General features: G+C 34.8%; 1 protein-coding gene across 1 annotated transcript; it reads right to left on the bottom strand.

Annotated features, from left to right (window-relative positions):
- Positions 1 to 13,863: 13,863 nt before the first annotated feature.
- Positions 13,864 to 61,727, bottom strand: LOC145242454 (malate dehydrogenase, cytoplasmic-like). The gene is made up of 8 exons (XM_080105510.1): positions 61,429 to 61,727; positions 41,957 to 42,058; positions 27,322 to 27,418; positions 24,397 to 24,572; positions 21,679 to 21,801; positions 21,271 to 21,447; positions 15,699 to 15,812; positions 13,864 to 14,429 (listed from the first exon to the last, which is right to left on the bottom strand). Exons 1-8 carry the CDS (start codon positions 61,429 to 61,431, stop codon positions 14,220 to 14,222), a joined length of 1,002 nt encoding a protein of 333 aa, XP_079961636.1. The 5' UTR covers positions 61,432 to 61,727; the 3' UTR covers positions 13,864 to 14,219.
- Between the last annotated feature and the right edge of the window lie 10,362 nt (positions 61,728 to 72,089).

Here is a 72,089-nt window from a genome sequence, read left to right as displayed (position 1 = left end):
TGAATTATTCCATGGATTTCGGCCTTTGGATTATTTTGGACCATCTTCCAATTGCGGGATTTCCTTGGATTTTACTTGTGCAAATGGAAATTCAATTAACTTTCTTGAAGTTATATTTTTGGATTTTACCGTTATTGGATTATTTACTTTTCACCAGACAATCCATTCACGTGTAATCACCTTTTTCTTCACCATATTCCCTCTGCTTCACTTTTTTGTTATCAAGTAAGATCTTTGACTTACTTGTTGTTTCATCAAATACTTTTATATGCAAAATCCGATCTCGCAATTTTGCTAATTCCTACCCTCTGATTAGAAGGAAAGTATTTCTTCGAAACTCCGCGGATTAAGGACTATCCACTTATCAAGTGTTTCCTTTTCAGATTAAATATGTTTTTAACTCTTTTTCAAAGTGTTTTTTAACATGTTTTATTAACTGATTGCACGTATATATATATATATATATATATATATATATATATATATATATATATATATATATATATATATATATATATATATAAGAAAATATGTTTAAAATTATCTGAATTTCCTTAAACACCATCCAATAATCTTGCAGATGTTGTTTTTCATTACACCATGAAACACATTCTGTGCAAAACAAAGTAGCATTTCTTAAACAGCCCCCCACCCCATACACACAAAATATAAGTTGTTCATATTTATAGAAATCTTGACAAACATTTTCATATTGTTTATTCGCAATTTTGTAAAAACAAACTTTTTTTCCAAGATGGCCGCTGGGAGACGTGACTCAGCAAATGGAAACATTAATTTATGAAATGGACAGTCAAACATTTTGATCTTTAAAACCAGCAAAAATAGGTGTTTGTAATATCCTTTCATTTCCAAATGGTTCCCACAAGAGAAGTACTTTTAAAACATCAGGGGATCGGTCAAGCGCCAACAACAAACATTTTCCACCCGAAAAATAAATTTACATCAAAGGAATTAAAATGGCGGTGTTTGGTGAAAATATCAATAGATTTTTGGATCTCAGATGATAAACCGCAAAAGACTTTGTCACTTTCTTGTTGGCTCATAAATTATAGAATTATTTCTGTTGCATAATAGGCAAGTTATCTCCTCTGAGTTATATTAAGCAACGAGAGAATCGTTTTTACGACTCTGATGCCTTTTTCTTGTAATATGCTTTTCACGATTGCTATTGATATTATTTTTGTTGACTGAATTTTTTCTCGTTTATAAATTTGATATTTTCTTAACCAATTTATTTTGAATGGGATTACTCTAACTTTTAGTTTACTTCTTCTCTCTCTCTCTCTCTCTCTCTCTCTCTCTCTCTCTCTCTCTCTCTCTCTCTCTCTCTCTTAATTTGCAAGTTCCGTTTTCCTATATGTACCCCACTTAAAATTAAAACAAACTTTTTGTTTTGCTTGTCGTTTCTGTGCGTAGTCTTGCTTTTTTATATAACAAGTATAAAATCCACGATTGATAAAACACAAAGGGAATTAAATGCAGCTACAGAATGAATTCTAGACAATTAGAATAAAATAATTAATAAATATCAGAATTTTTCACCTGCGAAAAAACTTAGCAAACAAATGGAGATTTTGACTTCTCGAATTTCAGTAATTTTTGGGGTTTAATTGAATAATAACTAAATATGACCCAGTCCACAGCAACCTCTTAATTTGTATCCATTTGGTAAAATCAATTGCTATTATTTAAGATAAAATTAGTCTGATTGCGAAAATTACAGTTCAAATTTTTTTCTTGAATAAGTATTATTCAATCATATTAGACGACAGATCTGGTGAGATCTTAGAAGAACTCATATAAAATATGAATAAAAATAAAGGAAATACTGACAGGATAAAAATGACTCCCAACTTATTTATACACCATGCGAGAAGAGGCAAACAATGATGTAAACCTTCTTATCTCTGGAAATGGCATTCTAGCCATGACAGAGACCTATCAGCGTCAGTCATTAGGCCTTGATGAAAGAGGTCTTGGCCCTCTATTTCCATCATTGTGGCAACAATAAATTAAAAATTTAAGAGGTTTAAATGTCAGTTATGTTCTGTTGCTCAAAAGAAGGTGCTGCTGATTTGCTATTACTACTCAAAGTTTAAAAAGTGGATCAAGACAGTAAATCAAATCCTGGATGAGAAAATAAAAGAAACCTGAAGAGAATAAATACACTGGTTGCCCACCTATGATCACTTGTTTCCCAGATGGGCCACCCTCATAAGAACACCCTCATAAAAAATCCAGCATCTAAGTGGGGACAGAAATGGACTATGTTCCTATCATGGAAAAAGAAACAAAACAGAAACAATATGTGATGTCATCATTAATTTTTTTAACGTTGTTGTTACATTTAGATGCATGCAAAGGAACAAAAAAGGAAAGAAATTCGACTCATTCTTTCAGTTGAAATGAAATGCATTCATTCATGGTACAAAATAACGCATTACATCTTGTTTTGAAAGTCATCTCGTCTACCATGTAGTTAACAAAATTCTGTTGTATCGACACAGGATTAAAAGTCTCTTGCCGCCATTTTTTTCTCCACTTTTTCTTTTACTTCTCTTCCTCCACTGTGACGTCACATCGTGTACCGGCTTTGTCATTTCCATACAGGCCGTGCGGCTGCTACTGCTACCATGTGTCAGCGGCTCTGTTACAAACCATTTTGATGAGCGAAGGAAGAAAAATGGCCTAATACGGGCTATGAAATATGCTCAAATCTAACATACCAAACAAAAACAGAGGACAGAGGCCTGAAGGGAATATTTTTTCATTTCTGTCCAGATAAGGGAAAAGTTCTCCCCCCCCTCCAAATGTCCATTATTGATCAATATACCACCTCAGAAGTACAGCCAGAACTACACTGTTCACTTGTGGATTCATCCATACTATCTGTGCCAATGACACTTTAATATGGATCTACTTTACCAACAGGGTTTCCTTTGTTAAATGACTACCTCTCACCACAAGTGGCTAGCAATGTCAAAACTCAAAACAGTCTCTCACTCAACCTAACAGCACTCTATTATAGTAGTTTTATCATCATTATCAGTGAGCAGACTACTGCCAAAACCTGAACTACTACCACTACCTCAGGCATTGCAGGAACTGTAAATGAATAGTTGGCCCTGGAGAATGGGGCTGGAGGAAAGACCTCAGAGCTACCAAACGTCCAAACTACAAGAGTTATCAGGTCAGCAATAAAGAGAGTTAATATCCAAAGACTTGTCCCATACAATACATCCTTCACAGAACTGAACCGGATTTCATATGCTGCAGAATCTACATTGTCAGAAAAACAGTTCTTTAATTCTAAAAGCAATGGGAGTTTGGGGCACAAAACAAGACACCAAACGGTTTTAAAAAAATTCACAACTGTTCTATCAAAATTTGATAAGGAACACAATCTATATATATAAAAGCGAAAATGTGTGTATGTATGTTCGCTTTTTGCGTATGTCCAAGAAAGGCTTTTTTCAGAGAAGCAGTCGGTCGGCTCACAACTTCTTAAAACTTTTTATATCACATATAAATTGTAATATCTCCGAGTTAACAATGGAGCTCGCCTGTCTATTTAATTTGCTCGACTTCGGGAAGATAAATATTCAACAGTTTTCGCTCGCCGTGTGTGGATTAGGCTTTTTCCTATAATAAAAGCGAAACTAATTCTGACAGTATTTTTCCGGTGGCGATCGCCGAAATGTCCGAAAGCAATCAGCTTTGATCAATGTGGAAATATTTTCCTTATATCAAATAATTGCTATTCAAATTGGACAAGGGGAGCTGGTCCCCCACCCCAAACACAAATCTTGGGAAAATAAGAATAAAAACCCCGCAGTCAAAGTTGACCTCATTAAAACATGCACCTAAAAAAAGCGTTCTCGCAGTAAATGAAAACCCCCGCAGTCAGAGTTGACCTCATTAAGTCGTTAAAACGTGCACCTGCCAAATTAAATAAATTCAAACGTGTTTCCGTTTGTATGTCGCGGTGGCCCAATAGTTAACGTCGCATGGTTTTTTTTTTCACACTTTGCCTCAAGGGTTCGGGTTCGATCCTCATACTCACCTACCAAAACTTTTTTTATATTTTAACCCCCCCCCCCCCGGAGTTTTGATTTACCTCCAAACACCCGGGCAACGCCGGGTACCCCCTGCTAGTCACATATAAAAGTCACCAGAAAATGCAAGTGCTGGATGGTTATTGGAGGCCTTTGTTTGAAAAAAAAAAAAAATATATATATATATATATATATATAAAATATATATATATATATATTTATATATATATATATATATATCTTTATTCGATTGGAAAAATTTTAAAATAATTGTAAAGAAATGAACCATAGCAGAAATTCAGTCGACTAAAATAAGATGGAAAACGGGGTGAGGAAAAAGGAAAAAGAGAAAAAAAAAATGGGGGAAGTTACATGTAACAAATGTACAACTCAGTAAAATAAATAAGTCGATTAAAAACGAGATCGCTAAAATACACCCGAAGCGCTTTTCGTTCAGACTAACTTTTCAAGGGTATATGTCTGAAAAATGATTTTTTTAGAATATTAGGTAGTGGAATGGAGTAAGAGTGGAGAGGAGGTTAAACAAAAAAAAATAAATAAATAAAGTGTGACTACCTAAATAATTCTAATTGAAGCCGGAGGTTTCTCTGCTTGCACAAAGTAGGGGGGGACTGGAAATGATGGCAAGTACCTCGAGGATAGGCAGGTGGAACTTTGTACGTCCTCGGTGCAAAAAAGAAAAACACTCTGGAGAGAATGCAAGACCACAATCCTTTTTATCAAGGATGTACAAAGTTCCACCTGTCTATCCTCGAGGCACTTATCATCATTTCCAGCCCCCCCCCCTACTTTGTGCAAGCAGAGAAACCTCCGGCTTCAATTAGAATTATTTAGGTAGTGACAGTTTTTTTTGTTTAACCTCCTCTCCGCTCTTACTCCATTCCACTACCTAATATTCTAAAAAAATCATTTTTCAGACATATACCCTTGAAAAGTTAGTCTGAATGAAAAGCGCTTCGGGTGTATTTTAGCGATCTCGTTTTTAATCGACGTATTTATTTTACTGACTTGTACATTTGTTACACGTAACTTCCCCCACTTTTTTTTTTTTCTCTTTTTCCTTTTTCCTTGCCCTGTTTTCCATCTTATTTTAGTCAACTGAATTTCCGCTATGGTTCATTTCTTTACAAATATATATATATATATATATATATATATATATATATATATATATATATATATAATCAAGAAGGCAGGTGGCTTAGACGTTGCTAAAAGCAACGAAAACAAGCCAGAGCCAGAGATTACAGTGGAATGATAAAAACAAAAGCTGAATGGATTCCAGAATTACAAAAAATCTGCCATAGACAACCTACCCAATTTTTGGTTTAGCAACTAAAAGCACTCTATGATAGTAGTTGTTTCATCAGAATATTGGGAAGTGAATCTATATACTAGTCTGGATATTGACTTCAGCCGAACTTTTGCAGGTCATACATATCTTCTCCAAAGATATTGGAATTAAATTTGGCCTGGATAAATGTGTCAAGTGCTCAATCAGAGCTGGGAAGGAGATCCCAACAGAAAACATCTTGATAAAGATACTGACATCAAAGGCCAAGAAAAGCGAAAACCATACAATGACGTCATCCTTTCTGATCTTCTCTGAGCACCCCTGGGGAAAACTTTATGCAAATATTCTGTATCTTTAGTCTCCTATCCTTGGAATAGAAGAGAATGATTCTATTCAACATGCCAAGGTGAGATAAAAATTTGACAGAGAATATGTATGCCATGTAAAGGAAATTTGTAAAACACAGCTTACAAGATAACTGCCATTTGATAGCATACAGTTTTTGCATTATTGACTAGCCACAAAATGACATTGACAGACGAGACACTAAAATGAGAAAAATGTTGACACTGTACAGAGTAACATGCAGAAATCAGTGCCTGCTTAAGCTATATCTTCCCAGAAGGTATGGTTCTCTCGGAAATTGACTCTCAACAACTATTTTGAGCATCAGGCAATATCTAATGAGCTCCCAGAATTTAAACCTCATGATGGTACCTTACCATCAAGAAACAAAGAGTGAGTAAAACAACCTCAATCATGAAACTGGCCAAACATTTTGGACAATTATTGTCTTACACATGAGAGATAAACAGAAAACAAGTGTGTTATGGAGACAGTTCAAAAGAGTTGCCAAAAATACACCATTGCAAAAGCAAACAAACCAAAGTGTGCAAAGTATTTTCTGGATGGCCCAGAAATATTTAGATAGGGAAGGCTCTGTGAACTAGCTAAAAAGAAAATAGCTCCACTGTGACCAATAGAGGATTATAATGGTTGCACAAAATCAATGCTTTATAACCAATGAAGACGAGTGGTACTAGCAAAGTTCAGGTTCTGCCACACAGAAGTAGAGTGTGAGCCATCTGACATCCAGCTGTAAGGTTCTACCGGGGGACGGTTAAGTTACAATGTGACATAATGGACCATTTGTAAATATCTCCACTGGACCATTTGTAAAAATCTGAATATCAAATGTATCAGTAACAAGTCCTGGGAACATGTTTATCAGAAAGAAGAGTTAGAAATAAGTCATACACCATCTACTATGACTAAGCAATACCTACAGCTACATAATTAGAAAATGGAGCAATTAAATATGACATGAGGATATGGGACAAAAAAGAGCAAACTTATTAGAAATTAGTAGATGCTGGGTTAAACAGAGATGAGAGGGAAAAGATAACGAAATACCAAAATCTTATGTACGACATGAAAAGAAACTGAAATCTTAGGAAGATCTTTATCATTGTAGTAATTATAAGAGCAACTGGACTCATGAAGAATTTCAAAAACTACTTGGCAAATATACCATGTGAAACAAGTGCAAAAGAGATACAAACAATTGCACTTGAAGGAACGGTTAGAATCTTAAAAAGGTCTCTTGGTTGGAATGTATGAGATAGAGGTTGAATGTCTGGAATCGGGTGGGTGTCCCATCCCCAGCTAAAACAAAAAAAGAAAATAAAGAATCAATGAGAGACTATCACATCGTTCATTAAATTTCCAGCATAATTTATAAAACAGCAACTTTTAGGCAAAAACTTTGACTTTATTTATCAAAATATGAGGTGTTTTTAATAAACGTTTCCAGACATTTTTTATACAGGCATTTAAAATTCTCATCGAAAACTCTTGAAAATTCAGTATTTTATTGCTATATTCCTTATGAGATGATTGCTTTTTATGATTTCAGGTTTAAATGAACAGCAGGAATTGCTACTAAAGCCTGATTGTCACAGTTAGTGAATTTCGAAAATGCAATCTGGACGTGAGGGCACTTTAGAAGAATGATATACAATAAAATTCTGTTTTAAACTTGGTAAAAATGCCATAGAAACGTATGGAATGCTTCAAACTGCTTTTGGACCATCTTGCATGAATCGAGCATCAGTTTTTGACTGGCACAAGAGATTCAAGGAAGACACGGTGTCTGTGAGAGATGATGAGAGGTGTGGGAAGAGTAAAGAAATCAGAACACGAGAGTTGATTGGCCAAATAAAGAATTTCATGGATAAGGACCGTTGTATGTCTATAGAGACAATAAGTGCACAGTTTGATGTCAGTGTGGGAACTGTACACAAGTATTTACGAGGAACTGAAGATGTGAAAGACTACACAAAGTTTGTTCCAAAGATGCTCAGAGAAGATCAGAAAGAAAGGCGTTATCATGATATTAGGGAGATGGTTGAGCTGATCAATTCAGACCCCTGTGACTTTTAGTTATTCCCTAAGCTCAAGGAAAACCTTAGAGGCTGTCGTTATGAGACAATTGCTCCACCCTTAGTTGATGATACTATTAGAGCTGGTGTGATTGCAGGAGTTAAGAGTGGGTGGGGCAAGTTCAAGTAACTTCTGCCATTATTAACTAGCAGAGCACTATCACTAGCGAAGAGTTTACCAGCCATATTTATGTAGTGTGATGATATTATGGAAGTGAAACCTTTTCAGTGCAGATTGAGGATGGTTGTTGCATGGAGAGAAATGATATGAGAATGATATGATGGACATATCTTAAAGACATACTTAGATCTGATGAGTTCAAAGCAAGATCAACCGCAGACAGACGAGGGAAATATGTGTAGAAAAGTATATTTTGATTGTATGGTCCATGTTACAAGAATGATTGAGAGTTCTTGATGAATGCAGAACAGTTGAGGTAGCAGGTGAAGGAAACATGGAAGGAAAAAATGAACTTCAGGGAAAAGGGATAATTAAAGATCTGGTCAAAGATAGATTATTGTGGAAGTCAATTTCTAAAACTGTTAAATACATGCCAGCATGTAAAATGGATGTGACACTAAATATTATGATGATGCTGGTCGCATATGAAATTATGGAAGAAAATGATATTGATCAAAGGTTTGCATTATGCATACATATTTGTGAAAAAAAAAGTTTGAATATAAATCCTTATTTTCCTTTTTCACTAGCATTTGTCTTTCAGTAATTAACTTCTTTTTTTTCTCATTTATTCCAATGAATGGAATTTATGGGTTAATTCAAAATTCAGACTTTTTAAGCAAATTCTGGTGATTTCACAAAATTAGATAATGTTGAATTAGAAAGAAATTAACCCATGAATTTACTTCAATTTTTGGATTGGATATCAGAAATAAAATTTTATTTAATAAAAACTATTTGGTTGACACCTAAATTTGAATAAATTTGAAATAAAGTCATTGCTGAAAGTAAATATCTGCAATCTATAATGAATGAGGGCAGAATGATGGTGACTAAGTGGTTCGATGACGTGGACTGATAACCTGGGCGTGCTACCTTTGCATTCAGTTTGTTCCACAGAAAAAAAATTCACTTAGGATGTTCACAACCTTCACATGGTCCATCATGTAAGTAACGAATGTTTTTTAGAAAGGATTCTAACTAGAAAAATATCAGGGAAACCAATGCCAACGATAGAATCATCTGATTCATATGAAAATGAGGAAACGTTTGCAATGATGTCTATTCAAAATGAACATCGTCTTTGACTGCGATAAAATAGTGAATGAATTTTCTTTCATTAGGAAAAAAAAATGTCTGCATAAGCATCTACTTTTCACCCATGAATGTATAAATAATCTAATATACTCAATAAATTTGAGATTTGTGCACTTTTTGCTTTTTATTTTTTTTTTTATTTATGAACGTTTTCAATCTAACAACATTCAAGCCACAAGTTTAGTTATAGTAAGATATCTAACAACATTCAAGCCACAAGTTTAGTTATAGTAAAATGAATGTTGTATGAACGAATCACTTTATTTTGCAACAATGTTAGTATCACTGAATAGACGATTATAATTTAGTTGGTCTATATTATTGAAGAGACTAACAGGTATTTTAACATATTGGTTCCCCAATTTATAGGAGAGGGACCTATGTTTTCAGTGGCGTCTGTGTGTCCATGTGTCCGTTTGTCCGGACAATTGCCCGATAATGGTCTATTAGTTTTTCCTGAAATGTTGCCACAGATTGTATTCCATTAAATGTGCAGAGTAAAAATTCCCTTTGCGTCCCCAAAATCACATGTTTTGCCCCATAACTTTTGATCCATCCATTAGATTTTTCTGAAACTTGGCCAAAATGTGGAGCCTATTGTTCTTAATATAAATTCAGTATGAGTGATCCTGGCCAAATTCTGGTTTGCATCCCCAGGGACTTTTAGTGCTAAAAACACCCCTTTTTGTGACTCTTTTTTCATATTTCTTAACAAAAATTGGTTTGTCATAATGAATTGGTTGCACAACTCTTCCACATTAAAACATACGATAAAACTCGGTAATACAATAAATTCTTTAAACGTTAAAAGTTAAACAATTCTTATCCATAACTGTTAATAATGCCTATGTTTGTGCACTAATATATATATATATATATATATATATATATATATATATATAATTTGCTTGCTTATTTTTATTTTATATTTTTTTATTTGAATTTATTTTTTCTTATTGTATTTTTTACTTAAATTCGAAACAACTTAACTCTACTTATCCTGTTCTTCTAATTTTCTTGTTCTTAAATCTTTTTTGTCAATTATGCCTGGTACTACCCAAAACCAGTCCTTAAATAAGATTCTCCAATCTGAAAATCATAAGCCGACTTCACAATTCCCATTAATGGAACCTAATTATAAGGTGATGCCGGAAGTTTCTACCTCGAGGTATCTAAAGCAAAGAAAAAAAAAAAAGAAAAAAAAAAACTTCCACGGATTAATATTGGAGGCGAAACTAAGTAATATCCTAAATTGGGAATGGGGCAAAGGACTTATACTATGTAGACATAAATAAGTCCCTCTTACCTTTTTTTTTTTTTTTTTTTTAATGGAGAGTAGATAATACAGTGGATGTGTTATTGGCAGCTCCAGTAACTCTCGCTTCTCCTTTTTTGTCCCCCAGTCTTCATTTCCAATGAGTGATGTTTCTGACAAAGGGTGAAGAAAAAGCTGCTTCCCAAGTCGGTAGTACTTCATGAACAGTAGTCTAAGATGCCGGAAATTTTCTGTTTCTATGTCTATCCTTGTGGCCATGTCACTAGTAAGGGTGCTGGAGGTAAACGTTTTCATCTGGGCTGACGTTAACCTTGGGTTAACCACTAAGGAGGCTGTCCTATCAGCAGGTGCAAAGTACTGGGGCTGCTGTATTGCCATTTGATGAATCGATTCTGGACCATGCAGTAGTCTCTGGTGGGGCCTCTTGATGCCATACTAGTGGGTAATTGTTACGGCTTTGCCTTTTCATGTGCTACAAAAAAAAAAAAAATCTTCCCGTCTTTTCTCTCTTACTTTCCCTCTCTGTACTGCTCTAACCAAGTATGCTGACCTGTTCCACAAATCCCAAAATCCTCAACATGAAATATCTCAAAAAAATAAGAAAACACGAATAAACCTAAAACCCCATCCTCCAACGTAGACCCTACTACCATGTCTCCTTCTCCAACATCATGGGTCTATGTTCCAACCTTCCCGAGGTTGAAACCCAATTACATGAGACAAAACCAGACATATTTTTTCGAAGTGAAACTGGAATAGGGCCTACCACCTACCTAGATGAGTTCTTAATTAAAGGATACTCTAACTTAATATCTAAACCTGACCCCCGAGATAGCCATGGGCATGTAATATGTGCCTACATTAAAGATGGCTTCCCGTGTGGCAGGGATATATCCAGAGAAGACCCTAATTTACCTTATATGTGCTTCCGGGTTGCACTAGCTTACACCACTGCATTTATATTTGCCCTTTATCACCCCCACAACAGCGGAGTTACTATCTTTAAGAGTATATCGGAGAAAATTGACCTCATCCTGTCTGCTCATCCTTCGGCTAACATTCACATTGACTTCAATGTCCACAATGTTGAATGGCTGACCCACTCAAATAAGACTGACAATGAGGGGAGGTTCTGTCATGATTTTGCCATTGCCTATGACCTCACTCAGATTGTTCGCGAGCCCACCCGTGTACCTGATACTACCGGTCAGTATGCAAGCCTTCTAGACCTTTTTCTCTCCACCTCCCCGGAGCTATGTTCATGTTCCGTTCTATCTCCTCTGACATGTGCGTTGTATCAGTTAAGATAAAATGAAATATAATAAAGCTACAGATGTACTTCTCCACCGTACTGTATATCGATACTCTATGGCTGACTGGGATAGCTTCCGAACATTCATATTTGATCTACCTCTGCATTCCATGTTTAAAAAGGAGGCATCCTCTATAGTATCAGACCTGACCAAATGGTTACTTGTTGGCATAGACCAATTCATACCATTCAAAAAATTCCAACAAAAACCTAACAGCCAGCCATGGTTCTCCCCTGAATGTGCTGCTGCTATCGCACATAGAAATCACTTTTTCCATAGCTACCAATGTAATAGATGCACAGAGACTAAAGCTGCTTTCAGGACTGCCAGCAATCACTGTAAAAGAGTAATAAAAAATGCAAGAGAACTATATGCTCAATCCGTTAAATCCAAAGTAGCTGAGCAGCGGTTTGGTTCCCAACAGTTCTGGCAAATAGGATCCTGAACAGAAGCGTGCGTTCTATCCCAACCATTATCAATGGTCCAGAGGTCATCTCGTCCGCATCCAACAAGGCCAAACTATTTGCCAAGAACTTTGCAGCAAATTCTACCCTATGCGACGAAGGCCATCAACTCCCTGGATTTCCTCCTACAACACGCTAGGTAACATACAAATATCTGTGTGTGAGGTCGCCAAGCTAATCAAGAACCTTGATTCCAGTAAAGCAACTGGCCCTGACGGTATTCCAATCATAGTATTAAAAAAGCTACAAACAGAAATTGCCCCCATACTTACCAAACTGTTTAAATGTTGCCTTAAGGAGAAGTGCTTTCCAACACCCTGGAAAACATCATTAGTATGCCCTGTATTTAAGAATTCAGATAAGTCATCTCCCTCTCAATACAGACCAATAAGTCTCCTGAGCAAGTTGCTGGAATCCATATTATATAGAGAAGTAGTCAACCTCCTCAGCAGAAATAACCTTCTTAGTGACACTCAATATGGTTTCCGTTCTGCTAGATCCACAGCTGACGTGCTAACAGTTATATCACATAGAATTAGCGAATCTCTCGATAAAGGCTTCATTTCTAGGGCAATTGCTCTTGACATATCAAAGGCGTTCGATAAGATATGGCATAAAGGCTTACCTCACAAGATTTCCAGCTACGGTATAACTGGAAATGTTTTCTCTATCATTAAATCATTTCTCTCTGATAGGCTCATAAGAGTAGTGGTTGACGGGCAGAAATCAGAGGCCCACAGTATGGAGTCCCACTCTCTTCTTGATCTACATCAATGATCTCCCAAAACACATACTAAAATCATTCGTTGACATCTATGCTGATGACACGACTATCTATGGCAACAATCTGATTCTCTCTCCTCAGATCGTGAGCGCGTGCTTCAGTGGGGGAAGAGGTGGCTGGTTACCTTTAATACATCTAAGACCAAGCTCCTATCATTACATCATAAACGCTCTGATCCCCATCTGGCATCGATTGAAATGAATGGCTCTCGTCTAGGGGAGGCCCCACGTTTTGATAAGCTTCTGGGTTTGACCTTTACTCCTGATCTGTTATCGTTATTTCCATGGCAAGTGCTCGTCTGAACTCCATTCTCTGCCCCCCCCCACCAATCTTTCACGAAAAACACCCGACTAGCTGAAACCATTGTCAATAATTTTCCCCCCTCTTTATCCGTGCCTAAATTAAAACGTAGATTCCATGAACAAAGCTTCTTTCTTCGAACTGCACGGCTGTGGAAATCTCTGCCGCTTGCCTGTTTCCCACTCGAATTCAACTTGAATGTCTTCAAATCCAACACAAACAAATTCCTGATGAACCGCCCCCTTAAGTAATGACACCTATCAAATCCCCAATACTAACTATTACTGCGATACTATTCCACTGATTAGTGTACACTCAATAACCCTTATCCCCGAGTGGCTCCTGGGCCCTGATAAGTGGTGACCCCCCTCCCCATGTAAAAAAAAAAAAAATTCTATTTTTTATTGCAATTATTTTTCAACTGGACCAATTTTCCAAATTTGTGAATATTTTCACTTAAAATGCATTGGTTTAAAACATTGCTAATCTACAAAACACCAATTATTTTTCTCAACTAATCTAACTAGAAATAAAATTGCACAAGTAAAATAAGGGAGATAATTCCATATATAAATTATGGATTATATCCCTTGGAAGAAATAACAAAACTACTTGTTTTCTAAAACAAATTTTAATTTCTTGCATTTTATAAATTTGATGTAAAGATTTTTTTCAATTATTGCCAATATTTTCTGCTGCCTATTCCGGGAGGGAAATAGATTTTTCTTTTTTCTTTTTTTCAAAGGCAGAGAAAGTTTTTAAACACAAAATAAAAATTACAAAACAAAAAAATTATTTAAATTTTATCGTTCATTTTACAACAAAAATTAGACAGGTTTGATGACCAGGTCTAGAAAATAATTTTTAATGTCAGTTTTATTGCCATTTTTTATTTTTTTTTATTTTTTATTTAATAACTTTTGTTGTTGTTGTGTTCTTATCAATCAAAGTTTGGCTGGAGAAGTAGGAAGTCATGCACACACACCAAGAGCCATATCTCTCTCTTCTTGTAATTCTTGCATTGTTGCATCCATTTTACCCCGGGCAAAATCATCAATGGACAAACCCTGTACAATCTGGTATGAATGGTCTGCTTTTGTCCTAACTGGAAAACTGTAGATGAGACCCTTCTCTATGCCGTATGAACCATCAGAACAAACGGCCATTGACACAAATGAACCCTGTTCAAAGATGAAGAGAGAAATAGAATTATGCTTTTGTCCAAGACAACATAAATCCTGGATAGGATAGACATTGTCAATACCTCTGGTAGACTATTCCACAAAGTAGAAACACAGGCAGATAATGGTATGGTACAAAAATATTTGTTATATCTTTAAATGAAAAAAAATAATTTACACTAAATACGATATCAAGAGAATGTCCAAAATTACCCCATATTAAAAAAAAAAAAATAAAATAAAAATCTGTGTCATACATACTCCCGGTGAAAATATTGTATTAAAAATGATGTAAATTGATCAAGTAGTTTTATAAATAAAATAATTTTTAAGCGAATAATGAGAATTCAAAGGCATTACAACAAAATCTCACAAGTTTGAATTATCCTCTTTGTTGTTTTTAAGACTTTTCAAAATGGCACCATGAGACAGTCGCTTCATGGTTAGCATAAAATTTGATTTTTTTTTTTTTTTATTTAAAAATAAAACTACTAGATCAATTTACATGATTTTTGGAATACAATTTTCTTTCATCACAAGTATGTACATCATCCATTTTTTTTTTTTTTTTTTAAATATAAGAGGACTTCTGGGTAAGCACCCAATATAAAAATTAAGCAAGTTTTCTTTTTTAAAAGCACAGTCTTTAGATAACCGTGTATGCTTCATAATCTTAACAAAAATAAGATTTTACTGTTTTTAGCTTCTACTCTGTATAATTTGGGGTGGGGTGGGAATAGAACTTCCAGATCAAGCCCTTTTTAATGCATTGACCTCTTGCCATTCCACATTTAATTCACTCTTTATAAAATTCTACTTTAATATGATCAGAAAACAAAGTGCTGGTATCTAATTTTTGGCAGCAAGATGACATGGGGGCTGCCAGAGATTTTGAAATCACATTTCGTAAACAGAATTTTGTTTAGAGATTGATATGATGCTCTCAAGAGATCCAGAGATGAAAACTTTGATTTATGGAACATGATTCTCTCACGGATATTTGTTGTCATTAACACAAAAGTCACTTATACCTGAAATAGTTCTTTATTAGCTTAAATACATTCAAGCAGAAACCGAGAAATGGTTATTAATTTTTGAGCTCACATTTTAAGACATTCCTTCCACTTTGCTTCTAAATGAATTTCCTTGCTTTCAACATACTATTTGATTCATATGTCAATTTTGAATCCTTGAAAACAACATAATTTCTCTGACAGTCATTTTGAGAAACGGAGAGGGGGAGGGGGGGAAGGAGAAAGAAAAACTTACATCAGGCACACCATTCCACCAATCGCGGACATGATCACAAATGGCCTTAGCAGCAGACATAGCGCTTGACATCTTCCTGGCTTTGATGACAGCAGCACCGCGTTGTTGAACGGTCTGAAAAGATTGTAGAGAAAATATAATTTGGACTAAATTGTTTCAAGAATATCTTAATCAGAACATATTACACTAATTGGCACAAGTAATGTTTAAAGGATTTAAAAGAATTTTTTTTTACACAAATTGTGAAAATTAAACAATCTTGGAAATTATTGTTCACTAAAATTGAGTATAAAAAGAACTAAATTAGAAAGATTGTATGGCTCCAAATGTTCAAATTAAACAAACCCTGGTAGTTTCCTGGAAACAGGAATGAGAAATTACATTTTTTGTAGACAATTTTGATACTTATATTTCTTTAAGTTAAGTGTCCATCGGTCAGAGTTCACGATAAGTAACATCCCAGTTGCTTGGTTAGAGCATCGACGTCTGTGGCTATAAAGGCAAATATAGGGGTTACAGTCCCTATTGCTGAAGTGTAATCTGTCCCTGGTCTGTTGGAGTGGTTACCCAGGTGCAGGCCCATCACATCACACTTCACATTATGGTACTGTGGGTGTGACCAGCTCTTCATATAGATCTTTGGGGATGCAATCATATGACAAACAGTGGACATGCCTCAACCAATGTAGCCTGTGCTGTCTGAATATGCTAGAGACAGGACCTCAAGTATCATTTTTTTTTTTGGTGTATGTGGCAACACCAAACTCAGGTTTACTTTACCAATGATACTGTCACAGGAATAGTGGTTATCTACCCCATATGTAGAAATAGCAGTGCACTATCGCATACCTTGTATGTGTTAGATGTTTACAATAAAGAATGTTGATCAGTATTTATTTCAATGGGCTCGAAAACTAATCTACATACACATATAGAATATGAATTGTGGTATTGATTTTCTAAACTCTTTTTCGAGGAGTAAATTTCAGTCAAAATAGTTTTTTTTATTTTCACTTCACAGTATCAAACATTTACATGAAATTTTTAAAATACATTTAATTTATTCTTCTGAAGAACAAGCCCCACTTCAACACAAACACCACAGAAAAAAAATATTTTGCAAAGTAAACTTATATCAAAAATACATCATTTAATTCTCACATTTTAAAAAAATATGCTTATAATGCATAAAAGTTCAAGAATTGAAGTTATTCTTTATAAAATCGGAAAGTACTGGTCTTTTACCCATAACTGGATTATTAAATTTACATTATGGAGAGCTCAATTTTCAGAGGAGATAACAGAACCAATTTCATCAAATCAAAAGCATTCAGGGCCACAAAAACAAAATTTCAGAAGTTAAAGTAAATAAAGCCATCCGTTTGGATGAAACCACTTAGCATATTTGCACTTGTTCTCCGGTACTACTTCATGATATACTTTCAAGATTTTCGTTCAAAATGATTAGAGTTTTGAGTTAGAAGTCTTCAGTTAGATGTGATAGTATATTTTAGGTTTTTACATAAGTGACAATAACTGATCAGATCAAAGGAAATTTTCTCAATAAAAGGAGTTAATTTAGTACTTTGCTAATTTTTTTTTAATATAGTATAATACCTATGATAAATCTATATTTTTTGTTAGTGTTTGTGTACTATATATATAAGCCGTAGAAATGTTTTTTAGTTTTTGTAATATCATTTGTGAAATAAAGCATTTATTGAGTATAATTTCTCTGAACACTGATCTAACACATTTAGCAAGCGTCGCATAAATCAGACAGTAAATTTTTTTTGGTATTATAAATTTTCATAGAATGCTAAAATCAAAATAATCAGTGCTTGTTCACTATCGGAACAAAATTTTGGAAATCATAGTACTGAATTTCACACGAAAACAATGGTATCTACATATTTTAAGAGGATTACTGACTTTCGTAATTTTTGGATATAAAGTAGAAAATTATTTATTAAAGAAAATAGAATTTGAAGAAAACGATCATATTTGCTTATGTAAGACACAGGAGAGTTCAAAAGGGAAGTAATTTTCCATTTCGATTTATACAAGATGGTGGAAATTTTCACCTGTTGTTTTTTTTTAATAATTCATTAATATCAAAATAATTTTGACTGCATAATTTGGAAGCTAACATTGTAATTTATTAGAATTGACAAAAAGTCAGTAGAAATCATTGTTTTTTATCTGAAAACTATTTATCAACTCCAAAATTTCGTTCTGATAGCGTAGAAGCTCCAAATCTCTTAAGAGTTCATATTTACATCTAAAAGTTTCCTTTAATTGGTTCACTAATGTGTTAAAAAAAAAAAGAATGCAATTGGAGAAGCAGATGGGTTATATTATCAAAAAACGTTTTCAGCATTGAAGGATTTCTTAATTGATCTGATAAAAATGGGTAATTGTAGTCTCAGAACAGAAACAACACTCGGGTTAATTATTATAAAATTCAAAATGAAAACAATTTTGAGGTGAAAACAAAAGTTGCCTCAGTTGAGATAGATTTTTTAGTAAATGTTGAGAAAAATGATTAAGCAAATATCAAAACAGTTACAACACTTAAAGTTTAATTGTATCTTTAAAAAGAGACAATTTGTCAAGTAAAAATGAAAATTGTTGCAGTGTGTAAAGATTTCTCCATAAGTAACCAATGAGATAAAAAATTTAGAATAGTGTTAGAACCAGTATAACATTTTAATATTAATTTTTTGTAGAATATTAAATTATTGCGACAAAAGTAAAAATTTCCTTAATGTAGAAGGATTTCTCCATAACTAAATGATGTGATAAAAGTACAGTGTTAGAACCGAAACTACAATTTGTTTTTAAACAGCGAGTGGGAGGAGAAACAGAATTCATAAGACAAAAAAAAAAAATCCCTGTTGAGAGAAAAGATATTAGAATAGATACAACCCTTTAACGTTGTTTCTGTTAAATTTTAAGTAAAAAAAAAAAAAAAAAAGGACATAGAATTAAACATTTTATAATGACGCAAAAAAAAGAGACAAACAGATTTGCAGTGTGAACGAATTACTTGTAAAAATGTCTCCAAAGTTAAGCAGCAGTTTTATAACAATTTTTTTAATGTACTGTTTATGGAAAATGTCACCCAATTAAAATGAGTTTTGGAAAATACATTGTTCGATGAAGATCCATACTTTTATCGAGTTGATATGCAGTAATATTTTAGGGTAATCTCCAAAAATACCGTTAGGGCTTACAACATGGCCGCCAGAAGAGTCAACAAAAAACTGCGAATAAAATATATAAAACTCGTAATTTCTGTTTTTAAAGTGGGTTGTCAATTTTCTTTATGAAATATACTTCCAAAATAAACTATTACAGTCGTTTAAAACATAATAGAAGTATTATTTTTTATTTTTTAAAAACAATGTTTACAAAATGTCTACGCACGTTCGTAGACATTTTGTAAACATTGTTTTTAAAAAATAAAAAATAATACTTCTATTATGTTTTAAACGACTGTAATAGTTTATTTTGGAAGTATATTTCATAAAGAAAATTGACAACCCACTTTAAAAACAGAAATTACGAGTTTTATATATTTTATTCGCAGTTTTTTGTTGACTCTTCTGGCGGCCATGTTGTAAGCCCTAACGGTATTTTTGGAGATTACCTATTTTAGTATATTATATATTTTTATAGATGAATAGTTTTGTAGTACTTTAAAGAAATGTAATAATTATTAATCGCTTATTTGGTGCAATAAATGTATTTATATAATAGTGTTGTAATAGTTATATGCAAATATTATGCCTGGTTATCATAATGGACATCCATACTTCTGAGAAGCAGTGCTACAGAAATAATAGTTGTTAAACTTCTGCCAGAGGAGTGAGAGGACTTAATGAATAGAGAATGAATGTGTTTGCTACTGCCATTGTGGGAATACATATTTAAGAGATGCAGTTTGTTCTGAATGTTAATTTGTATACAGGGATAAAGTGTACAATTAGTTTGGAGAAATATGGTTTAGGAACTGTATGTATCGATTATAAAAGATTTATTTAAAAATGTTCATTTATTTTCCTACTGGAACTGTAAATGCAGAGGGGGAAAAAAGCAATTTTATATAGATATTTAAAAATATTTTTCAGAATTAAAATTTTTTTTTTAAATCAAAATAATATACTAATCTAATTTTTTTTTTTGTAACTCTTGAATAAAAAATAAATAAATAAATAACCTCATGATTCTTAAAATATTACATTTGTGTCATTTTTGTCCTTTAATTGATTTTCAGTCAAAATTCTCTGTAGTATAATCAAATTCATTTTTTTTTTTTTTTTAAATACTTTAAGTCGTCAAAGTAGGATAAAAAATATGGTGGACAGACAAAATAACCTTAATTTTATACATGTCCTTTAGCTTCCAAAATAGGACGGGTTAGTAAAAAAAGAAATTAAACTGATAAAGAATGAAATATTTTTACTAATTTAATCATAAAAATATTTAATGCTATTCTGTTAATGCATTAATATTTAAACAGATTATCAGAAGAGATAGCTGAAAGGACAATTGTTTAGAGTCACATTAAAAACATTTTTTGAAGATTTTATATATAATAAAAAAAAAGATTTTTATTTTTAAAAATCAATGGGTATGTCCAAGATTATCCAGATATAATCATACACTTGAAATGGACAGATTAGGAGATTGTAAGAACCTAAAAAAGATCCTTTGTAACTCTATAAGATCTCTACAATAGTAAACACTCAATAAGGAGGAACTTGTTCAGATAACACTGGAACAATAGAAACAACTTCCAACAACAATCAGAAATACACAAATCCTTCTAGTCTTTTTTCTTGCTCACATTTTTCCATCTGTCTCAGTATCATTATATCTCTTCTTTTTAAATGAGATAAGTCCATATGTGATACTATGGACTGCACCCTCTCCCCAGTCAAGACCATATAGAATGCTAAGTTAGGAAATAATTCACAATAAGAAAAATTATGAGGAATTAAGTTGATAGCGAGGGAGGGCCAGAAAATTTATTAAACTCCCCAGATGGGACGATAGTGGAGTGTTAGTTTATGAGTGACTGGATGGAAATAAGTTATAAAAAATAAACAAAAGTACTTGGAGCCAGTTCCGATGACAAGCTGAAAGCAACAGGAAGACAGGACATCTAAGATTTCGGTCAAAGTAGATATATTGAAACAGAACAGACAGAGGGTCAGTCAGAGTTTAGCTTGAGAAAGATCACCAAGAGAGTCTGAAAGTCAATGACTCATCAGTGGACAAAGAAAAATGGTCACTGAGGCCAACACAGCCATATAATGATTAACATTTAGGGGGGCATAGCCATGATAACAGTATCACACACTCATAGCACAACTGAGTTACATCAACTACTTGTTTTGTGTTGTATTCAACATAACATGGTCACAGAGATGCATTGAGTCATCAACACTTACTAAATAAAAATAAAAAAATTGCTTCCCCCCCTCCCTTTTGCAAATGGCCATTCAACAATCCAAACATTGCAGTTGTTTTGAACTAAGTTCACATCTCAATCATAAAAATTTACCTTGAGGAAATCTTCTTTCAAATAAACATCATCTGCAATGGCTTCTTTAACTGGTTTGCATCCTGTGGGCAAATTGACAGTCGCATGGGTTACATCGGGGAACTGAGTAGAAGAGTGGTTGCCCCAAATAATGACATTTTTCACATCCTGGGCACCAACACCACACCGGGCAGCAATCTGAAACAAAAGATTTTTCTAGATTTAAATATTGCAAAGAAAAAAATAGAAAGTATTAATAATCAGAGTCAGGACTTACATTGATAAGAGGAATTATCAATACTTGAGTTTGAAGAAAAGAAAAAAATGATTATGTGTAATTTCTAATAAATTCATTCAAGACTGAAGGTATGAAAGATGTTATAACCCCTCCTACGTTCTCAATCGTAAAATCTTGCTAATTGTTGTTACCTGATACTGGGCTCGGTTCTGGTCAAGTCTGGTAAGGGCAGAGAAGTTCTCTGGTGGAATACTTGGAGCATTCTTCATGCAAATCAAAGCATTTGTGTTGGCTGGGTTACCAACGACAACCACCTGAAATGAAAAACATTAAAAATTAAAACTAAAAATCAGACTTTTATAATTCAAATGACAAGTAGGGTTTTTTTTTTTGTTTTTTAAAATCAATCTTATGCTATGCCAGAATTTGTAAGATTGTAGTAATTTAATCATCAGCTTGAATGATAGGAATGAGTACTTGAATGATGCTATCCAAAAATCAAAATATCTTGCACGTGAAACAGATATCCTAAGGAAGAACTTGGTACTCTGAACAGATCAAGACTAAAGGTTGGAAGGACAGCCAACAATCTCCACAGGTGAAGATCAGTAACACCAATTAACTGACCTTGTGAAAATCCCAACAATGGGTCACATCTTCAATGATGGACCAACTTGTAATGATCAAGATTTTATGCTTGATGACGAATTAGCGGTTAGATTAGGGAGATCCTAAATGAAAAGTTCTACAGCAAATTGTTGCTGTGCATTTAAATTTTTGTCTTTGTACAGTTAGGGAAACAGGGAGTAGTGGTGGAATTCCAAAGCTCAGAAGTTAAACAAACCATTAAATTTGAAAGCCTCCAGCATCTGAGAATCTATATAGTGGACGGATGGGATATAGCTGATTGTCAGGTTAGTCAAGTGTATTTAGCATAGCAACCCTTTTTGGGTTATTTAATATAATTTTGGAAAGAAGTTTTATGCTCCAAGTTCTTTATATATTCAATATTTATTAATTATGTTTGGTTGTTTTTGATTTTACAGAACATAAATGAGTTTTGGAAAGAAAAAAAAAAAACTAATATCAATGTTTGGTGCATTTTAGGTTAGGAAATCAATATCTTCAGACAGTCTGATCTGGTAGCAACTGTGAGGAGTTAGACTCTTGGGTAGAATGCTATGGAATTGGCTCTATAAAAGATATTGAATTTCTATTTTATAATACTCATTGGCACAGCATATTATCTGCTAAATTCAGGCCAATAGAATATTCTAAGACCAAAGAAAAAGAATGGTACAAAAATCAGGCATACATGGTTAACCAACATCATGACTAAATTACTATTATTTCTTATGTAGAGCAAACCATCTTTGTAGAATGATGAAAAGCAGAGGTTCTGCGATAAACCAAATGCAAAGCCACAAAACTAGTAAAACATTGTAATTTGCTTACACAATCAACAACTAATTTCATTTAGCCAAAGTAATTTAAAGTAGACTGAATACCTTGAAAAGCAAAAAAATCTGCACATTTTTTTTAATACAATCTGAAACATTTCTAAATATGACAGATTTCCAAAACAGAAGAAAAGTTTTGTATTTGAAAAGAAAGTAACTTCGTCCTTTCGACTGGAAAATAAAATTCAATAGGTATTTCACTCAATGACTACAATTACATATTCATTACAAATTCTTTTTTATTTGTAATTATATAATAAGTAATGATATAAGTTGATCTCTGCGAAAGTGTTTTCATCTAATTATTCATATTTACGTCTTAATGATTTTGCTTATTTTGTCCAATTCTTAGTAAACTTTGACACCTAACTTTTAAGTTTTAGGTGCAAAAGACAAATTCAGATTAAAACCTGTGAACATAAGCTTTTGATAAACACTAATTAGGAAATCCTCGTGATATCTTAAAAACATTTAAAAATAGGAAACAATTCTCTTTTTCATCTTCCATATTGAGAAATACATTAAGCAGTGATTTTTGACAACATTCCCAGGTAAATACATTAAAATTTTAATTTTAAGAAATGCATACTTGTTATCGTCATTAAAAACCAAATTTTACAAAAAGTCCATTATTATTTTTTTTTTTAAACTATTCAAGATATTCAATTTATTGAATATCTGTTACATATATTCTGCTAAATAGGAATTCAGCATCTGCACTAAAAGCTTTTTGACATTACTCCATGTTAAAATTTTAAAATGGCAGCACAATATAATGTACATTTTAAGCCCATTATACCACATGTACACAAACTCCTTTAAGCTTGAATTCCTGCCCACTAGCTAGTAAATTTAGGTATGTATACATGCTTATATATTTGCACAAAGGGTTCACTCCAGAACTAATTAACCAATCATTATGAATTTAAAGAGTTGCTAGGAGTAAGTGATTGTAATGTGCTCAATATTTAGCTTTATGTAACAGATGATAAAAAGAGGGTAAAAGCCTTTCATAGAAAATTCAGACACATTCAATTTAGTAAATTTTAACAATAGATATTAAATATTCCCTAAATTTCAGTTTTAGGAGTATGATATGAGCACAACCTCCTATTTGAAAACTCAAATATTTCTGATTTGCATTAAACAACAATTAAGTTAAATTCCCTGAATTTCAATTTCTTCTGAAGCCATAAATTTTAGACATTTTCTAAAATCAAAATCATGTAATGAACGTTATCAAAATTGGAATAAGGATTCATGACATAGATTTGACATAGATTTAACATCATTATATCTTCATTTTCAGTATCTACTTAATAATTTGTAAAAAAACAAATTTAAAAAAAAAAACAAAAAAAAAAACTTTAAACAGAAAAATGGGAGAGCGTGGGGAGGGGGTTTAGTCTATCCCAACCCTGGCTTTATCTCTCCCACTCACCAACTTACCTTGGCAGTTTTTTTTGCATGCTCATTTAGGGCCTTACCCTGAGCTTGGAAAATCTTTACGTTTGCTGCTAACAAGTCTTTCCGTTCCATGCCTTCACGACGGGGCATGGCACCCACCAACATGGCTACATCAATATCTTTGAAAGCCACCTCAACATCTGAAGTAGCAATGATTTCTTTAAAAAAGAAAAAAGAACATTTATTTAGAGATGATTTTATGGCGTTGTACTTATGTTTTTAGATAAATAGGGACGTTTTTTTTTTCTGTTGATGCTTGCTAGCGCGTTCATTAATGGATCCAGAGACTGGGTTTTAATCAGTGACTAAGAAGTGATTTAACTGCATGCAACAATCACATGAAGAGTAAGCAGAAGACTATGTCTGGTGTTGCTTACCTTAGTGTGACATTATCTACAGATTAATACAGGTAATGTTCAATCATCTATGCATTATAGTTTCATTATATTTCTACATATTTTAAATGAGAATTGATTACTTGCATTAGTCGGACTACTGTTCTCATAAGTGATATTTTCACAATATTTCGGACGATGTAACCTTGACCTTTTCGGGTGTATCTTGTCAAACTCAGGAAGTATTTCTGGTCTACGTATCCATGACAGAAAGAAAATATACATAAAAAATCATGCAACTTGATCAAATAGTTTTATTTTAAAAGAACATCAAATTTTATGAGTAAATAATCATCTCTCCATGCCATTTTTATGACAAGGGAGATAACTCAGAATAATTAAAACAAGATTTTAGAAAGACATTCTTAAGCATGAGGAATCTACAAATTCTCATTAATCATTAAAAAAAATGCTCTTTATAAAAGTAAAACTACTCAATCTATTTACATGATTCTTAGAGTTTCTTTCCATCATGGATGCATACAACATTAAGATTTTTCTTTATTTTTGCTTTTTCAAGGGTAGGGTATAAACTAGTAGTAAAGTTTTAACAGAGAAGAGACATCACTCATGAAATGGGAACTAAATACATTTAGCTTAGAGTTCGACCATCCAGAATGTGATTTCTTCACTTGGAAACATTATTGCTTATCTAAACTGAGGTTTATACTGAAAAATGAAGTTACTAAAGTATTTGAGAAAGTGATATTCATCTAGAAACAGCACACACAGTGGTAGTTTTTCTTATGTCCATAGATAAAACCAGACCATTATTTTGAAGTGGATGGCCGAGTGATTTACAACATAAAATTCAGTGTATATTTAGAGTTACACTTATAAAAATACAGAAAAATCTTTATGGTGTACATACTGGTCATGAAACGAAAATGTCATGTTCCAAACATTATATGGGTTTGATTAGTAATTTTTCTATTTGGTTAGTAAATGAAATCATTTACCTGTCAAAAGTCACTATAGATAAAACTCTAGCAGTGAAAAAAAATAGTAATTATTTTAGAATTTAGAATAAAGGATTAGTTTCACATAAATTTAATGCCAAATAATTTACCATTTCCAGGCTATTCTAGTATTTTAGGACAGTTAATTCTTTTCTATGAGAGATAAATCAAATTCTTGGAGAGGCATGTTTTTTTGTTCTTTTTATGATTGTGTGGTTTGAAGAGAAATTTTGCAGGGTGAGACTTTCCACTCAGACTTAAGATTAGTGGTAGGGTTAAGGAAGGGTTTTTAGGAAGAGAGAGCTTTGTCACTCGTACCTAGTTAGGAGTTTTTTGGTGGGGTGGGGTGCTTGTTGCTTAGAAGTAGTTAGTGGTACAAGAAAAAAATCTTACATAAAATGGCAGTTTCATAGTGTTAACATTTTTATAATCTCGAGTAGATTATTACTTATTGACGCATATGAAAGAACATTCATTCCCAATAAAATGGTGGTATTTTGAGGATGTAAAGGACACTTTTTTTTTTAAATATGACTATTTTAGCGGGACTAGCTTGAAATCTGATTATCTAAAGCGTTTTATGATCAATGGGTATTGTTATTTTTAATATGTGAAATAAAACAATAAATTACTAAAAATAAGCAATCAAAAAACAAAAGCATGATTATGTTGTTAAAATACTGTCACAATGATTCTGTAAAACAAATGTCTAACAAATAGAAACATTGCTTTTCTATAGACCCAAATTCTATTATGCACAAGTAATAATTCTCAGAATTTTTATTTACATTTCTTATACATTAAATATCAAATTATTGTTAATGTCAATACATGGATAAAACAAAATAAATAGTTGACTATTAAAATTTCCCACACTATTGATAATGTTTACCCATCCATTTTTTTTTTTTTTTTTTAAATCGCTTATTTTAAATCTATGACATCTATGATGTCACATTAAGGCTATAATTATTGAAAGCTCTATTTATAAAAATAGTCTAAATAGGTCAGTTGGTATAATGTCAAAGATCAAGATTTCAGTTTTGATGCCTGGTCATGGCATCCATTTTATTTGTTGGAAATTTTTGTAAAGTAGTCAAAATTTCAAAAATATGCTTACAGAAAAACAGACAGATGGACAGATTCAATTTATGTAAGATCATAATCAAGCTATGAAGATCAACACCTAATATCCATAAATCACTATTATTTAAAAAAAAAAGTTATTACTATTACAGAATAAAACTGGAAAAACGTTTTCCATCTCTTCAGCACATTGACTATCACTTTCAATTTAGACAATTTTCAGTAAATATGTTCTATATACAAATAAATGGATTCTGCATAGTTATACTGTTTAAAGTAAAAAATGTGTTTGGAAAAAGTTGATTCAAAAATCAACATTTTTGCTTTAAATGTTGTCAATGTGACTGTAGAAACGATCAAAACAAAAAAATAAATGTAATTGAGTATTTCGTTTGTAAACATTTATAAACACAAGACAGAAAATTAAATACACCTAAATTAATTTCAGCAGAACTGTAAATTATTACCTTTGACAATTGGTAGAGCACAGTCATAGAGTTCCATAACAACACCGTTAAGAACACCCATCATTGGCTCAATGTCAAGCAACACCAGAATGATTGGCTGAAAGGACAAAATAAAAAATAATTTTTAGATTAAACTAGATGACCTATGTAAAAGTTAGTTTATTGATAATTGTCAAAGCTGCTCAGGCATTTTTTGAAGTAAACCATTCAGTTTCATTGCATTATTGTTTTAAATAACTAAGGGAAAAAACTTTTTTGACAAGTCTCATTTTCACAAAGTGATGAAATAGGCTGCTTAGGGCAGGAGTGGGGTTAGTGGATGACTACTTGATTTTCGCAGGCAGCAGAATCAAAATAGCAACAGACAAGAAAAGTTAGAAACCTTTCACAAAAGGTCTAATCTCAGCATAAGACAAGACAAAAAATAAAAACAATATGCTATTCAACATGGTTGTTTATTGTTTATTGTTACTAATTTTCAACACATTTTTTGGATCAAGAAAAGAATAAGGACCCCAACCGATGTGAGCCAAACAGAGAAACAAAAAGATTTGTTAACACCAGTTTGACCTTGACCTTTGCACAGTAAATAAATAAAAACCAACTTGCTTGTATTTTATTGATTGTTTCACCAATTTTCACGTCTAAGATTTATTTTTTATAGAGTAGGCTTTTTATATATTTACAAAACTTTTTAATAAAACCATTTCAGCCAAACATTTTAATCGCAGGCATTTTACTTTTGTAAAAAAAAAAAAAAAAACATGTTCCAATCCATAGTAGTGCAATATATATATATAAAACCTTTAATAAAACTATTTAAACCATTAGGGAAAACCTGCTGTTCAGATTCACAGTGTTCTATTTGAAGTTTCCCAAAATAAAGATTTCTGCATCACTGACCAAGGAGAGGAAAGAAAGTATAGTACCACACACTTTAATAAAAAAAAAAATAAATAAATAAAAAATAAAATAAAAGTTACATATAAAAAAAAAAACAAATGTGTTATTTACAGAACATTTTGTGGGGAACAGGATTTTTCCCTACATTAAAAACTGATGTAAGAATGGAAAATTTAGGATACTGATTTTCCCTGGCCGCTAATAGTGAATGAGAAGTCCTAAATGAAGGTAATTTTCATGCATAATAAAATCACATCTGCAAGCAACAAGTATAAACAAGTCAAATTTGAAAAATATAATTTTATAACTTATTTTTATATAAAAAAATTTGCTATTTGCTTTGCCTCCTCACAAGGTAAGTTTTTAATGAAAAGAAAAAAAAAAGCATTTAAAAATACATTTTTTTTATCCCCTGACAAAGGAGAGTGGATGGACCTGTAAATTCACCATTGTCTGTTCATCTGTCCACACTTTTCTCAATAACTACACCTTGGAATTTGTTGAAATTCTGCACAGAGTAACAGAACGGATTTTCCAGGAAAATTCCAGTTGCCCCTCTAGGGGTGCCTTTCAGGTTAAAATGGCTAAAATTGACACTTTTGTGCTTTAAAAAAAAAAAAAAAAAAAAAAAAAATTGATGCCTTGGATTTTTATAAAACTTTCTGAAAAGTTGTAACTAACCGATTTCTATATAATTTTGTTTGCCTATACTTTGCGATAACTCTTGGGTGTGCCCCAGGGGCTCTTTTAGGGGTAATAAAAACACTCCATTTTTAGGACTATTTTACCATATTTATCCAAAATTTTATGTGTCTATTCAGCAGTTTTGCATGGTGCTGAACTCAAATTTACATATGTTAAGGCCTAAAACTGCACTGTTTGCTCATTTTCATCAGAATTTAACGTCTCCTGGGGACTTTTGGGGCTAAATGGGAATGGGAGCTGAATTGTCATTTTTTTTTTATGCCTCATTCACTGTACACTCATGAGGGACCATGCATGCTAACCTTGTTTTTTGTATTCCATTTTCACCCCAAACAAGTCACAGTGTCATTTTGATGTAGGGGGCTACAGGGATACTATGTAGGGAGTCGAGCAGCAAGATTTCTGTTCACATTACACTTGAACTTCTGCAGGTCAGTACAGTTGGTTAAAGCAGGATCCCAAAAGAGAGTTCCACAGTCTAGCAGTCCTAGGGAAGAAACTATTGAAAAGGCTTTATTACATCTAGGGATCTGTATAGGAGTGGGATTTTGCTGCTGGGCGGGTTTATCGGGGGTATTTATCGAGGGGGTACAAGTGCTTGTAGTTTGTCAGAGCATTCACCATTAAAATACTTGTAGAACAGGCAGAGCGATGCAACATTTCGTTGATGGGACAGAGGTTGAAGTTTAGATGACAGTTCAGGACCTATTAGATTGGCAATTCTCTTTTGAACCCTATCCAGAAAATGTATGACCGTCGAGGATAACCTGGAGTCTTCTCTTACTTAAGGATTTAATTATGTTAAGTGTGCATACAGTGATACAGTATGTTGTGATTTTCCTGAGAAGACCATCATACCATACTCTATCAAAAGCCTTAGCAATATATCTAGGGCTACCCTTCCCCTGCTTTGTCCAGTGTATGGTATATAAGTTCAGAGATTACAGATAGGATATCTGCTGTAGAACAGGCTTGCCTAAATCCATATCGTTGGTCGGTCAGAAGTTTAGTAGCTGTAAGGTGATAGGCTAGAGCTTGGTTAATTAAGGACTCAAATATTTGTGCGAAAAGCGGGAGGAAGCTAATGAGGCAATAATTTAATGGGTCAGTTTTTTCACCAGAATTCTTGAAAACTGGTACCACAGAAGCAGTTTTCCAGCAGTCAGAAAAGCAAGATTCGTTGAGGCATTTGTTGTAAAATTTGGACAGAACTGGAGCAACCTTAGCAAAGCATTTTCTTAATAGCACAGCCGGGATGAGATCGGGTTTACATGCTTTTCAGGTGTCAAGGTTTTTTATGATATCATGTACCTGAGAAGAGGTGATTTTCAGATCCTCTAGTAGGACGTCTGTCCACAATGGAAAGTCAGGTAGAGAGTGTTTCGCTGGGTCCAATGTGGAGTGTGAGGCAAACCGACTGGCAAGCATATTAGTCTTCTTGGTTACGATTGCCCATTATTAACTACATTGTTGTAGATTTTCCCAAAATCACAGGTTCCTAATTTCTGTATATCCTCTCTTAGCTGTCACTATTTCTCTCTTACAATTAATTCTAGCTTCTATAAACTTCTGTCTGGTAGAACTGGATTTACGTCGGTTAAATCTGTGGTATGCATGCTGCCTTTGAGCAATGGCAGCTGCACAAGTAGAAGTAAACCATTGGGGAGAGTGAGGCTTGCTATAGAATTTCCATGTGGAAACCTGCTTTAACATTTCATTCAAATAAATGTTGTGCAAAGATGGTATTATACGATTTGAGAAAGTTATTTTGTGAATACCTTTCATGCCCCAGGAATTCTTTCAGATAGGAATCTAAATGAGATCTACAACAGAGCATTGATTTCATAAACTGTTTATGGTGATTTCAATAATTTTCTATTGTCTGTGTATGAACTTGGTTATTTGATTTACAAAATAAATGATTAATGTTTTAAAGAATAAAATAAATCTTGAATTGTATTAAAAACGCATACAGAAAATGTTCTTCAAAACTCATTTTGCCCATTTGGCTAAGAGTGATCTGATACTACACCTTTATAAATAAAAGTTATAAAAGGATTTGTAAATAAAATTATGTATTTTAAAAATGTTGCTTGTGGTTTACAGATGGGATTTTATTATGCATAAACATTGCCTCGGTCTAAAAGGATTTCTTCGGTACGGAGCACAAATAAGGAGTAGCATCCTAAATTCCCAGTTATTACATCTTTTTAATGTAAGAAAAAACCTAAAAATGTTTTGTAAATAATATGGGGAGCTTGTTCCTTCCAAAATGGAAAACCGTGAACTGGAACAACAGTTTTTTTTTTCTTATTTAAAAAATAAAATGCCTGTCATGAGAAAGTTTGGTTGAAATAGTTTGATAAAAAAAACTTTATAAAATATACAAAAAAAAAAAAAAAAATTCTACATAAAAAATGTTGGTTGTGAAAAATCAGCAAAATCTGAACATCTGAACAAGTTGGTTATTTTATATTTGTTTACAGAAAACCATATACATATCAAGGTCAAACTGGTGTGAACCGAAATCTGTCCTTTTGTTTCTGTTCGGCTCACGTCGGTGGGGTGGGGGTCCTTGTTTCCTTCTTGATCCATTCTTTCAAACATTTAAGATAGCTTTCTTCAGGTATATCTTTTTTAAAAACTCAGGGCATAATGGATAAGGTACTAAATAAACTTCAGTTCTAAGTGACACTCTTCTGTGCAAGCAATACTAGGAACACAATTGCAAATTACCCAAGACTTCTACCAAGTCATGGCTGACAGAATGAGAGCATGCTAACCTCGTAGATCAAATAAAAGATTCTGTTCAAAATTCCATACAAATTCCAGATAGACCTAAAAAAAAAAACAGAGGCTACATTGATAGAGACGTTGATTGAATAATACTCAAGATGAGAACAGTAGTCCAAATAATCATTATTTCAAAAATTCAGAAGCATAATACAAAATTTCATCTCCTCGAGTCTTGTAGGTTTTAATACTGGTTATTATTTTCCCCCCACTAGGTGTTCGTACATAAGTCAGGATTGCTCACTGAAATGAAAAAAAAAAAAGTTGTTCTCTGGAGTTTGAGTGGCAAGCCTCCCGAAATTTCCAGTACCCTGCTTATTTTGGTCACTATCACAATCCACTTTACGGTTTTGCAACAGCCCTTTATCATTAAGTCATTAACATCTTTCCCTATGATTTATATGATAAATCTCAAGATTTCAGTACTCTCCATGCCCTTCCGGTTATGGTTTGGATGGTGCTCTCCCTCATTTTCCCCCCCATCTCCCCTGGCCTTTCTTGGTTATTTTCTGTGCTGCCAACCAATGATGGTTCCTTTTGGATTCATCTTAGAAATTCTCATCAATATTTCCAGCTGTGTTTACCTGGATATGTGGATTGGTTTCTGCACTCAGATTTTTCTTAATACGTTAGCCGTTTTCATCAATGCAATGATTTTTATGGTCTCAATTCTCCCTTGGATTCCAATTTTTTCAGTCTTTTCCAGAACTGAAGCCTAACTGCAGTGCAATTACAGCTCCATAATCCATAACAAAATGCATCTACAATACGAAATCTAACCAAACGACAGATACATTAGGTGAGAGAGTTTTTTAAAGGCGCTACATCTTCAAGTTTATTGTAAAGATGAATCCGTTGTACTCTTATGTTTATGTGGAACATTTATCCTCCTGGATAAACTGTTGTAAAAGCATGAATGTCTTGAATTGCAAGAAGAGGGAGCAGCCAAGGAAAACTTAGAAGCAAGTGATTAGACAGGACCATACAGTAGGATTTGAAGACAGTTGACCCTGAGAACTGAGAAATGAACTTGTGAAATAGAAAACATTTGAACCCTGCACAAGGGAAAAAATTGACATTAAATGAAGTTTCTGGTGCTTCTATGATTATTGGTATCATGATGGTTTTCATATTCAGTATTAGTTCTCCGATAAGTTCTATAGCTTTTCTATTTGCTTTCATTCTTAAATGGTTGGGATAGCAAAATCTATTTGGTAAGGTTTTTTTTCTTTTTGTTAACTATTATCATGTCCAGTTATCTTGCTGGAATGAGTTTGTCCATTTGTATTTACATGTCCTATGTCCTTCGCCTTTTAAGACTGGCTCAGGTTTGTGTCCGTATCATTTTATTTGTATATTCAAAGTGCAGTTAGCACAATTCTCAGTTGACTACCTTTCCAACTCAGTCATGTTTATTTTCCTTTTGGGTTAGTTTGTGGTCTTTACTTATGTGGTTTACTGTTTCGTCTTTGTCCAGAGTCTACATTCGTTGTTTTCCTGGGTTTATCTTGATTTTTATATAGTTTACACTAATTGCTTTGTTTTATGCGGCTGTTAGAGACTCCATTTTTTTTTTTACATGTGCTTCCTGAAGCCATATAAATGTTTATTATTAGTTTTATGAACTGTTCTTGTCTTATTTTACTTTTGTTATTTTTTTAATGTCCTCTCTCTTCCTATCTTACTGTCCTCGGTATTGTTCACCATATCACTACTTTTGGTGGCGTTCTGTAGACATGCCCAACCTTCACTAGCATGTAAAAATAACTTTCCCCTACCATGACACACATGACATGATAATTATTAAAAAGTTCAAACACATAACGGGCCTTTGTTTAAAAACTGACTAATTTTATTAAATAAATTTCAAAGTTTTGATGTCAAACCTTTAATTTTTTATATGCTAAAAGTTGGATCACACCACAAGAGTTTCCAATATTAGAAAGAAATCAAGTATACAAGTTTTAGACTTTCATCTTTTTAGTAACTTTATACAAAATATTTGGTAAAGTGTACATTTGACACATTTTTCTGCCCAACTTTCAAATTGGGTTTTGTATTTAATATTAGCAGGCCACCCAGCATTGTCCGTTCATAAAATACGTTCACATGATACTTTAATTTATGCAGCTTTCATATTTATTATTATAAATCAAATTTGTTTCACAGGTTCAAATCTTCTATATATTAAGTTTCAAGTCTGTAAACCAAAAATTGACAGGAGTTTGGTAGAGACTATTCCTCGCAAAGACAAGCTCTGATTATATATGTTTTTTTGCCGCGATCCTCTTCATGCTTCGATGGCACCGCTCTGCTATGCCGTTGCCACTCGGTACATATGCACATCTGTGTCTGAGCTGGATCCCCCACTTGTCTACAAAACGTCTGAACTCCTCACTGCAGAAGGCCGTGTCATTGTCTGTTAGGATCTCTCCAGGTGGCCTCCTTTCATAAAATATGGACTGCAATTCACGGATGACACTGGAGGAATCCTATTTTATTAATGGGTGCCAGATCACGAACCTTGTCTATCCACAATCGATCAGGGTGAGGAAGTGCTGGCTGCTGTAGTGGGTTATGTCCATACCCAGTCAGCTCCAAGTCGCGTCTACTCCCAGCTGACTATTCCGCCATATGGTCGGGGCGGGATCGATTGACTGGCATGTTTGGCAATTCTTGACTACCGCTTTCACTGCACTTTTGGACACCGACGGATTGGACAACTGCACAAAATAACATGTCCGTCTCACTCCAAGGTGTCCACTCAGGTGGTGTATCTTCCTGATTTCATCTGCCACCTCAATAGAGGCAGTACATAACAATGGTACTGGCTCGACTTTCTTCTTCATAGTGTCATACCATCTCTGTGGCACCCGAGTGAGCCTATCAGCAAGGTTGCAATTTGAAGTGACCAGTACCGCATCTACAGACAGGTTGTACTCTGTTACCAGCTTTTTTACGGTCTCCAACCTCCGTCTGATCAGCATCTCGTTGGCTGCCTTATGTCAGATATCCAGTGGTACATGCATAGCGAATCCGTGTGTATGCGTAATTCTCTGACTTTCCACTGGAGTGCCAGGTTAATACCTTTTATCACCGCATAGAGCTCTGCCAGGTTGATATGAGCAGCATCATTCGCCGGTCGCAACCAGCAGGCATCCTCAATTGCAGCCCCATCCTTCTGCAACAGCACATCAATTGCCAGAGAGCTCTTATCCACCCACACGTTCAGTTTGTCTCCCTGCACGCACCCGTCTCCTTTGGCGGGGTCATCCTGCTTTACCCTTGCAATGGTCTCCTTCACCATGCAAATGAACAGATCATCTGCTGTTTCATCATCCCAGCCTTTGGTGACTGCGCTTGCCCTCCTTTTTATGATGTCTGTTGCCACACAAGTCCATCCACACAAGGAGATTACTGTTCGCCTCATGAAGACATCAGGCACTTCAGAAACAGCAGTTCCACGCCTCCATTTCAAAGTCCCTCGCTCCTGTCGAACATTCAGGCCCAAGACAGACGCCATTCTCCAAACTAATGAAGACCAGCGTTAATGATGGTCTTCATTATTTAAGGTGCCATGTTCAGCCCAAAGTCTAGTCTGGTAAGACAGTACCTCCTGCCAACAAACACCCCTGTCTGAAATGGCCACATTGTTTCACGGATTCGGACCTGCAGGTACATTTTTCTTAGATCCAGCAGGGACACATCAGAACCCTGCTGGTGCCACTCGTAGCTTGCTGGCACAAATGTCAGCATCTGCCGTGAACGCATCAACTTGCACATTCAGTTCACGGTAGTCCATCACTGGCCTCACCTTTGCTTTGTTGTGCTGAGTGACTACCATCAGCAGAATCAGGTCTCTGGGAGGTCCAAGTTTCTCATAGGGGTAGAAAATTAACCAGCCATCCTTGATCCAATCACGAAGTTCCTCTTCATATGCAGGCCTTATTTCGTCGGGCACATGGTACTCTGTTACCTTATTTCGCAGTTTGGCTGGTTCCTGGTTTTCCGACCACTTCTACGCGGCTGTTCAAGCCTTCTGCTACTGGTCAAATTCGACAATAAAGTCTGGTTGGTCAATCTTCAAAGCAGTACACACTGGAATCTTCTGAAACTGTACCGCCCCCATCTGCGTTATGTGAGCACCACCTAGGGCTCTGATGGCATCATAGCCTAGAAGCAGGTCAAAGCTCAGCGGTTTCTCGAGTACTACCAGCGCTTCGATGTTAGCCGAATTTCCAGTTCTCCCGCAACATGTCCGCATCGCTCCACTGAGGATGGTTACTCTAGTAGTCTTCTTCCAAGTACGTCAGAGGTCCGCGCTCACTATGGTATGAGAGCACGCCGAGTCGAGGAGTGCTGAGCACAATGTCTTATTGATATAGACCTGAATGGTTGGAAGCGCCTCGCCTAATTTTTGTGTGGGGAAGAGGCCGACGCTGGCACCTTGTCCCCGACCCCGTTTCCCGAACAATCCCAGGCCATATGACCAGTCTCATTACATTGGTAGCAGTGAACAGCTGTAAGTCGCCACCAGCAGTTCCTCACAATGTGGCTCTGGCCATTGCACCTATAACATACGACTTCACCACGCAGGTTCTCTCATAAGTAGTCTTCATCACGGTTCTGGCCCGGTCTACCAGGTCATTAAGGGACAATGAAACTATGCTTGAGCTAGCCTGCAGAAGTTGCTTTGCTCCGGTTGGGAGTCCTGCCAAAAATTTGCATGCCAAGGCCCGCTCAGGCAGCCTACCAAACAACACCAACTTTGTCAGCTCAGCCAAATAAACGTCAACAGTTTCGGCGGAATGCAACGTTCTTGCCTCAAATTGCTTCCAAGCAGTGGTGGGGTTGATAGCGAATGCCTTGTATAATGCTGCCTTGATCCTTTTATAATTCTGTTTTTCCTCAAAACTAAGCTGTTGATATACTGAAAAAGCCCCGCCGGACAGACAGAGGAACCACGTGTTCAATGCTCTTCACACTGGACAGCAGGCAATGCAGTTCCACCTTCCACACCCAATCAAGTACTGGGGTCCAGCCGTCGAATTCTGGTATTAATTTAAGGTCGAACTTGTCCCCCATTACACCAAAATAGCTTGCAGTTAAATGGGCTGGTAAACAGCAAAACAAAACAAAATAAATACAATAAGCAAAAGTTTAGCTAGAATTTGTCACTATCAACTTTCTCAACTTCCAGCATGTGTTCTGCCAAACACCTCTGCCAACAGGCATTTTATTAGAAAACTGGCCCCATTCCATTTGCATACGTGTGCAGTGAAAGATTCAACTCTACAATATATTTGTTTAAAAAATTTTGCCTATGACATTCCTGTCAGTTTTAGGTCTGCAGACATGAAACTTTATATATAGGGTATTCAAACATGTGTGAAACTGAGTTTAGCCATGAAAAATCTGTGCAAAAGTGAAAAAAAGAAAAAAAAAAAAAAAAAAAAAAAAAAGGAAATTGCCAGGTGAAAGTCGAACAACAACATTACGAATATGCATGCGTAACATAATAGCTATTGGTTCATGTTTTAATTTTTAGTCTTGCAGCAAACGTGTCTTCATAGCTCATGCATTAACGGCAAAGGAAAAAGTAAACTGTAAGCTAAACGTATTGGTTTCGATTCTTGGTGGTGGTGGTGCACGAATCATTTTTTTTTTAAACTTTAAATAATTACTATACATATTGGGTCCAACAGAATACAAAATCTGCATTAATCAAAATTCATATTTAAGCGTATTTTATGACCAGGCAATGCCAAGCGGTCTGCTAGTATATATATATATATATATATATATTATGCAAAACAATCGCCAACTAACTTTAAATGACTATAACTCAGATAGTAAGATAAATTTGGTATTTTTGTTATATCTTGCAGCACTACATATGCGTGAATGAAGATTTTGCTTAAAACTGAAAATCTTTAGCCATATAAAAATACTTTCAAAGTTTACTTCTAGGGAAAATGTTAGTGCGGCTGTATATGTCACATTGAGAGGCAATTTTCTAAGAGGCCATTGAAACTAAAACAAAGTGAGGTAACTCAGGAATTGTTTTCTATTCATACATTATTTCAGATGTTAATACTTAGATAATTAAATAACTATTTCAGGTTTTAATATTTGAAATAATGCTTAAATGAATTCTACTTACATATTTTATTGTTATCCTGTCCAAAGTAAAATATTTCCATTAATTATTTTTCCTTTTATTTCTTTCTTTAAGAATATCAAAATATTTACAAAGCACATGAATATAAAGATTGGAAAGGAAGTAAATTGTTTTTCACTCTGTTACAAAATCACCAAATCATTAACTGCTATCTTTCTTACAAGAGGAATTTTAAAATATCTTTCTACAAAGCACAAGAAATTTTAAAATATCTTTACAAAGCACAAGAAATTTTAAAATATCTTTACAAAGCACAAGAAATTTTAAAATATCTTTACAAAGCACAAGAAATTTTAAAATATCTTTACAAAGCACAAGAAATTTTAAAATATCTTTACAAAGCACAAGAAATTTTAAAATATCTTTACAAAGCACAAGAAATTTTAAAATATCTTTACAAAGCACAAGAAATTTTAAAATATCTTTACAAAGCACAAGAAATTTTAAAATATCTTTACAAAGCACAAGAAATTTTAAAGTATCTTTCTACAAAGCACAAGAAATTCAATAAAAATTGTAAAAGGTAAATGTTCAACAGTAAATTTCACTTTTATTTTGATCATTGCCACTTTTTAAAAGATTTTAATGAATCTTTTCTAATTTCATCTGAAGAAAGTTTTTGCTTGCTATAGAATATATTTATAACAATTTTTGTCGCAAATTTATGTACTTTTTCAATGTGTTTCTCACATGTAAATACATACTTTGGCGAATAAGTTTTTAAAAATATTTTTGCAGACTTCCTAGTTGTAGACTGACCATGTTTTTCAATGATTTAAGAAAAATCCAAAATTGCAAAGCAAGAACAAATAAATCCAGCAATCTGAGTGGATGTAATTGTCAAACCTCCTCGAGATAATTAAGATAATGATTCTCAGTGATCTCCGTATCATTGCCAACCATAAAAGTAGAACAAATATCACAGTTAAAGCACTTCAAAAGGTTTTTTTGCAACATAACCAGCAATTGAATATGCTGCTACTTTGCTGTCAAGTGATAAACATAGTTCATTTATTTCTGACTCATGTTTGGACAAAATATCCAGAAGATTATAATTTTCATTCTTTGACAATGGATTGAGGTTTTCCTGCCAAATGTTAATATTTTCTTTTAAAAGGGATCTACAGATTAAAATCTTTTCACTGCTATAAATCTCACAAAGACCCACTAAAAATCTCCCTCCACTCATTTGACGAAAATTTGTGAAAATCGCTTTTCAAGGGGATCACTTTGAAATCTACGAGTGAGAATATATTCATACCCATCATTCAGCAGTTCTTTCATAAGCATTACTTGTGCTCTCAAAGTTGTGACAAATGCTTTGCTAGTCTGTGCAGTGAGGCAAAAGTCAGAAATTTTTGACCAAGACTCAACCCAGTTAAAAAATGTTTGGTAAAAGTTGATTTTATCATCACTTGCAGTAACAGCATTATTCAAAAAATTAGAGGTAAATCTTTGATTAGAATTGGCTATAGTCCACCAGCACCATATCAATTTAAGAAAATTTGCAATGTCTGTCCGTTCTGGAAAGTAGCTTTTACAAGCAGCAATTGTTGTCTCGTGGGATACAGCAATAGCCAAATTGACACTTTGCTTATTGTCACCAGGATGTAATGCCTTGAAAGTTAGTTTTGGTGCTTTTCGTAATGTAGCATCCAAAACTCTGTTCTTGTCATATATTTTATGTATATCAGACCAAGATAAAACTGTGAACATAAATGAACGTCCAAAATATTGAAATCGAAAGAAGGAAACACAAACTTGCTTTTGTTTAGTAAACTGTTTCAAATATTCTCCAACAAATGAACAGTGTAAAAAAAGAAAAAAATTTTGTTTGGAGAATCTTGATAAGTAATAAAATGTTTTTTATCTCCTTCAAATTGTTTTGATAAAATTTTAAAGGCATATACATGTGCAGAAGGGTTGTCTTCAACTACAGCCCTTATATTAAATCCTGCATTTAAAAGCTGTACAATGCATGCAATTATCCCCTGAGAGAGCCAGTCACCAGTAACAGTCACTTCAGGACAGACTTTAACTACAGTTGGCACTGTCTCCTTCAACCATGAAATCATAAATATCATGATACCTTTATATAAGTTGCCAGTTTCATCAGCACCAACATACTTCCCACCATGAAACCGAGTTCCCTTTTGAAGGTACATTTCATCCAACACCAAGATACAATCCTGAGAAAGTTTACCTTTTCCCAAGAGAGATTTTGCAGCAGTTATAGATTCTACATCACCTTTTTGTATTTTTTCTAATGAAGGAAATGGTAATTGCTCAACCAGTAGTTTATATGCTTGAGGAGAAGTATAGCACAATAATAAAGAGAATCTGATTAGTTCAACAGAAAATGAAGGGCGACCCTCAGGTTTAAAATGTTGAAATTTGTATAGTTCTTTTAGAATGGAATTTGGAGGTTCTGCTACAATGTTTTGAATATAAGAGGGGAAATTTTCCAACATGCTATACCTTGTAAGCCTTCACAAACCAATGTTGGTTGGTTGTTTTATTTTACTGTATATCAACCCTTTTCAGGTTATTTAATGCTGAATCTGGTGATTTTGAAGAACGATTTTTTTTATATAGTATATTTGTTTTTTAACCCATAGTTGGGACCCTAACAGGTGCTACCACTCCGGGTCAGAGTGGACCTGGGAGCAATGGCAATTAAAGGGTGGCTCCACACTCCCTAAGGCCTGCAAGCTGGGGCCCTCACCATCGGATATAGTTTAAGGTCATATCCAGGACCACAAACCAATGTGGTAATGGTATTGGATTTCCATAATACTGAAGTTGAACGTGTAAATGGTTGTCAATCCGAATGCACTCAGTGCAGTAATGGAAAAATTGGTCTCAAAATGCAGTGCAGTAATGGAAAATTTGTCTCAAAATCTATCCGGAAAATCCGTACATATTTTTCATTTTTTTTAAAACTGAAACCAGTGGGGCAACACTTTGTTTCTTCCAAATCTTCAAAACTTATATCTGCTGAAAGAAAATTTGGTAGTTCATCATCTTGGTAATTTCGATCCTTTGGGGCTTTTCTCATTGTGTTTGATGTAGGTAGAAGAGATGGCTTAATATTCACTAATGGTGAATGAATTGTTGGTATTGGATGTAGGGACCAATTTAACTTATTTCTTTTCCCTTTTAAAATAAATTTTTCCTCAAAATGTTTTATACATAAAACCGAATTTTTTGTTGCAATCCAATCAGCACGATTTACAAATTTTGTCCATTTTTCAAACAGGTCTGGTTTGCAATGTGGAAAATGAAAAGTTGATAGATTTTCATGGTTTTTATAACCAGTTTTGCAGCCAAATGCAACGCATTTGCCCACCATTTTGTTAAGCAAATTATAACAAAACTTAAACAATATTTTTAAAAAGATAATATATATTTTTTACAATATTTAAAACGGGTAGAAAAAATTCAACAAGTAGAGATCGCAAAAATGGTTGTAAGCATAAAGATCGCTTACGTCTTTGAAAAAAAAAAAAAAATCAAGGTACTTTTGTTCTGTAAATTAACATGAATAAAAGCGGTGAAAAACATTTTATATGGATAAAAACATGTATTTTAAGAATGAAATATAAAAATATTTAAATAAAAGTTTATTATTTCAAGAGTTAATATAAACCACTTTTGAGTTACTTCCCTTTGAAATTTTCGACGTTGTATGTGGCTCGAGCTTACAGTTTTCCATAATAAAAACAATGGCCTCTTAGAAACGTGACCTCATGTAACATATGGGACCGTATGTATAGTAGGCCATGGTGCTACATGTCTGTGATAGTCGAAAGAGGATGATGAAAGGATAAACTAAACCTTCAAAACTTGGTAACTAGTATAGAAGGAAAACTTCTGGTAAATAATCATGACCCACATAACAAAGAATCTCCAACTTGTGTAGCAAATAAAGGTTAGTTGTGTAGAGGCTAATGATTACGCTGCAAAGTAATTTGTAAATGTACACATGAATGCATGTTGGATGAAGAGGTTCCAAAAGCAAGAAGAAAAAATATATACAGTTGATGAACGTACCTGTTCCTTTCCAAAAACATCTCCTTTAGCCACAGAGAAAAGCAAAGAATAAGCAATTTGACCAGCAGCTCCAGTCACCAATACTTTGATAGGCTGAGAAGACTAAGAAAAAATAAATAAATAAATAGTAAAAGAGTTTACGCTGAAATATTTAAAACAAAGTATACAAGAACAAGCCAAGCTTGCCCCCCCCCCTCCCCTACAAGAGTAAAATTTTTACTTCACCATGACTAATGTTCGTGCAAAATTTCTTTTAAATTCAAGGAGTGGTTATTGAGAAAAGTGTGAATAAACAAACGGACAAACGATTTGTGGGGCAATTTTACTCCTATAATGCCCATAAGGGGGGGGGGCAACCAGAGTTATCCCGGAAAATCCTTTTTGGCAAAAATGACTAATGTTTGTGCAAAGAAAATTTCAAATCCACACTGTGGTTATTGAGAAAAGTGCAAACAAACGAACGGGAGTGAATTACTAGGTCCAATCCCTCACTTGTCAGGGGACCAAAAACCAAAATGTTGACTGACACTTCAAACATTAGGATGGAATAGTTTTGGTGTTTAGAGAAAGGTTTTTCACCTTAATTTTTAACAACATATCAAGAGCAATTTTTGCAGGAGTTGGGAGCCAGACTTTTTTTTTTTTTTTTAAATGATTCTGAGAAATGAACAGGAAACAGGGCTTAATGAGTTTGAGATCTCACAAATTCTGATTGATGCCAACTTGTATCAATCGTGATGCTAATAATGAATGTAATAATGCCCAGCTACTATAAAAACATTTTGGATATTTCAAGATAATTCTATCAAAATAATCATATTTTAAAAACCAAAACACTAAAGTGCTCAAAATACCACCATTTTGTTCAGAAAAAAATATCCTTTCACATGCTTCAATAAATAATAATCTACATGATATATTCGAAAAGTTTTTAGAAAAGTAATTATAAAATGTTAACGCTATTGCTATGGTCTTTAAAAGCTCAATATGAATTTTCTATAAGGAAATCAGTCATAAAATTTGGAAAACAATCAGAAAAACAAATCTCACTTATTCTCAGAGTACAAAATAAACTGGTCCACTCTTTTTGTTTTTTTTTTAATAAAACTTCAAAATGACAATTTTTTGTAAATATTCTTCATATCCTAAGTACTAAATAAATTAATGTTTTTATTCTTATGCATTAAAATGATAATTTTATGTTGATTTCTCTTTTGGTATTATCCATGTTTAAATAGGCTCTCTCCCATAATTTTAAACACTTTCAACAAAAGTAAACAGTTCGACTAATAGCAATCATAATTATAATCTACAGTACGTTACTTGCTTTATTGCAGATCACATTTTCCTTGATAAGTTAGTCCATAAAATTTTATCCAAATATTCTTACTAGTTCAAAAGTTATAACAATTTTTGAAAACTATGAAATTTTTACTGTTTCCCGCTTTATTGCAACGTATTGAAAATACAGTTTAAAAGGTAATAAAAGTATGAATTTATTTGTTAATTTAATTCAAATTAGTAACAATAACAGATATATAGCCGTATAGAAATCAAATACAATCCACAAAGCGTGACATTTTAACGAAAAACGAATTATTTATCAACATAATTTCCCTTCCTTGCAATCACCTTAAACAGTCTATTATCAACAGATGAGGTTAGTTTTTTTTATTTGAGAAGGTGTTATGGTCCTAGACACTTCAAGAATTTTATTCCAAAGGGCATCTTTTGATGTGAATTGCCGTCCTCCTTCATAAACCCCTCTTTTCAGAATTGACCAAAAGTTCTCTATTGGGTTCAGGTCAGGAGAACAAGGCAGCCAGGTCATGAGAGTTTTGTCTTTGATCCACAGAGACTCAAGGTAGGATTTGGTAGCTTTTGCAGCGCGAGATGGAGCGTTATCGTGCATAAAAGTAAGGCATCTACGACGAAGAAGTGGAAGGTCGTCCAGCCAAGGTGACAAATGCTCCTCCAAAAACTGGAAATATGTTTGGCTGGTAAGTTTAACGCCGTCAGGCACTCTGAAGGGTCCTAAGAGTTCATCTCCAACGATTCCAGCCCAAAACATAACTCCTCCCCCTCCTTGTTGACGCCTGATACGATATGGCATAGGATCTCCCTTAGGACTCCAAACTTTAGCCCATCCATCTGGACCATCCAGCGTGGCTCTCGATTCATCCGTGAATAAAACTTGTTGAAAGTCTGTTTTCATGTATTTTTGTGCCCAAGCTATGCGTTTTTTCATGTTGGTTTGGTTCAAAGGAGGTTTTGAAATGGGTTTTACGTTTCTTGCAATTTCGTTTAAAATACTACATCTTGTTTTTCTTGACATTGCAGCAACGCCAGCTTTTATAAAAATAGACCTGCTGGTGTCATTTGGGTCCTTATTGACTTCTTTGCTTATTTTTCGCATGTCACGAGGAGAAATGACCTTTCTTTTGCCCTTATCCTTACGTGGTGAAATCTTTGGCTTCTCCACAAAGGATGCCACAGTTCTCTTATCTCTACCAAGTTCTTCTGATAACTGGAGAATTCTAAGACCCTCTGCAAGACCTGCGGTTATCCTGTTCTTCTCTGGTGCAGTCAATCGTCCATTTTTAGGCATTTTTAGAACTCCTGCAATAAAGCGAGAAACAGTAAAAATTTCATCTTTTTCAAAAATTGGTATAACTTTTGAACTAGTAAGAATATTTGGATAAAATTTTATAGACTAACCTGTCAAAGTGTGTTCAATGGCTGTACAAAATTTGAATTAATTATGTTTAGTATTAAGAAAGTTATTAAATAAAATATGATCTGCAATAAAGCAAGTAACGCACTGTAGATGGCAGCTGTTGATTTGAAATCAATGAGTCTTGTTAACTACATTTATTTAAGAAAATAAAATTAACGTGGTTTTTCCTTCAAGAAATATTGTTTTTCAAATATACCGAACTTTCAAACTTTAATTATAGTAATAAATAACTTTATGCCTATGAAAATACCCTAAAACACTTAGAAGAAAAAAAAGAAAAAAAAAAATGACCACAAAAATAAAATATAATTTAGAGTAGAGGGAGTATTATTTTCACATTAATTTAATTCTTGCCTTTTAGAGTAGTTATTACTCCCAATTCTTTTGATTTTTGTTTTGAAAAGTTAGTATATATATAAAAAATTATGCTACACTAAATCTGAGTCTAAGTGACAAGCCAAACTTCTAAAAGTGCCTCTCTTGAACTTGTTGTACCATTAACTTTAAGTCCGGGTGACAAGTTCCACTACAGTCTGAATGGCACCCACTTCAAAATAAAACCCTTCCAATACTACCATTAACCCTAAGTCTGAGTTGCAAGTTTTCCATCATACCAAGTATCTTAAACTGCATTTCCTAAAAACAAAAAATGCACACCATATAGAAAAGTAAATTAACTGCTGTAAGACGCTAGAATAGCCTGGAAAAATAATCATAACTTCTTTATTTTCGGTCAGATTTTAAAAATTGAAATTCTTTCCTAGATTATCAAGCTCTTTATGTATGCCATTATTGAGATATTTTAAGTATTTTTTTTTTCTTTTTTTCATGTGTATTGCTAATGGAGATTTCTTCCAAATGAAGTCTTATCATTTTGCATTGAATCCCTTAGGAAAAAAAAAAAATGATCTCAGCCATTAACTTATATTCACTTTCAAAGTGAATGATATACCTTATTTTGAGTTTGCATGATAGACCCTTTCCTCATCATATGAAGTTTTTTTGTTTTTTTTTTTACTTATTTTTTACTTATATAAAAATTATGAATTTTGTGGTGAAAAATTATTCAATAACTATACTTAAAACTAGATACATGAAACTTTATAACATTTTTTACAGATTATTTCTATCGCAAATATAAATAAAGTTATAAATTTTTTTAAGCGCACACGAACTTTATGGACACCCTGTATATATATATATATATATATATATATATATATATATATATATATAAGTTGTTTAAAAACATGTACGATTGCTGCAAACTCACTGCACAGCAAGATCTGTGCATTAAATTTTAAGTGAGAAAAAGCAGAAACAATCCAATCTAAACAACTGCCATCCTGTCCCAAAGAAAAGCAAGTCTACATCTTTAAATGCAACAGTAGCCACAGTTGTTTTGCCTGCCTGTTCTCATGATAGATGACAGGAGGAAATCACATGCAAGGTTAAACAAGTCAAAATATAGAAAACAGATTGACATCATCGAATCACAGTTAAAGAAATGAAGGCTTCAGTTTTGCATGGAGGCTGAGCAAAGCGGATGTGAGAATATGCTGTCATAATGTTTAAGAAATTAAAGTCTATACAAATAAAAATGTATTCCAACTAGCTACATTGAAGATGTATCAAGCAGCCATGGGAAAATCTAATAAAAAAAACTAGATTAAACTGCAGTGATAATAGTGACAATGGAAGAAAAATGACAAAGAGAAACAGCAATTTTCTGCCTCACACCTGTCGAAAGAACCATTTATTTATTTATTCGTCCTTTAGAAAGAATATAAAAACTTGCGTCCTTAAAAACTAAAAGGTGAAGGTCAGTCCCCCCCCCCTAGTCTATTTTTAATATTAGTCTCGGATTACAATGAAAAAACAGCTTGGTTCTTTTGAGGAATAGTGGCTGCATTTTTTCTTGCACAAATAAACAGTAATACTAAATTCCGTCTATAAAGTTTAATGCTAGCTAGAAATTACTTTCGAATCGACAGTTTATTTAGAATGCACTTTCCCTTTTTAAAAATACTACCACCACCAACCCAGCTTCACCATCATCAGTAGGCAGTAAATAAGTTGGTGCCCCCCCCCTCCACATCGCGTTCTAAAGTCATTTTGAAGCCCTTAAATTGTATAGGTAATCAATTTGATTGGTTCTACGAAATCCATTGTCATTCTCTCAGACATTACTTTTCATCCTTTGAAAGAGGTAGGATTTATTTCATTGTTGGTGACTTCAAGCGTGGCTACCATAATATGATGGCCTAGCGACGACTATAATTTAGTCTGGTGACGTCATGAACATCGGTCTATTGAAATTTGGTCACGTGTCTCATGACTAAACCGGAAGTTGGTTTAAAGTTTTGGAGGGTTAAATAAATTTAAACATGCCGTCGAGATGTATAGTTCCAAAATGCCGAGATAACTACGAAAGTGGACCAAAAGTTACTGTGTTTTCATTTCCCAAAAAAAAAAAAAGGAAATAATTTACCAGTGGATTAATGCAATAAAAAGAAAGGATTTTACTACATCTAAATATAGCAGAGTAATTGTTAAAATGTTTGAGATATTAAAAAAAAAAAAATGCGCCTTTTTTATTTATTTATTTTTTTTTTTTTAGAACGTATCTATCTATCTATCTCTCTCTCTCTCTATATATATATATACACACACATATATAAAAGTGTGTGTGTGTGTGTCTGCACATTTCCCTACGCAATAACTGTCAATTTTAAGCCTACAGATTCGAAATTTGATATATAGGGTACTGAGATTTGGGAAAATGGATGTGATTGGTTTTCGAACAGAAATTTGGCGATTAAGGGGTCAAAGTTCAACGATTAAAAACGATTAAGGGGTCAAAGTTCAACGATTAAAAACGATTAAGGGGTCAAAGTTCAACGATTAAAAAGGTTTGAGAACTCTACCAAACTCCAACAATTTTGGGTCTAAACACGTGAAATTTTAGATATAGGTTCCTTGGACATGGATCTAACTTAATAACTTTATTTGAGCCCTAAACAATAAATTTTAAGGGGTCATAATAGGAGTCAAAGTTTTAAAAAATTGACCGTTTTTTTGTTTGTTTTTTTTTTATCAGCATACACCTCGAAACACCTGGGCAATGCCGGGCACCCATGCTAGTTTTAAAATAAAAATGAAAGTATGTATATAAAAAATGAATTTTACATGTAATTTATGTGCTGAAATAATAAATTATTATTTAGAAAATTTAAAATGGGGAGTATGGTGAAAATATTATGTACTTTCACCTAACAATTTAATAAAAACGATATCGTAAAAACGGAATTCGCAGTTTGTGTTAGGGTTGTCAAAAATTCCCCCAAAATTCTGATACTGCTAGTGGCACTGTAAACGAAAATAACATTTAAAATTATGGCAAACGAGTAGTTTCCAACATATGAAGAAATGTTAGTTTTAAAAAATGGGGGATCACTTTTCTATAAAAATTTAACGTAAAATGAGCACCCACTTTATGGCCATCATTTTTTTAGGGCGCTTTCTTTAACAAATAAAAGCGAAGAAAAATGAGTATGGCCACCTTTATGTTGGGGGGTTGGGAGTCAACGTACAATGAACACAGTTTAACGTAAAATGAGCACCCCCTCTCAAAAAGTCTAAACAGAATTTTTGTCGGGGAGAGGGGGTCAACTGTAGGTGCTCATTTTACGTTTAGTTGTGTGCATTCCTACATCAAAGAGGCACTTCGCCTTGTTTGAGGCGAAAATGTAATTTTAAAAAAATTGCTCGTTGCTCATGTAAAAAAAAAAAAAAAAATTGGCCATAAAGTGGGTGGTCGTTTTAGGTTAAATTATCCCCCCCCCTTTTTTTTAACTAACATCTCTTTATATCTTGGAAACTAGTTTGCCGTAATTTTACACGTTATTTTCGTTTTCAGCACCCACGAAAACCTATAAAAGTGGTAATTTAAAAGGATTTTTCAAGGGTGGACTAATTCTGCACATTTACCTTATTTTTTTATTTTATCGTTTTTTTTTTGTCATGTAATTTTCTTTTTTTTTTTTTTTTTTTTTTAAGTCAAACATGGTACGATTTTCTTTTAAATTATTTCTTTAGGTATGTGAACTTCATTTTCAACCTGAAGAAATACAGCGAGAGGCATCAGCATTTGATGAAAGGACCGGAAAGACAATTAGTGTTAAATTAAAAAATCCCTATCTTAAGGATGGTGCTATTTCTCGAATATTACCAAACTGTATTTATCATTATCAACCACTTTTAGAGAGTCTCCTAACGCAAAGAAAATGCGTTTAAAAAATTCTGCTCTTAAGCGTGCATTATGTGAAAGTGTTGCTGACAAGTTAGAGTTATGGAAACGTAAAACTTTCCATAATATTGATGATTTAGAAAAAAAATTAACGTTTATAGATAAAAATTATTGGACTTCTATTAGGCAAGACAATACCATCATTATATGCCATATAAAAAGATGCCCATGCCCAAAAATAAAAATGTCTATGATGATTGAACCAGACTTGGCCGTTAGAGTATTCTGTAGTGATGTGGAAATGAGTGCTATAGGGGAGTATAGAATTCCTAAACATGTAACAGAGGAAAATACTCTGCAGATTTTGATGGAAAACATGAATAAAACGGACATCGAAGAACAGGAAATGAAAGCTTCTAATGTAAGTTCCTTATTAAAATTAATCTTATCATTTTTGCTATTAGTGCAAGATGAATCATTTCAATATTTTAATGCCATTAAGTTCATACATGAACAAATTAACATAATGACAATGAATAAGGTTAATTATTCGAGTGAAATGATGGTATTTTCTTCCTTATTATATAACTGCTCCCCTAGAGGGTACAGACTGTTAAGAGACACTAAAAATGTAATTTTACTATGCTATTCAACCATTCGAAGATTAACCTTATTAACTTCTATGAATCCTTCTCATCTATATATATAAAAGGCAAAATGTGTGTGACCATTTCGTGTATGTCTTCAAAAGGCTTTTCTCGCACACGGTTCCGATGTCGTTACGATCGCTTACAACTGTTTATATGGGTCCTAAATAATAATATGTACGATTTGGAAAAGTGCGTCGCATCTAGATTTATTTACGTCGACTTTTACAAAATTATTGCTATTTTGGCTTCTCGCATGTTGATGAGGCTTTTTCGTATAATTCAAAGTTAACAACGAACAACGTTCTCTGCATTGCGCCGGGAAATGTCCAGAAGCAATCAGCTTTGATCAATGTTGTACATCAGACAATTGTTATTCAATCTGGACAATTGGGAGTTGGTTCCCCTCCCCCCAACATCTGTTGCGGGGGGAAAAAAACAAAAACAGTGACTTCTATTTGACCTTCTTAATTAGGTCAAATGGAAGCAGCAGAGTTAACTTTTATTGCGCACGCCTGTTTTTATAGTTCAGTAAATAAATTCAAACCTGGGTATGTTGTATGTATGTCACGGTGGCCTAATGGGTAACGTCGCCCATTTTTTTTTTTTCACACATTAATTTCCAACTCAAGGGTACGGGTTCGATTCTCATACTTACCTACCAAAACATTTTTTTTTATTTAACCCCCCCCCCACCGGAGTTTTGATTTACCTCAAGACACCCGGGCATCGCCGGGTACCCCCCGCTAGTCTATATATATATAAAAGGCAAAATGCGTGTGCCATTTCGTGTATGTCTTCAAAAGGCTTTTCTTGCACACGCTCCCGGGGTCATTACTATCGCTTAAAACTGTTTATATAGGTCCTATATCATAATATCTAGGATTTGGGAATGCGGGTCGTCTCTAGATTTATTTACGTCGACTTTTATGAGATTCACACTATTTCGCTCTGTCCCCTGTTTGTCCTGTATTTTAGTATAAATACAGTGAAATTAAATTAAAACGTTGTGTTCTCGGCATTCGCGCTGCTTTCCCCCCTTCCCACCATCATCTGGGAGGGAAGTGAAAACTAAAAATAATGATCCCGCGATGACCTCATTTAGCGTCTTCCTGTCAATCAAACCTCTTTTACTAGCTTTATAAGCCTTAACTTAACATGCTAATCAATTACTCTCACTCGTGGTCGAGACGGTTAAGTAGGTTTCTTTTGGTTTTTTTATTACATTTTCACCCCAAACAAGGCACATTGCCACTTTGGTGTAGGGAGCTACTATCAGGGGCAGCAACTACTGGGGCACTATGTTGGGATTTGGGCAGCAAGATGTCGGTTCACGTTACACTTGAACTTCTGCATGTCAGTACAGTTAGGGAAGCAGGAACCTGGAATGGAATTCCAGAGTCTAGCGGTTCTGGGGAAGTTGGCTTTGGTTTCCACCTCCGCGTCAAGGCTTCCGGGTTCAATCCGTTTTTCCGACCAAAACTATTTTTTTTTCTTTTACACCTTTAAACACCCGGGTAACGTTTTTTTTTATTACTTCGCTTATTCTTTAATTTACCTCTCCCCCATACACAGGTTTATTTATGCCATTTTTTTTCAACAAAAACGGGTTTCTCGTGACGATGCCCGATTCTACGCATGCGTCAGATGTCATGACCTGATTTCCTTTAAATAGTTGAAAAACCGAGTAAATTTCATCTCCGCCACTTTAGCGCAGTTGGTTAACGCGTTTGTTCATTATCTAAACGTTTTGGTTCGAATCGTGGTGTGAGATGTCTTTTCTTTTTTTTCGATTTTTTTAAATTTAAATATTGAACCCTGTATTATTTAAGCCATTTTTCACGTAACGTTTGTTTTCCTGTTTTTTTTTTTTACTTCGCTTACTTAGCAACACCTGGGTATCCACCGATTTTTTAAATTTTAATATCGAAACAGGCTCATTTAAGCCATTTTTCACATGTTTGTTTTTCTGTTTTCAACGTTTGTTTGCCATACGTTAGATTTTTTTGTGTTTTATTTTTATGTTTTGATTAACCCCCCCCCCCCCCGTTTAATTAAAACGTTTTCTTTTCTTACTTCGCTTATAACAATGCTTACATCGTCATTGCAACGCTCGACGACTTTCAAACATCTTTCACTAACTCATTCTGGCTGGCCGATTTTATTTTCAAACTTCGCCTCAGGGCTTTGGGTTCGATCCTACCCCCCCCCCCCCGGTTTCTTTTTTATTTAACACCACACACACCTATAAACACCCGGGCAACGCCGGGTACCCCTCGCTAGTCTATATATATAAAAGCGAAAATGTGTGTATGTATGTATGTATGTTTGTGTGTCCGCTAAAAACTTTCGACAGACAGAACAAAAATTCACAAACTCGGTATCATATTGAAGCTCCATCCTTCACCCGAAAAATATCGAAAAATTGGCCAAAAAAGTTAATTTTTTTCACCCCGAAATCCACAATTTTCTACAACAAAAACCGTCCTCTCATGACGACGACCAGTTCTACGCATGCGTCAGATGACGTCATGAATGTTTATATAGTTGAAGAACTGACTAAATTTCATGTACGTCGTGTTAGGTCAGTTGGTTAGCACATTGGTTTGTTATCTAAATGTTTTGGGTTCGAATCGTGGTGGGAGTTTTTTTTTTTTTTTTCGATTTTTTAAATTTAAATATTGAAGCAGGGTTATTTAAGCCATTTTTCACGTAACGTTCATTTTTGTTTTTTTTTTTTACTTCGCTTATTTTTAGGTTTTCATTAACACCCCCGACTGACCACACACACACACACACCCAAAAACACCTGGGTACCCACCGATTTTTTTAAATTTTAATATCGAAACAGGCTTATTTAAGCCATTTCTCACATGTTTTTTTTTGGTTTTAACATTCGTTTTTCTGTTTTCGATTTTTACATTTAACATCGTTCATTTGCCTTACGTTAGTTCTTTTGTGCATGTTTTTTTTTTGATGTTTTGATTACCTCACCCCAGGGTACCCCCCCCCCCCGCTTTCTGTTTTTACTTCGATTATTCTTAGGTTTTCATTAACACCCCCACCCCCTCCAAACACTCAGCCAACGCCGGGTACCCCACCACTAAGCAGGTTTTTTATTTTCTTAGACTTTCATTAATACCCCCACCCCCGCCTGACCACACACACAGAAAAACACCTAGGCAACGCCGGGTATCCCTCGCTAGTCTATATATATAAAAGCCAAAATGTGTGCATGTATGTATGTATGTGTGTTTGTATGTATCGCAAAAACTTTTGACACAGGTCACGGATTTTCACGAGATCGGTATCATTTTAAAGTTCCAACCTTCGCCCGACAAATATCGAAAAATTGTCCAAAAACATTAATTTCTTCACCCTAAAATCATCAGTTTTCTACAGGAAGGGGTCAGCAAAAACCATCCTCTCATGACAAGTTCGCTACTACACATGCAGCATACAATGTCGGAACATGATTTACTTTAAATATTGTAAAAACCAACACAATTTCGTCAATGTCGTCTTAGCTCAGTTGCTTAGAGCGCAGCCTCATTATCTAAAGGTTTTGGGTTTTAATCGTAGTGTGAGATGTCTTTCTTTTTTTTTCAATTTTTTAAATTTTAATATTGAAACAGGGTTATATAAGCCATTTTTCACGGGTTTTTATTTTTCAGATTTTTTAACAAAGTTTTAACGTTTGTTTTTCTGTTTCGCGTTTTCTTTTTTTATTTTTCCGATTTTTACATTTAACTGTTCGTTTGCCTTGCGTTAGTTTTTTTGTGTATATTTTTTTTTAATATTTACTTCGCTTATTCTTATGTTTTGATTAACACCCCCCACCCCTGCCCGAGCACACGCACCTCGAAACACCCGGGCACCCCTCGCTAGTGTATATTAAAAGTAAGTTCAAGTTACTAATGCAGAATGACATCACAGTATCTTTACTTGTTGATAAAATACATCTCAAACCTTATCTTGATTATAAAAGGTGGTAATATTGTTCGCTTAGCTAACAACAGCAATGAATCTGCCACAAGTGCATTTGCTTTTATGCTTAGTGTATCCTCACAATATAATGATGTTGTGCATGTTATGCCAACTAAATTTCTTCTAGCTGAGAATTTATTTGACATAATTAAACCTGTAATAATTGGCTTAGAAGATATAGGGTTTAAGGTATTATCTGTTAATAATGCAATGAATAAAAAAAGCTATGTCTTTCTTTTGTAGCCCATCAAAGCTTTCAATTGTATATCCCGATCCAGTTAGAACGTCTAGCTCTCTTTTCTTATTCGATTCAGTGCATATATTAAAATGCATTAGAAACAATTGGCTTGGCCAAAAAGATGAACATAAATGCATGATGTTCCCAAAGTTTTGTTATAATGGAAATCATGAATTAGATAACATCCAAAATGCTCCATTTTTTAGTTTACATAAACTTTATGCCCTAGAATCTCAATCACTTGTGAAATATTGTTATAAGTTGACTTCAAAAGCTCTTTCTCCGACTACTTTTGAAAAGCAAAATGTTAATTTGGTTTTGCAAATTTTCAACAAATATACGATTCAAGGTTTGCTAACCTTAGGAAAACAAGAATGCTTGCCAAATTATGCAGAAATCGCAGAATACATTAAAATATTTTATATTTGGTGGACAATACTGAATGTGAAAACACCATATAAAGATTGTTGACTTTGTAATAAATATGCTAATCCACTTACATTAAATAGTGATAATTATAGTTCCTAAATGTGTTCTGTGACTGGTTAGAAACTTGGAATAGCATTCCTGGAAGAACTGGTAAGTTAACAAAGGAAACATATACTGCTTTGCACCATACTACTTATGCAATTTTAGAATTGACTAAATATTGTATAAATGTACTGAACATGATGTATATATTACCAGGAAAGTTTCAGACAGATAACCTTGAGGCAAGGTTTGGCCAGTATCGACAAATATCGATACGTCAGGTGTATGAATGTGAAAAAATCTCAGAATGTTGTCAGTTTTAAAATTGAGCTTACCAATTAATAATCGAACTATTGAATTGAAAAATTTTTAAAGAAACTAACTGGGATGAAATGACAAGGGAGCAAGAGTTACATGTTTATAAATTTAACAGATGTAACAGAAGATGATGTTAATCAATGCAAGGAAGTACTTCCTGTTATACTTAGCAGGTTATTGCTGTTATGCAGTTTTCAAAAAACTGAAATGCAATAGCTGCAAAAATTTAATATCCGGGAGAGAGACTTGAAGAAATAGCTGAATTAAACGGCTACTTTCAGGGTATTAACAGAGGTTCTCTGCTATACCCAAATGATATAACTAATAATTTTGTTTTATATAATTATATAGTTATAAACAAACTTACAAAATAGGATTCTTTTTTACATTCGATTCAGAGAAAATTAGCCATGTGTTATAATTAATTTTCATTATTATTATGATTATTCTTTTCTTGTTGTTAAGTCTTATTAAACGAGCAGTCTTAGTAAGAGTTTTATTAAGAGGGATTCTTAGAGAGAGATGTCGTTGTAAGAGGGATGTTGCTGTAAGAGATGTTGTAATGAGAGATTGTTCGTGTTATAAAGAATTTTGTTGTTTCTATTATGAAGATTCATATATATTAAAATGTTTATTACTTAGAGATGTAATAGAAGCTCTTTGAGTGAGGAAACAGTGTTCAGACAGTCTTAGAGAGAGACGTTGTAGATATGAGATGTGTATGTCAAGACATTTTAAAACACATGGTATACAAGACATATAACAATTTTCACTTTACCTTTTGATAGAATCACAACACAAAGACGTTTATAAAAACACATGATGGGTTTATTTCTTCTCACGACCGGCCGTGGTTTTCATCATCAAGGATTCAAAGCTTCACATTCTAAGTTTCAAAAGTGACCGTCTCGCTTCTAGACGTTCGAATCCCAACTGGACTATCGTCTGTCGTCCTCAAACTCCCTCTGCCTCTCCCCCAGTTTCTCCTCAGTTTCTAACTATCTCTAGAACTTCCCATTTTTCCATGACGTCATACACATGTTAAAACATGTGTCTTCTTTCACGTGTTCTGGACATGAGTGTCCAAAACTTTTTCCTTTGTTTACAAAAGGAATTTTAACCTATATTCTCAGTAACCTATATTTCCAATATGTTAAAAACATGTTTATTAAATTATCTTGTAGCTGCACTCTTTCAATTGAATTTTCATAACAAAATTGACAGTGCACATTCTTTTCTTGAAACTATTTTATCTCTAAGCTAAACAATCGTTTGTTTTACATTCCATTTTCTAATTCTCTCTCGTAATCTATTTCTAAACCTAATTTACGAGGTTCGAATTTCGTCTATTCTATTTCATTTTAACTAAATCTCTCTATTTTTATACTTACATGAAAAGGGGACAGCCCTTATCATGTAACACATGTACATAACTTTAAATATTTTGGCTGATCAAAATCGATTATTTCATGTTGACTTTTGTGATGAGGGTCAGCAAATTTAAAAAATGCTGATATGGAATTCACCGAATTCCCTTATAAACAATTTTTGTCGCAAAGAGAATGACAATATTAATAAAAAAAAAAAAAAAAAAAAAATATCAGAAAAAGAAAAATTCAAACTTTTAATTAAATTCTACAACCGATTTTTGAAAAGTTTTAATATTCAATGTTTGAAATATTTCTGCCTCAGTAACTTTGTTTATACTAACATTTGTTTGAATTTAATTTTTAACTTATTGTTTGTTATTCAGTTAAACTAATTTATTGTTCGTTATTCAGTTAAACTAATTTATCATTTGTTTTTCAGTTTTGATTTTTAAAATATTGTTTTTTTTATTTAAAAAATATTTATTGTTCATTTTTATTTATTTCTATTGAATAAACTTCAGTTTCATACAAATCAAATTGGATTCCTTTTCTTTTTAAACTTTTTAACAACTTTTCTCCCTTTCAATTCGTTTTTTATTAATATTTTTATTATTAATATTGGATGAGTTTCAGTGCAAAGTATCATGTTTATCTTTTTTAATCCAATTTTGAAGTTTTCTAACGCTTTCTGTAAAAAAGGTCTGCTCATTATCGACAGTCTGTGTTTCACTTATTTTGCTTGCTAGGACCTATAGCGATGACGTCATTTTTCAGCTGACAGGCCATCTATGCCGATGGTCACGCTTCAAGCGTACCTACCGGCGAATACCAACGAGGCTCTCGATCATGGTAACATTCTCTTTATGGTTGGAGAGTTGGATATCCCCTCCCGTTTACATTAAACGGACCTCGGTGTCACATCGACTCTCCGTGGAAAGAAAAAGTAAATATTATATAGGACAAAGTTCGTACAAAAATAAATAAGTTTTGATAGTGCGTTTTTGCTGGGGTTTTTTTTTTTTAATCTACATTAAAAAAAAAAAAAAAAAAAAAAAAAAGCAAGACTTATTTGGATATTTTGCTGTTTCCACACACCCTCTCATCCCTGTGAGGGAGGGCTAGAGAGGTCAACAGTCGGTCAGCACAATAACATTTTTTTTTTAATCTGAAATTCGGACAAGGACTTTTTGTAAGACAATAAAAAGTACAATATTTCCAATTCGCCGTAACGAGCCGGCATTTTACTTTCACTTTTGTTTTGCTCTTTCTTTTAAATGTTTTTTTTTTTAATGACTATCGTTTGTTCATTAAATTATTGAATCAAATTTTTAATAAAAAAAAAGAAATCAGTAAATCGACTCAATGATATAATAGTTGCGCGATCGAAATCTAACGTCTCTTGTTTGGTTAAGAAACAAAAACACAGGTAAAATTAAATTTTGAGGCAACAAATTTTCATTTATTTTAGCTCGAAATAAAGTCAATTCTGAAATGACCACGTCATAATATCTTCCATTTTTTAGATATAGTAAGGATGTAGAGTGAAGATAAAGGGCGCTTACAAAAATGGTGACTATATTTTTTCGACCTTATTTTTCATTTCGGCATTTCACGTGTTCGATCAAATTAAATTATTTTTAATGCTTCTTTCATTAACTGATTTGACTGAAATAAAAACTAGCCACCGTCTCCATTCGAAAAAAAAGTGCGGGGGGGGGGGGCTTTAAACTGTCCGATAGTGAATTCTTAAGTTATTTGGTACTTGTTAAGATAGAGTCGACAGATCAATTTTTTAAAATATGTCGTTTTAAGCAAAACTAATATTACGTACTTAATTGTCATGTCGAAAATGGTAATATATGTGTAGTCCGTTAATAATACTATTTGTTTTACAAAAGGCAAGTCTTATATTGTTTTTATCCATTTTTTATTGTAAATTTTATTTATTCATTGTAGTGTCAACGCTCTTATTGGCTCAACAGTAAACACGAATTTGATGTCGTTGCTGTTAATGTGTACAATGGTGACGTTTTACACAAACGTGTGGAGATGCATATATATCTATAAATTACAAAAATCCACCGAGTAATTTATAGTTAAAAGTAATTTGTACGGAAAATTGGGTAAAACTGTAAAGTGAAGAAGAAGTGACATGATTCGGAACGAATATTTCAGATTACTTGTTCATGGCATGTAATATTTTTCCATAGCGATAAACTTTGTTTTACTAAAAATAATAGTTGTTCTACTCGATGAATTTTCGTAATTTTTCGATATAGTACTATTTTCGACATGACAATTACGTACGTAATATTGTTTTTGCTTAAAACATTTTTAAAAAATCGATCTGCCGACTATTTTAACAAGCACCAGTTATTGAAATTGCATTACTCTTAAATTAAAACGTTTTTGTAAACAAATTAAAAACAGTAAATAATTTTATCGTACACGTGAAAAACGCTGAAATGAAAAGTCAACAATATAGTCCATATTTAATTGCCTCTGAATAAGGGCAGAGAGAACATTTCCAGGTCGGTTTTTAGAGATAGGATGTCCAGCCTCTTAAAAAAAAGGTGGGGCACCTCAGATAAGATAAAAAATTTAAGTTGCCTCAATTTAGAAGGATCTACTCTAGAAAAGATGAAGCAGAGTAGCCATCTTTAATAAACAGTCGAGAACGAAGCCAACTATGGAAAGGTGATAATTTAAGTTCATAAGTGTTTTTGTTTAACAGATAAACACTGTGCTGTTAAACAAAAACAGAAGTAATTTTCAAACACACATCACATTGAAATTCGAAACCCCGAAATTTAATTCCGGAGGTCTGGCAGTGAGGAGCAGGAGCGGGCACCGTTAATGCTTCCCGCTTTCCAGAAGAAAGTTCCGACAGGAGGAGGTCATACATAGGAAGAATAAAATCATTTATTGATTTTTATCACAGGATTTTTTGTTAACTAAAATTGAAGAATTTTGAACAATTCGATAGAAAATCAATAAAAAAAAATTTTTTAAAGACATTTCTTTTCATTTTAGAACCAAAATTGATTTGCAGGTATTTTTCTTAATTGTTTATTATCAGCTCCCAGTCCCCCCCAACCCCACCATCTCATTCTCCGGAAATCATTTTGAAGGTCATAGGATTATGATTGGAAAATATCAAATCAATTCATACACTGAAAGTCTTTCAAAGCTGGAAATCGAAACAGGTGCTTCTTCGTTTGATTTGTTTTAAATAAATTCATATTTCCATAGTTCTTTGGGTGTTTTTTTTTGTTTTAGATTATTTCTAATAAAAACATTGGCCAAATATTTAAAAAGAATGGTGCTTTTCTAGAATTTGAATCGAAAACTTAGGATTAGTTTTAGGGTAAAACACACAGAAAAGTTCGATTAAAATTCTGTAGAAGCACCAAAATAACTATTTACTTGAGAATCTGTATATGTTTATTGTTGTTGTAATTAAGTCATTTTTAAAACGGGGTTTGAAACTTAAATTTATTACTGTGTAAGATAGCGTGTTCATTAACTTATTGAGCCAAATGGTTATAGACCTAACTTTGCTAGTGTAATGTTTTAATTTACAAAATCATTTGAGATAATAAAAAGCTCCCACAACTTTCAATCTATTAATATATCATTTTAAGACCAGTTCTATTCGACAGTTTAAATACTTTCAAATTTCGAAAGAACAAAGTAATTCCTTCGCTTTTTTTAAAACTATAAACAATATTAAAATGAGCGTGCATCCATGAAAGTGCATTTCCGTTTCGTGAACAAACAAAAATGCACTCTGATGGATTTAATTTCGTAATATATTTTGTTAAAATAGGATTTAAATTTTATATTATTGCATTTATTTAATAAATATTTAATAGCCAACAGATAATTCAAAGTGTAAATCATATAGGTGAAAAATAGACACACGAAGTTGTCTTTATTATATATTAAAAAAAAAAAATTTTTTTTAAAGAAAGGAAGAAAAAAATGGAAATGTGCGATTGAAACGGTTTCGGCTTCGCAAGGACATTTTTTATCAAAAAGGTCAATGAGAACGATAAAATAATCTCCATTTCTTAAATTAGATTTTAAAAGGTTCAAAAGAGTTTTTTTGAAATGAAACATTGAAAAAGAAAACTTTCTAATTTTTAAATATTAATTAGCAAAAGTGCTTATTTAAAAACAAACTTAAAAATGTCAGTTTATTAAAGCATTATTCATATGTAAATTTAGATTTGTTTTTATGCTTCGAAATTTTTTCTGCATTCGGACTTATTCTCATTGTGGTTGTTATATTCATAACGTTTCGACCGATGTAACCTCCAACTTTTACATGGATCTTTAATTCAGAAATCTTTATGACGAACTCGAAAACGTATCCGGAATTTCGTGGATTAAATAAAAGAATCAGTTCTCAAGTTCGAAAAAGCACTTGCTGAAGGTCGAGGGGTTATATCGGCCGAAACGTTGTGAATATATTCAAGAAGTAAAATGAAAATATTTTCAGTAAACTCTTCAAATTTTTTTGTTTTTGTTTTTTTTAAATTCAGATTGAAAATAAAAGTTTATTGAATTTTCATCTGTCAATAGAATGAAGAAATGCACAATTGCACATAATTATTTCGAAAATCTACCCTCCAAACTCAAAGGTTGCATAACGTTAAATTCATAGAAATCTTAATACTTTATTAAAACAAATTTTTACAAATATGAAAAATCTTATGAGACTTGTTGAAAAATAGTTATGATTGTTAAATGGAAATAAAAAAAAAAAAACGTCCTTAACCTCAATTTGCTATTTTTAGTTTGGATGTTGTTCAGACAGAAAGACATACGTTGATGTTAAAAGTAAAAAAGGCTCGGCTTTCCTTTATGCATTTATTATTATGTATTATTATTAATATACAAGAGAAAATTTTTAAATGTTAATCTTCAGAAATGTTTGTAAAAAACAAATCAGAAGTGAGGATTTTCGAGTTAAATTCAAATTTATCTTGTTTATTAAATCGTCAGTGAAAGTACAGAATACTCAAAGCTCTTCCCAGCAAGTCCTGTAAACTGCAGAAGTACCAAAAATTGTGTATTTTATTAGTGTAAGATTTCCTATCTTTAAAAAAAGAAAAGTCAAATTTTCATAAAAAAATATACTGTTTTTCAAGTTTTATTATTTAATTTCATCAAGGTGAAAATAATTGAAGTTAAAATAAAAGGTGTTCCGTGCTTTTATTTTTTAAATCGTATTTCCAAGTTTAATTAAAATTTTATATGTTTTTTTTATTTAATTGTTTTTTTTTATTATTTAATTGTAAGGTTGAAGTATAGAATAGGTACAAAACACCCTCCCCATATTAAGAATGGCTTTTTTAAATAATAACGTTATTATTTACGTCCGAATCAGTCACTCTGAGTCACTCTCACTCTCTGCACTAGTACCAAATAAAACTTTTAAAATTCTTACCATTATTGTTGGTTGAAGTCGACGAAAAATATTATCTAAATTATTTTTTAAAACTGATATTTAAAAAATAATTCTTAGTAGATTTGGGGATACCAAAAGGGTTTTCGAGACAAATTTTGGTCAGTAGCGGGGAGAAAAACTTGTCGACGTGTTTCAAACGAAAGAATCGAAGAACCGGTGCGACTCGAATGAAGCGGTTTATTCAAGTGGAGAAGACGAAGACGAAAGATTTATTGCTCAACGCTGCTGCATGCTGGGAATCCACCTTTGTATGCGGGAGTCGTCTCTTCCCCACCCAATATAACTCTCTCAGGTAGAGATATAGAAAAAAAAGTTTCCCTCGATATCTATTTAGAGTTTATAAAATACCGGGGGGGGGGGGGGAGTACATCCCGATTCCTGGGCTTGTTCAGCTCTACTGTTTTGTTTAAATGAGTTATGATTCGGTTTGGTCATAGAGGATGCCATTCTCCTAAGCTTTACCCCCTCCCTCGGGAAAGGGTTACGTTATTGTTGATCGCCTGAAGCGCCTTGCTAGGAAATGTACGACCTCCATTATTTTTGTACCCTTCCAGAAGGGAACTAGATTTTAAGTAGCCATTTTGGTTGTTTATGTTCCGAGTTGCCTTCAATACGTTTCCAGACTTTTTTGTACAGATATTTAAAATTATTGTAGACTCTTGAAAATTCAGTATGCTATTGCTATACATCTTATGAGATGACTGACCAATTTTTTTGATTTCAGGTTCAAATGAACAGATACAGCACGAATTGGAATACACTCTACTAAAGCCTGATTGTCACAGCTGGTGAATTTCAAAAATGTAATCTGGACGTGAGGACATTTTAGAAGAATCATATGCAATAAAATTTTGTTTTAAACTTGGAAAAAATGCCACAGAAATGTATGGAATGCTTCAGACTGCTTTTGGATCATCTTGCATGAATCGAGCATCAGTTTTTGAGAGGTATAAGAGATTCAAGAAAGACAGAAAGTCTGTGAGGGATGATAAGAAATGTGGCAGGAGTAAGTCAGAATACCACTTAGTGACACACAATATGATTTCTATTCTGCTAGATCTACAGCAGATGTGCTTACAGTTATCTCATAGGATTAGTAAATCTCTCGACGGAGGCAACCTTTCTAGGGCAATTGCTCTTGACATATCTAAGGCCTTTGATAGGGTATGGTATAAAGGTTTACTTCACAAGATCTCTAGCTATGGTATAGTTGGAAATGTCTTCTCAGTTATTAAATCATTTCTTTCTAATAGGTTCATAAGAGTAGTAGTTGATGGGCAAAAATCAGAAGCTCACGGTATTAATGCTGGAGTCCCTCAGGGGTCCATCCTGGGCCCAACTCTTTTCCTGATCTACATTAATGATCTTCCAAATCACATTCTTACATCATTTGCAGACATTTATGCTGATGACACTACCATCTATGGTAGCACATCTAAGACAGTAAACGACCAAGTTCTCTCTGATTCTCTCTCCTCTGATCTTGATCACATTGTACAATGGGGAAAGAAGTGGCTGGTTACTTTTAATGAATTTAAAACCAAGCTTCTTTCTTTACATCATCAACGTTCTAATCCCCATCTGGCATCAATTGAAATGAATGGCTCCCGTCTTGAGGAGGCCTCAAGTTTTGACAAGCTCCTGAGCTTGACCTTTACTCCTAATCTTAAATGGAACGTACATCAAATCTGTTGCCAAGGCCACTGGAAAAATGGTCGGATCCTTCTATCGATCCAGTAGATATCTCACTGCTGATGCAATTCTCTATCTATATAAGAGCCAGGTACGTGTAAGGATGGAATACTGTTGCCACATCTGGGCAGGAGCCGTTAGAAAGGATTTGTCCTGCCTTGATAGAGTTCAAAATAGACTCCGTAGCCTCGTAGGAGATATCCTTTTCTCTTTCCTGCAACCTCTATCTCACAGAAGAGATGTTGCAACTTTGTTTCTGCTGTATCGTTATTTTCATGGAAAGTGTTCGACTGAGCTTCAGTCTATGGTCCCCCCTCGCCAAACTTTCACAAGAAACACTCCTCTAGCTGAAAACACTATCAATAATTCCCCCCACTCGTTATCTGTGCCTAAACCTAAACGTAGATTCCATAAACAAAGCTTCTTTCTTAGAACTGCACGCCTGTGGAATTGTCTTCCGTTTTCCTGCTTTCCAGCTGACTACAATATGGTTGTCTTCAAGTCTAACGTAAACAAGTTCTTGATGTGCTGTTCCACTTGTTAACAAATTTACCGAATTTCCATTACTAACGATTACTATATTGTCCAATTTCTACTGTACACTTTTTAACCCTTATCCTCGAGTGGCCTCTTGGCCTTGATAAGTGGTGATGCCTATGTAAAAAAAAAAAAAGAAAAAAGAATACTAGAGTTGATTGACCAAATAAAGGATTTCATGGATAAGGACCATCGTGTGTCTATAGAAACAATAAGTGCACAGTTTGATGTTAGTGTGAGAAGTACGCACACAATTATTCGCAAGGAACTCAAGTTGTGGAAGATTCTGTTATATTACAAAACTGAGTGTATGGAAGCAAGAAAGGGACAAATGAAAAGGTTGAGTTTAAAATTTTATTTAAAGTTAAAACGATCGTGAAATGAACTGCGGTGGGGCGTCGGTAGGAATGCTGGTCGGATGTTGATATGAACTCGGCAACAATCTGGTGTTATTGTCAGGCTGTGGCAGGGGCAGCAGTCACAGGAACGTGGCTTTGGTGTTCTGTTGTCTAGAATACAGGTGCGGTGGCAGCAGCTATGGCGACGGTGAAGGAGGAATTGTCATAAAGGCTGCTATCCGGTAGCACAAGAGGGTTGACAATGATGGCGGAAGAAGAGTAATCTTAATAGCTGCTGTCACTGATGCAGCGTTGCTGCTACTGGTGGGACAAACCTCGCTGTCTGACGAGTTATGGTGATTTGGTGGTGGCAGCTGTGGCGACGGCGAAAGAGGAGTAATCTTCAAGGCTGCTGTCTAGTATCATGAGTGGGGTGGCGACAGGAGCATAATAATCTTAATAGCTGTTGTCGCTGGCAAAGGGTTAATGGCTGCTGGCTGCTGACAGAACAAAGTTCACAGTTTGACATGCTGGGCCGATCTGCCTGCTTATAAAAAAAATGGTCGTATTTATGCTCGTGTTGCGGACGTAGTTGTAAAGGTGGCTTTCACCGCTAGTTGTTGTTTTCATTTTTTATTTGTGTTTGTTTTTTGTGTTTTAATGGTACTGTAGGGAGTTGTCTGTTTGATGTTTGTATACATGTGTCATATCAATTTAAAGCTAAGAAAGTTGTGAATGTGTTTTAGTAAGCATTGTACTATATTAATTTATTTTTATTTCGAACTATTAATCTCATCTTTATTAGTTGTTGTTTTTCATCTTTTATTGGTTTGTTTATTCACAACGTTTCAGCCAACTATTCCTCTGGCCTTCGTCAGGTGGTAACCGCGACGGATAGGAACTTCGAATCTCCTAACTGCATTCTCAGCCATCACTGCCATCCGTAGTTGTTGTCGTCTCACCACATTTTTGGCCAAATAAACCTCTGGCACGCTTTGGGTGGGATTGAAACCGCTATCTTCAGACAATGCTCATCTGGAACTGAGAGATTCAACGTCTCTATCAACTGCACCACGGGCCCCGAAGGGCGATCAAGGCTGGATTCTTTTGAGCTTATAAATCCACGTTTTATTTATTACAACTACGGATGGCAGTGATGGCTGAGAATGCAGTTAGGAGATTCGAAGTTCCTATCCATCGCGGTTACCACCTGAGGAAGGCCAGAGGAATAGTTGGCCGAAACGTTGTGAATAAACAAACCAATAAAAGATGAAAAAAAGCAACTAATAAAGATGAGACTAATAGTCCGAAATAAAAATAAATTAATATATATAATGCTCATCTCAAAACGAATTCCAATTAAGGAATAATATATATAAGCATTGTACTGTTGCACTGTTTTATGGGATAATTATTTGTGTTTAAAGTTAAAACTGGTGGAGTTGCATCTGCTGTAATGTTTGTGTTTTGGATTTTGATTTTGTTTCGATGGACAGCTTCCTCTGGTGGTTTTCTTTGGAGAGGTGAGTTGCGAGTTATTCTGTTGATGTGGGTATATAAAGAAAGGGGTTTTGATGTGTAATGATATCGCTGCTCTTTTGTTTCAGTGACTTTTATATAGACTCTTTCATCCCGGTTTCCTGATTCTAATTTTGTATGCACTCAGCAATCTTTTAATAAAGCGGGAAGCCATTGTTAATTCAGTTCCTCTCTTAACCAGACACACATGTTCCAGGTCTCATTATTGCACATCCATGCACAACACAGCATGATATCGAATTACCGCGCATTCGGATTTTTTTTTCCTTCTTCCCTTGCACGCTGAACGAATTACCACGCATTCGGATTTTTTTTTTCTCACACACTTTCATATCGTAATGGCCACAGTTTCGTTGCAAGTCCCTAGTTTTGATTGGGGCTCGACATGTATTGCCGAATCGTTCAAACTATTTCGACAACGAATGGAACTTTATTTCACCATCAAAGCGATGAAACATGAGGATAAAGTTCCCCTAATTCTTCTCGTGACTGGCGAAGAAGGTTTACGCCGGTATAACAGTTGATCGATGTCGGATGATGATCACAAGGATCCACAAGTGATATTCGGTGCATTTTTGGAGCAGTTAGAACCGGCAACAAATCACTGCGTTTGTAGACTGGAACTCGGAAAATATCAGCAGAAACCAAATGAAACAACAGACATCTTCATCAACAGATGTCGACTGTTGGCAAAGAAATGTGATTTCAGTGCCAACAAATTAAATGAATGCCTTGTCGAGTTACTAATTGCCAGCACACCCATGCCCGAACTGCAAAAGGAACTGTTAAACAAACCGAAGGGTTACAGAATTGAGAAAGCTGTTAGATTAGCCTGTTCACACGAGGCATCAGCAGTTTATGTCAACCAGCTCCACCAGTTACAGGAATCACCACAGATAGCCGCAATAAGCTATGGTACACACCAATGGCAAGGGACTGACCGAAAATACGGACAAACTTGCAAAACTTGTGGACACAGTCACCGATTTGGCAAAGAACACTGCCCTGCCAAAAATGACGTATGCCACACATGTGGCAAAACAGGCCACTGTGCTACAGTATGCATCTCAGGGAAGCACAAAACCAAGAGACAACAAGCACAACAGTCATAACCAACAACGGAAGTTTGGCAGTAAAATAAACACAACAACCAAGCTATGACTGACATAGACACATGGAGAACCTCACCATCACAACTAACAGCGGAAAATCAGCAAACGTGAAAGATCCTTGAAATGAGGCATTTGTCGGTCTAAGCATTAAGCTGAAGGACCACCCAGGCACTCATACCTTCAACCTGAAGGTAAATACAGGGGCACAAGCAAATACATTGCCTATCCACATATTCCGCAACATGCACCCTAGAAGTATAGACAAAGCTGGAAACCCGATGGCTGGATCATTGACCTTGGAGAGGACTAGAATATATAAATCCCAATTCCGTTACAAAAGAATAATGAAATGAATAGAATTGAAGGAAACAAAGACTCAATTGATGGATAACGTAAACGTCGTTTATTTACTGTTGAAAGAATGAACGTTTTAGTTATAACATGTGTTCATGTCCGCGCGTGTGTAACCAATGTTCGTTGCGGGACTGGTGTTGTAGCAAGAAAAGGAAATGTGTGTTCATCTCAAGTTCAGGTCACTATCGTTTGTTCGTGCATGGGAAGAGAAATGAGTGTTGTAGTGGAAATTGGAATGATAGTCCAGCGTGTAGACAAAGAAGAGGATAGAGAGTTGACGTCAGTTAGTAGTCAGCTACGCGAAGGTGTTCTCAGGGACCAGTAGTAGATAGAGAGAGAAAGAGTGTGAATGTGTACATACGGTCTGTTAGCTCGTGCCCCATACATAGTCACAGGGGTGTTGACGCGCGCGAGCGTGCGCCTCCCTTCTGGGAGGCGGCTGGTTAGCCCAACCTCTCTGGTCGAGAGCTGGTCCTAAAAAATGGAGCCGCTTTTTGCTCTTTGTTTTATACTCGTTTCTGGAGTGTCTTTTGCGCATGTGTATATTTCCTTTGAAAGTGGAAGTGACGTCGTCCATGTGTGCGTTCGTGTGTGCGTGTGTGAGTACATTTTTTTTTATTTATTTTTTATTTTTTTTATTTTTCTTCCTTTGAAGATTGTAATGCTGGGTATGGGGCAGCCAAACCAGCTGCCAACATTGCCCCGCATTTTTATTGAAACCAACCGAGAGCTCTTTTTAGTATCCTCGCTGTTCCCTTAAGTGCAATTGTCTGAATCTCTTTTGCACTTGGTTCACCAGGAATATTAGTTAGGTAGGACTCCAGGTTCTTCTTCATAAGTCCTGTGGCACCTATGATAACTGGTATGATCGATATCCCCTTTAGGTTCCAGTTTATTTTCATATCATACATGAGACCTTGGTATTTGGTCTGTTTCTCTATTTCAGCTCTGTTAAGACCGCCATCATTAGGAACACTCACTTCAATCAAGGTTGCAACTCTCTCTGACTTATTCCATATAACTATGTCAGGTTTCACAGCAGCATTTTCAAGGTAGGTGGCTGTAGGGAGTACATGTGTATACGTTAGCGTGTGTGTATATATACGTGAATGTGAGTGTATGTACGCGAACGTGAATATATGTACGTGTGTGGACGTGGGCGCGTATGTTTGTGTGCGCGTATGTATATGACATAGCTTGAAATGTGAATGTGTTTTTGTGTGAGACTAGAAAAGGCTCACACAACCTCAACACAATGTCTACTAACAGCCTACAACAACACCAGGATAAACTGTTATGGCACCACAACTTTTAGGTGCAAGTATAAAACTCCCCCTGGCTGGATACCCAATTCTATGTGGTTGATGTACCAGGAGCAGCCATATTGGGCATGCCAACATTAGTAGCTCTTAGGATAGTGACAATGAACTTTGCCATCTCAGCCCAGCACCAACCCATCAATAGTGTAGCTGACCTAATGCATCTCTACCCCGACAGATTCGACCATATAGGTGAATTTCGGAACACACACAAGCTTGTTGTCAACCCCAATGTACCATGCCACATAGACCCACCGAGAAGGACACTTATAGCCATGCACGAAAAATGGAGCGAGGTATGCAACGAGCGCAACAAGGCATTTGAAAAAAAACAGCACTGTGTAACAAGATGGATTCTTTCGTCAAGGGGGCATCCGATCACAAGCGAGAGAAGCAGGAGCTACTCAATGAGATTGACACGTTGAAGTAAAAGATCAAAGAACTCGTTGGCCAACCAAGATTGAAAAAAGACAACATTGACATTGTTGATGCCAGTCCCCAGGTTGGCATGGAAAACAAAGGGAATAATATTAACAATGTTGAATGCGAGTCCAGTACGATGCGGATCCAGAAGATTTAGTTGGTGCAGTAGCATCAGCAGTAGCTGATGATGACAGTGACTCTATCGAGAACCATTATGGGAAGCTTGAGCTTCATGTAGACTTACCTGTCTCAACATTGCAATGGTGCCAAGGAAAACTTGGATTCGAATGTCACAAAACTTGAAGAGAATCTTTCATTGGTCACTCTTAAATTAAAATCACACAAAAGCCTACAAATGCAGCATGATGAAAACAGCAAATTATCTAAACAAGTGAACCAGCTGCAAGAAGAATTGTCTCAACTAAAAACAAAACATGAAGAAATAAAACAGTCAGGAACAACTTCTGAGATCGACCTGCTGCACCGCCGCTGCACTCCAATTTCAACGCCATACCAAGCCCTGCACAACTACTCATAGGTAGACAAATCCAATCTCCACTGATCACCAAAATCAGAAATGACAACCATGATCAGGATCAGATATACAGTGCATTCCAACAACGTCGGCAGAACTAAAAGAGGTATTTTGACTAACATGCACTTTTTTTTTTTTTTTTTTTTACACAGTGATCACCACTTATCAAGGCCCGGAAGCCACTCAGGGATAAGGGTTATTGCAAGTACATTATGTTAGTGTGGAGATTTGATGAAGTGTTTAATTAGGGGGGGCGGTTCATTAGGAATTTGTTAACATTGGACTTGAAGACATCCAAGTTGTAGTCCAGAGGGAAGCAGGCAGACGGAACAGAGTTCCACAGGCGTGCAGTTCTAAGAAAGAAGCTTTGTTCATGGAATCCGCGTTTTGATTTAGGCACAGATATAGAGTGGGGGAAATTTTTCACAGTGGATTCAGCTAGACGGGTGTTTTTCGTGAAAGATTGGCGAAGGGGGACCAGGGATTGGAGTTCAGACGAGCACCTGCCATGAAAATAACGATAAAACAAGGATAGGCTCGTAACATCTCTTCTGTGGGAGAGAGGTTGCAGGGTAGAGAAAAGGGCATCCCCCACTAAACCACGAAGTCTATTTTGTACTCTGTCAAGGCATGATAGGCTGTTTTTGGCAGCTCCTGCCCAGATATGGCAACAGTATTCCATCCTTGGACTTGAGGAAGATCTACCATCCCTATACCGTGGCCAAATAGGTAAGGGTACAGAATCCTGTGTCTGGAAGCTGGGACCCAGTGACTGTAGTATCCCAGGCAGATGATCACCGCTCCTATTCCCTGGAGAATGTTAATGGGCATGTGCTGTGAAGAAACCGACAACACATAAGAAGTATTCCAGTGACGCCTACCCTACCCCACAAATGTCGCAAGACCTCCCCAACATAGCTCCACAATAATGTACGACGTCTGTGGACCCACTTGTGTGTGCAGCCCCAAACATGCCAAATGACATTCAAAAATGTACCCGTAGTGGTAGGGTGGTACTACCACCATCAAAAATGAACTTATGGTGAGCACACACTCATAACCTCCCAGCAAGCATCTCATGGGGCAGAGTAATCCTCTGCTTCGCTGTAGCTGTTCAGGCAGTCTACCCTGAACCAGCTTTTCCATTTTCTTTGTTTTGTTTTACATACCTAAGTCATCTTTGTTTTCAGAGAAAGGGAGATGTAATGATATCGCTGCTCTTTTGTTTTGGTAACTTTTATAGACTCTTTCGTCCCGGTTTCCTGATTCTAACTTTTGTATGCACTTTTAGGGAATTTCCCTAATAAAATAAAATAACACAATTCTATGAACAATGACAAACAACTTCTTCAACTTAACAAGGGAAAGGTTTATTTGCAAAGCGTACTGAAGGAAGAAAGTAGAGTCGGGTCTCCACTGCCTTACGAGGTAGTTACAACCCGCGGCTGTCGTCAATACCTTTAGTAGGAGCAGCGAAGAGAACAGGCGTCTAGCACCGACGAAGGCTGGTAGCGTAAGAGAGAGTTTTCTTCTGGGACCGGAAGCTGTCTGGTCCCTAGGGGTTAATTTGTATTCGTGTGCAAGTCCTCAGATTGGACAGTTTAACGCCTCATCACTCACTCAGAGGAAGCGAATGCGCGAGAAGAAAAGGGGTCTATTTGTGTCTGCTACATAACCCCCTGCTTAGGCTGAAAGCCGACAGAGAGAAAGGTAGCATAACAAATAGCAGAAAGAAAAATACAATAAGAAATGTCCGTCTCTTTAGGTTATTTTCTTGCAGAAAAAAAAAAATGTTCTTACTTTTCTGTGAAAAGTTGGAATATTTGCACAAAACGTTCTGTTCTAAAAAGGAGAGAAGAAAAAATGTTCTTTTTCAACAGAAATACACTGTTTTGCAAAGTCTCTTCGGACAATGTACCCGTCGACCACTACGTGTAGTGGTCACATAATTGTTCTCATGTGGAACATTTACCTCAGGTGTATGATTATGCTGTGTGTATGTTGGAGGAATGTGTGGCTCAGGTGTTAATGTGTCCAGAAAGGCTCTTTTTACCCTATCTACCGATACTGTCTCTTTTTTACCACTAATGTCTAGGATAAAAGTTTTATCAGTGCGTGAAAGCACGCGATAAGGGCCAGTGTAAGGTGGAGTTAGGGGGGCTTTTACTGCGTCCTTTCTAAGGAACACGTGAGTCCATGTCGCTATGTCCTTCGGAACCAAAGATTTAATGGTCTGTTGCCTAGGGTGCATCGGCGGTAGCTTACTGAGATAAGCTCGTAGTCTGTTGACATATAGAGCTGTGTCAGTTGATATATCCTCTATCGGGGTCAGCATCTGACCTGGCAACGATAGAGGTGCTCCATAGACCAGTTCGGCTGCGGAATATCCCAGGTCCTCCTTGATTGATGCCCGACAGCCAAGAAGGATGACCGGTATGTACTCGCTCCATCGCTGTTGATCAGGGTAAGCGCGTAATGCAGCTTTCAATTGGCGATGGAAGCGTTCTATTATCCCATTTGAAGCAGGGTGATAGCTTGTTGTCCGAATGCGAGTGATCCCGAGGATCTTGGACAGTTCCCGGAATAGGTGGGATTCGAATTGTGCACCACGATCAGTGGTGATTGTAGTGGGAACTCCGTAGCGCGATATCCAGCCTGATATAAGGGCTCGCGCTACCGATTCAGCCGAAATGTCACTAAGTGGGATGGCTTCTGGCCACCGTGTGAAACGGTCTATGCAGGTCAGGAGATAAGTGAATCCCTGACTGACCGGCCATGGTCCAACCAAGTC

This window comes from Euprymna scolopes, chromosome 21 (genome assembly GCF_053919585.1).
Source record: "Euprymna scolopes isolate OS-2025 chromosome 21, ASM5391958v1, whole genome shotgun sequence".
Taxonomy (NCBI): Eukaryota; Metazoa; Mollusca; class Cephalopoda; order Sepiida; family Sepiolidae; genus Euprymna; species Euprymna scolopes.
This window is presented reverse-complemented; position numbering and strand designations above follow the sequence as displayed.

What these genes read in the sequence shown, in the direction of transcription:
- LOC145242454 (XM_080105510.1), bottom strand. An exon ending in ATGTTTTTGGAAAGGAACAG is followed by an intron (nt 27,419 to 41,956) that starts GTACGTTCATCA and finishes TTGTCCTTTCAG; the next exon opens with CCAATCATTCTGGTGTTGCT. An exon ending in TGAAAGAAGATTTCCTCAAG is followed by an intron (nt 15,813 to 21,270) that starts GTAAATTTTTAT and finishes CAATCTTTTCAG; the next exon opens with ACCGTTCAACAACGCGGTGC.